Source organism: Akebia trifoliata, chromosome 14 (genome assembly GCF_017979445.1).
Source record: "Akebia trifoliata isolate Shusen 1 chromosome 14, ASM1797944v1, whole genome shotgun sequence".
In the NCBI taxonomy this organism is placed as follows: Eukaryota; Viridiplantae; Streptophyta; class Magnoliopsida; order Ranunculales; family Lardizabalaceae; genus Akebia; species Akebia trifoliata.
Genome location: NC_141388.1, coordinates 24602126 through 24674214, shown reverse-complemented (window position 1 = coordinate 24674214; position 72089 = coordinate 24602126). Strand labels below are relative to the sequence as shown.

At 36.2% G+C, this 72089-nt stretch overlaps 1 protein-coding gene and 1 long non-coding RNA gene across 2 annotated transcripts; one reads left to right on the top strand and one right to left on the bottom strand.

Annotated features, from left to right (window-relative positions):
* Window positions 1-30631: 30631 nt before the first annotated feature.
* Window positions 30632-34035, top strand: LOC147386591 (MATE efflux family protein). Its single transcript, XM_086422014.1, has 3 exons — window positions 30632-30754; window positions 31013-31202; window positions 32472-34035. Exons 2-3 carry the CDS (start codon window positions 31053-31055, stop codon window positions 33864-33866), a joined length of 1545 nt encoding a protein of 514 aa, XP_086278140.1. The 5' UTR covers window positions 30632-30754; window positions 31013-31052; the 3' UTR covers window positions 33867-34035.
* LOC147386590 (uncharacterized) lies at window positions 32513-68890 on the bottom strand. Its single transcript, XR_015171670.1, has 3 exons — window positions 68664-68890; window positions 54866-55075; window positions 32513-33878 (listed from the first exon to the last, which is right to left on the bottom strand). It is a non-coding gene; the product is annotated as an uncharacterized LOC147386590 (long non-coding RNA).
* Window positions 68891-72089: the final 3199 nt, after the last annotated feature.

The following is a 72089-nucleotide window of genomic DNA, read 5'->3' as shown; positions in this document are numbered from 1 at the left end:
TTAGTTATTTTTATCCATCTTGAGTCAATGCTCCGTTCCTAGACCGTAATAACTAGGTGGCGACTCCCAAACCTCAAAAATTAAAAGTGGATCCACACACCCCGTGGATCGAGGGCACTTTCATGAGCATAAATTGAGCATAACTGAACTTATTATGAGCATAACCTGAGAGAAATCTCAGCAGAGTTTGAGCAAAATTCGAGAAGAATCTCGACAAGTTTGAGTAAAATTCAAGAAGAATCTCAGCGGATCTGAGCAAAATGTGAGAAAAATCTTGGTGGGTCTGAATACAATCCGAGAAAGATCTCGATGGGTTTGAGTAAAATCCAATAAAGATCTCAGTGGGGTCTGAGCAAAATCTGAAAGGATCTCGATGGGTTTGAGCAAAATCCAAGAAAGATCTTGACGGGATCTAAAAAAATCTGAGAAGATCTTGATGGGTTTGAGCATAATCCAAGAAGAATCTAGGTGAATATGAGCAAAATTCAAGAAAAATCTCGACGGGTTTAAGCAAATTTCGAGAGGAGTCTTAGTGGGTCTGAACAAAATTCAAGAAAGATCTCGACGGATCTAAGTAAAATTCGAGAAGAATCTCGGTCGGTCTGAGTAAAATTCGAGAAAGATCTTAGCAAGTTTGAGTAAAATCTGAGAAAAATCTCAACAGGCGAGGCAACATTTTAACTTCTTTTGAACCTTAGGGGTTTTTCAAAAATTACTATTGAGAGGGTAACTTTTAATTCAAGGTTAACCTTATCCTTTGGGATTGAAATGGATCAGGCTTCAAAATAAAATGCCCCTAGTTTGAGAAGAAACATTGTACTGGTGATAATTGAAAACCATTTGAAAAAGAATACCCCTAGTGTAAGTGGGGGAAACTATACTCTTTACACAAAAAAAAAAGGAAGTACCATTGTTATGAAAGTTTGAAATCTTTGATTACCGTAGTATAATAAAGGTTTAACTTTTAATTTTGACTCTCTATATTTAAGATTTTGAGTTAGGCTCAAAGAAATTAAAGAAATTAGAACAAAATATTTCTTTCTGAAATTCATCACAGAATTTGTTCTTTATTCTCGTTGATTCACTTAGGGACGTGAAGTTCTTCAGATCATACTTGTATCCACTGAGATTATATTTGGTTAAAATTGGGTATTAATTATACGATGATTAATTATTTGCCCCGAAGTCGATGAAGTTTGGCCTTTCAAACTTTTAAGGTTTTCACTTTGATCACCTTTTAGATTCTCAACTTGGTTGAGATTTTTCCTTAATTACTCTAACTTTTGCCTAGATCACCTTTTTAGATTTTTAATTTAACAAGTTTATCATTTTCTCTTTTTCTTCTTTGCACTGATTATTGCCAAGGTCGTCCTTTTAGATTTTCAACCTTACGAATTTGCCTTAATTTTTTTCTAAGTTGCCATTTTGTGTTTTCGACTAAGTAGACTTTTCTTTTTCTCTATTTTTTCTTTGAACTTTTGGAGCTATTACCTGTTATTGCTTGTTATTTTCCTTGAATTTTTCGTACGATACTTAGGAGGACTCTCATAGGTGAGCTTAGGAGTATGTTAAGAAAGAAAGAAATTTAAGGCTTAAAACCCAAATGCCCTTTGTGTGGCATTTCTTTTGATTTTTTCTTTTTCTTTGAATTTTCTTCCCTATTTTGAAAATATATTTGGATTTTTTTCTTTTTAAACTTTATTCCCCAGTTTGACAATATCTTTTTTCTTTGAATTCTTTTATGTCTATTTACGGGAGAATAATTTTTTTTTGTGTGGTCGGACCTGAAGTAAGTTCTCAGGTTGCCTATATACCCTAGAATTTTGGGATCAGACCAAAACCTAGTTTGAACACATTCTTTCCCCCTAGGTTGGGTGATCAGGCTGAGAAAGAAAAAAATAAGATTTTTTTTAAAAGACTGCAAAGGCCTAAGGAAAAAGACATGAAGCTGGGTAACAGGAAAATTAGTTCGACCAAAGATGGCCTCCTTAGATATAGTACCGCTCGATCTAGCCAAGGTTGATTGAGTCTAACATTTTGACGTCGTTATGATCTTTGAATTCTGAAAACTTTTTCAAAAAGTTTTATCTTGATGATAAAATGACCTTCTTCAGTTGAAGACAACTACTCGATTTTCTTTAAAGGCTAAATCTTCAACTGGCATGTTTTGTACCTTCACTTTCTTATCAAAAGTACAAGTGACTCATCTTGTACTTGCGATAAATCAAATTTGTTTTTGACGATTGACTTTCCATTGATACTTTAAGAAACGAAACTTCGCTTTCAAAGCTTACTTTCATGCCACATAACATAGAACCCTGAGTAGTCTGCCTAGAGAACCGAATTGAAGTTTGACATGCTAAGGGTACGAAAAGAAATTTCTCATGTCAATCTCGATGTGTCTCATACATTTCCAAGATTCTTGTTAGCTGCCTCGACAATAATCTACTTTGGGTACCTTACTATTTTGAGAAATCCAGCATTGATATCTTTTGTAACCTCTCCTCTGATTATGTGACTCCATTCTGGCTTCATATGTGATGTTTCCGTTTCATAGTGTGAGTATCTATTTCATGTTGGACGACACCCAAGTTTACCGGACATATCCTCATAAGACCACGTGAACAAGTCTTTTGAATTTTCTGAATAAATTCATTATCTCCTCATGTTCTTCTGGGGATAAGTTATTTCCAATCTGAATTTCTTAAAAATTATTTTTTGTTCCGAGGTTAATTACCTTCGTTTCCTCGATTAGAGGTTGAGCCTGACCTTTGTCTTCTTGTTCAAGTAATGTGAATAACTCAGGAGGTGGTTCCTCATTAGAGAATCCTCTCCTTAAACAAGATTATTTGTTAATTCATTAGTATGCTCGCGGTATTCAGAAATTTTCTTTATTCCATTAAATTCAAATGGGGCGACTGACGCCATTGTAGGCTAGACAAACTGACTCGACTCAATAGAAACAAAAGGGCTAGACTTGATGCAATAAAAACAAGATATTGCATAATAGATAATAACAAAAAAATTAGACTCAAACCAAGCCATATGACTAGTAAAAAATTAAAGATAAATACCCACAGCGGGTTTGATTACAGAATGAGGACTCAGGATAGCGCTTTCAATCGACAGGACTGAGGCACTATGATCTTTAGGGAATAACTGGGCAATGTTGAGAGATTCTGATGTCATTTCTGATTGTTGGCTTGATACTGATGTATGTTCCAATTGACCGTACATATGACTCCAACTAGGTGATGGATGCTTAAGCTTAGGAGCAATGATATCCTGAAATCCCATCAAAAGTAGATTATTTATTGCAGACCTGAGAGTAAGTTTTAACAATTAGAACTAAAGGTCCATCTTGATAACGTTTATTAAATTAATCACCTAGATTCAAAGTCTCTAACTGATGAAATATTCCGAGTAAGAAATTGCATGAAGATGATATTGATTGATCAAGAATCTTAGGAAATTTTTTTAATCATAATTAAGGATTGCACGACCTTTAAAAAGTAAGATCTAGATTGTACTAATCAGGACATCCCTTAATATGATTTTTTTACTGATCTCAATCTTATTGATTATAAAATATTAAGTCCATTAAATTAAATAAAAATGATTGGGACTATGTACCAATTTGAGTTTTGGCTAGTCTAACCCAATGGATCTAAATCTTCTACTTAAATCATTTCATCCACTATTTTTAAGCCAATTAGTCTAATCGGTCTATGCGTTGATCCATAGGATCCATTTACCAATTTGGCTAACTAGTTTAACTTAACATTGATCGGTATGTCTCATCGATTACATTTATTGGGTTGGACTGGTATTGCGGGTTCAATTTGAGTAATGTGGACCGGTCCACCCTCTTACCTTCTAATTAAATTAAGTAAAGCAACCCAAGAGCACTCTTGATCGATTTGAGTCATGACCTAGTAGGGTCGCACCTAAGTTCTAATCTTACTATATGATTAGGCTAAGTTAGGACAAAGCTTAGGTCACTTCAGTCTGAAACACCGATATACTATCCTAGTTTTACCTGGTCAAACAATACATGGTGCTTCAGTTTGATATACCCAAAGGTACTGTATTGAAGTTGTAGCGTTCACGGGTGTCCTTAATGTCCCGAAAGACCAAGTTAGCTTGGATATGGCAACATGATTTATAAGGACATGTCATGATGCAAATATGAATATGCTTACTCGTAAGTGTGTGTGAAAAGATAAAGTGCGTCTGGAGCATTTTCACGAATATCCAATCATACAAATCAAATACATCCAATCATCAAACCAATCAAAAGAAATAAACAATCAATTACATCCAATCACAAATCAATGAAAAAAAGGATAAAATTTAGCCTTGACTCGAGTGAAAGTCAACCTTAGGATAGTCTCGGATCGGGTCAAGTTCAATCCTAAAATCCTCAGTGGAGTCGCCACTGAAATCTCCTCGACCTTTTTTTATTAAATAGCGAAGATGGGTCCGATTTGTAAATGGGGAATTATTTTAGAATTAGGAATCGCCACCTAGTTTAGGTCTAGAAATCAAAAATAACTCCAAATGGATATGGATCGATCCATAGATAAAAGAAATGGGTAAGGGGTTAGATTACGGGTTTCGAAAGGTGTTAGGCACCGAACCCACCCAATCAAAATGATCAATCTTTACTACGATCTAAAATTATCCTATGTTAAACATACAAAGACTAAAAGCCAAACTAGGGTCCAATCATCATCATTCTATACTAGGTTGGCCAAAAAATCTTACGACTAAGATTCTCCAATTAGTATAGAATTTCTCGACTTTCGAACAAAAGGAGAATTTATGAAAAAGCCTAATCACATATCATTTTCTAAATTTGACATGGCAATAATTATCAAATCATCCAAAATAGAAACTCATGAAAACCTCTCAAATAGGAAAATTATAAATAAAAAACTGCTAAGTTGGCAATTCATTAAGTTTCTAAATTAAAAATTAGAAATTTCCTAAATTAGAATTTGAAGAAGATATGATGAATTCCCAAATTAGAAGTTTAAAAAAATGAATTCTCCAAAATAGAAAGTTTCGAAAAAAAAATATAAAATTTCGAATTAGAAAATCCTGAATTTCTATGAACATGAAATTTCTAAATAGAAAAATGTAAAATCTTCTAAATTGGAACATTACTAAAAAGAAAATTTTCTAAATTAGAAATTTATGAACATAGGTTTTTCCAAAATAGAAAATTATGCAATTTCCATATTAAAAAGTTTCAAATATCAATTTTTCAAAATAGAAACTTACGACCACAACAACTTTCCAAATTGATAGCAATGAATATATGTAAAATTTCTAAATTAAGAAGATTTCACATACGTCCAAAATAGTCATCATCTGAAGCATGCATGTTTCCCAAATTATCCATTGATTAATTGTTATCCTAAAAACTTATGAAATTGTCAATTTTTTATCAAAGCGATAATTTTTATTAAACCAATAAACATATCACATGCTGTAAATTTCTAAATTGGAGAAAATAAAATCCTCGAACACAAATTAACTCTCATTTTCACCTTTCAATATAACAACCAATCCTTGAATCATCAAACAATACATCATGTGCTAGGATTAATTGAATTGAATCCTTATTTATTCTTAAACATGGACAATTTCTAAAGTAATTTGAGTTATTCTAGTAAAAGAAATTCATGTAACTTCAATTTCACCAACTTACACATGATAATCATAAATTCCACACAAATAATGCAATCCCTAACCCTATGAGTATAAGAAATAAAGACAAAAGGGATGAGAACCACAAGTCACATGATGAGTATCATCCAAGGATAATAGAAAGCATCAATGGGTAAAGTAGTCCTAAAATAATTTAAAAAAAAATAGATCATGAAGAGAAGGAGAAAGAAAAATAAAAAAATTCTACAATAGAATAAAGATTATCGTGTGTTCCTTCAGGTGCAACTTGAGATATTGTGAGATGTCAGAGAAAATAAGAAAATGATGAGATGATGACTGACGGTGTTACTACTGTTGGGGCGTTTTGAGAAAGGATGAGCTGCTATTAGAGACATGGGGAAAAGAACAATGTTATTGTTGGTGCAAGGACGTGAGGAAGAGAGACAAGGACTGAACGAGGGGCTTGTTGCAAAAATCACGTGAGGAAGAAAGAAGAATGACTGAGAGAGACGAGTACAGCAGGGGCATTGTTGAAGATGAGGGCTGAGATAAATGAGTTTGTTGTGCTAGGACATTGTTGAAGATGAGGGATGAGAAGGAGATGAAGTGAAACAGAGAGAGAGACTGGGAAATAAAGGGTGTTGTGTTGGGATGTTACTGAAAATAAGAGTGGGAGAAGAGAGAAGTGCAGAGATGGTGAGAGAAACGTAAGAGTAGAAAGGGAGTGGATTGGAGTAGGGACGTTGAGCATATTAATGGTTGTTTGTTGTGCTTTGTTTTAGCTCCAAAATGTGGAGGAGAAGAGGTCTTTAAAATGTGGGAGTGAATGATTGAAAGAGCAGTCAAAGTTGAGTTGTCTTCTAGATTTGTAGAGAACTGGAGAGAAGAGGATAAAGTGTACAAGAAAAGAGTGCAATCCAAAGGGAAGAAGAGGTTGAGAGAGAGAGAGAGAGCAGCCAGGTCTCGAGAATACCTCTTTTAGCCAAAACGTGGGATCTTTTATAACAAGCAATGTTTCTATATTTTTTTTTTCTTTCCTCATTTTCTTATACACTTTTTTATCTCTTTATTTTTTCTTTTAAAAGAATGGGAGTAGTGATTACACGCTACTCACCTCGTTGATGAGTTTGTGATTTTGTTTTACCAATTGGATTTTAATTTTGATTTCAATTTGTGTGTTGATTGGATTTTAATTGGTTTTGATTTGTCGATTGGATCTCAATTTCAAATTTATTGGTTGATTGATTTTTAATTTTTAATTTGATTTTTCATTTTAATTGGTTGGGTAATTTTTAATTTGAACTTCGATTTGATTTTGATTAAATTTTAATTGTTTAATTTTTAATTTGAGTTTGATTTTTAATTTTAATTATTTGATTTTTAATATAAATTTTAATTGGTTGGTTAATTTTAATTTGAGCTTCATTTTTATTAGATTAGATTTTTAATTTGATTTCAATTTGTTTGTTGAATTGATTTTAATTGATTTTGATTGTCGATTGGATAATAATTTCGAGTTTATTGGTTGATTGATTTTTAATTTTTAATTTGATTTTTCATTTTAATTGGTTGAGTAATTTTTAATTTGAACTTCGATATAATTTTGATTAAATTTTAATTGTTTGACTTTTAATTTAAATTTTAATTGGTTGGTTCATTTTTAATTTGAGCTTGATTTTTATTAGATTAGATTTTTAATTTGATTTTGATTTTTTGTCATGATATTTTAAGGATTAGGGTCTCTAGGTAAGAATTAGACATTAAGGGACATTTTGATCCTTTTTGTGATTTCTCATAAAGTTATCTATTTTCATCGATTTGGGTCTCGTTAGATTCAAAATCACATTCTGAGTACAGTGGCAGTACTTTCGAGATTTTTTAGAGGTCCAAAATTTATGAGGGGTATTTTCATTATTTTATTGATTTTTACAAATTTTTTATAATTTTGGCGTGAGGTTTCTTTCAGTCCCGACGTTATTGTTTCTAAGTTTCAAATTCAGATTTCCCTAACATAGTAAGGTCTCTAAGTTATAGAACTGTGTAAGGAACCTAAGCGTATCTGCTTGCTAAATCGAATGTAAGGTGTAGCGATCCTAAGTATGTGTAAATTTCTATGTCGAGTCATAGCGAGTAGGGGGGAAGAAAGGACTGGAAATAAGAAAAATTTATGACAATACTCACATGCCTTCGAGTTATTTATGGTCATTATTAAGAATTCACGGCAATCGGGTGACGAATTATCAAATTAGACAGATGTAAAAATGGGGTGTCTATAGGTGTTTGCTAACTAGACTATCTCAAACTGTTAGCATGATTCTAAATAGTTTGAGTAATCCCTGGTACTTACAACAGTGTTGATAGCATTTTCCCAATTGATGATACTTGATCATTCAGTTTCTTAAATGCTTCCTCGTTAATCAAACGGTTGCTAGTTTGATTGTTTGCAACAAATGAGTTTTTTTTTATAATTGGAGGCTCAGTTATTTCTGTTTGTTGCATGGTAGCAGTCTTGGATCTAAGGTAATACCGAAACTGTGTAGTAGCCCTCTTCTTGAATCCCTGCTCTTTATACGCCCAATATTTGTACCCTCAGTATAGAAGATCGCTTTGAAGCGTAAGTACCTTGGTTTAAGAAAAAAACAAAAGATCTGATTTTAGTTCCAGGAAAGATGACTTTATTATTATTTATTTACTTATGATTTTTTGAGTTACTAACAAGCCCTTCTCGTAGCAAGATAAAAGAAAACATAAAAACCTGAAAAAATGATGATCCTAGTTGTAAAGGAACTATCCTAGATGAATCTAAAATAGAAGTAAGTATTACTTCTATTTTTTTGACACCTTAAAGGAAGTAAATGAACTATCCTAGATGAATCTAAAATATTCTACTAAGGATCCTTAAGTAATGAAAGAACTAGAAAAGAATGAAATGAATACTAAGGTGACCTTTAAAAGGTCTAAAGGTCTTTGAGAAATCCGAATTACGAAAAGAAAATATGGCTAATTTGATCTTTAAGAGGTCCAAAGGTCTTTGAAAGACCTGAACTATGAAAGGAAAAGCAACTAATTTGACTTTTAAGAGGTCCAAAGGTCTTTAAAAGACCCAGGCTACAAAAAGGAAATACGGCTAATTTGACCTTTAAGAGGTCCAAAGGTCTTTGAGAGACCTGAACTATGAAAAGAATTGCGAGATTGTGAATTTGAAACATAGAAATGAAGATAGGTCCTTGTCCAAACCTTCTAACATTAAACCTCATTTTAGGGCGATCTTCAAGAAGTCCAAAGATCTTTAAGAGATTCGAACTACGAATGAGAAACATACTAAATTGACCTTTAAGAGGTCTAAAGATCTTTAAGAGATCCAAAGGTCTTTAAGAGGCCCGATTTATTAAAATGTCACAAATATAGAAGACAGAGGAAAATATCCCTTGCATGGGTTCTATGCCCGGACCTTTGAGTTGGATGCCTCGAATGTATGAGGAAAAATCGGAAGACCTTAAAAAAGGTTTGTCGTATAGGGTCGCCTTGCCCTTGAATTTTGGAAATAGGTATCTTGAATGTATGAGATTTGAACCTGAAAGGTCTTGAAATAAGTTCGTTGTATAGGGTCGCTTTGCCCTTGAGCCTTGGAAATAGGTATCTCGGCTATATGAGATTTGAACCCATGAAGTTTTTATAAGATTGCATGGCCCTTGCCGACAATGATTAAGGAAGTGACCCACAAGTGTGGTCGACCATGAGAGGTTCTGACAAAACATAAATAGATGAATATTGATAGCATTGCCCGACCATTGCTAGTGAAAAATAATGAGGTGACCCACAAGTAGGGTCAATCATGAGAGGTTCTAACAAACTTTAAATGGATGAAGATTGATGGTACTACATCTCCTAAGAATTTCAAGGTTCTAAGCAAAAACGAGTGGAAATCTATCATAGAAGTTGAGGTGAAAAGCTTTTCACCTTCTTTGGGTTGAAACATAATTTAGTTGGACTCGAAACTTGGACTTATAGACATGCCTAAGTCTAAAGAACTAGAGCCTTAAGTCTGGTTTGGAAAGGATTCTGCAAATCCTAAAAGTTGGTATAATTGAAATGCGAAACGGGTTCCTAACTTCTTTTAGGATTTCCTAAGTTCGAGATATTCGATAAGGATAGACTGCTTGACATCATAGGGAAACCTATGGCGATAAAAGTGATGACTTTAAGTTCTAATCCTATACTTGAGGAGATTTGGAAAACTTTGATGAACCTTGGGTTTAAATCTAAGAATAAGGTTACTTTTGATGCAAACGAACTCTAAGCTCAACTCTAGTACTAAGTGGGATTGTGCGGACACATTGGGTTTGAATCTAAACTCACCACGAGAAGTAAGAAGAGTTTGAAAAAAATCAAAATTTATTCTGATCCATAGCCAAGGTTCAAATTAAGCCACACACTTGTTCCGGCCATGAGTGAGGGACGAAAGCATCAAAGATTGCCATTTGGCGTAGGTGAGGTCCACCTATGATATAAAAAAATGCATGGCCAAAGGTAAGAAATGGTCAACACAAAGAAATTGTTTAGGCCAAAACAAAATTTTTGCCTTGGCCATTATTAAGGAACGATTAGGCAAAATTTTTGTTTTGACCGTCAGTAAGGAATAGATAGGTCAAAACCTATGGACCAAAATTATTTATTTGCAACAAAAATTCTTCTTTTCTTATTTCTCTTTTTAGTTTCCAACATCAGGTTTCAATTAGTTTTGATGGGTTTTGACCCTCTTCAAGTTGGAAACTGACTTTGAAAAGTCAAGATTGTTTGAAAATGTCATAAGGTTTAAAAGCATAAGAAAAAAAGTAAAATTCCCTCTTACCAAAGGTGGGTTGACTCAAACTTACAAGGCTTTAAAGAGTTGGCACACAATCCATTGAAATTTTTTTTTTCAAAAATTGTCCTAAACTTCTAACAAATTCAAATGCACATGGGACCTCCTAACTGTCCAAAAAAATTGGCCTTAGGTGACCAATGGCCAGTGTAAAATTTCCTTCTGGCCATTGGTAACCTATGGCCATACTAAAAAGTTATGGCTGTAGGTTACTTCCATACTATGCAAATTATTGTTCTGGCCATTGGTAACTTATGGCCAGGCTAAAAATGAAGCCTAGCCGTTAGTTACCTCCATACCCAGCCAAAATTAAAAAAATGCATTAGTCTATTGGCTCTACATGGGGCCCTCGCGATCATTCGAAAATTGACTCAAGTCAAATCTTTTCTTGAAAGGCTTTGGTGCTATCAAACCCAGTCTAGTAAAAGATGGAGTGTCTACATAAATCATAAAGCAAAGGTGGACATATATTTTTGAAATGGACTAATGGAAAAGCTCCATGTATGTACTTGAATATTTTTACCTTTTGGGGGTAGGATTGGAAGTTCTCCAAATTTTAAGGATTTTTACTAAAGACCAAAGTGCCTTTTTGGTTTGACTACACTTTTTGAAAAAAGGTATTCTTAGGTTTCCAAAAGAGAGTTGACTCTCCAACTAGGTTGGAACATTAGGCATTAGGGTTTATGGAAGACCACCATATGTCCTCTTTTAGGAGGAGGTATATGATCATGGGCTTAGGATGGTTTAGGTTTGGATATTTGGACTAGGCTTGAATGTGGATTTGGTTATGGGGTTAGGATATGTATAATGAATTGGTTAATAGAGAGTGGGTTTGGATTAGGGAACGGATATGAAAGTGGGTCAGTCCATAGATTTAGAGACATGGGTTAGGGAAACTGTATGAAATTGGATTGGATTGGGGAAGTAGGTATGAAATTAGATTGGATTATGAAAGTGGGTATGAAATTATATTGGATTAGGGACAAGGTTTGAGCATGCAAAATAATATAAGATGATGTATGTGTGCATATATGCATGAAAAAGGTGTCAAGTAGCAATATGGGCTAGTTGAAAGGTTTTAAGCTTTTAATTCAAATTAACTTGAGAAAATTTATATTTTTCTAATAGGTTCGTGCAAATTGTGGTGTCTATACCAACTGTTCAACTCCAGAAGCCCACGTGATGTCATGAGGAGCTAAATTCTTCTTCTTCTTATCCTGTTCATTAGAGGGTGGGTGAGCTTTGGTAGAACGAGGAAAGGGAAAGGGGAAGTCAAAGAGATCGATGTTCATGGCATTGGAAGGTGGTTTGGTGTAGGAAAAAGGGGAAGTTGGTAGAAAATAGGAGCAGGGGTGAGGGGATATCTCTACAACCTGCTCAGAAGAATGAGTAAGAACACATCGTGTAGGTGGACGAGGCAGAAGATGTGCCTATTCCCCTCTGATCTTCCTCATTTGGACCTCTTTTGGTTCTTCCTTTTTTTCTTTGGCCGTTTGGCACTGTTTTTTCCTAGATTCTGCAGTAGGTGTGGCTTACCTTAGAAGGTTTGAGGAACCCTAAATCCCTCACAAGAAATTCTTGGGCCGAACTCCTAATCCCTAGAGATGATCAGGGGGTCCTTGTACCACCTTTTGTCAACGTTGGGAAGGGAATGCACCAGAGCGACAGTTGTATTCTTGGAAGACAACGAGTAGTACCCAAGGCGCTGAGGGATGGCCTTCGGGTTGTACTTGGAGAGGAAGTGATTAGGGGTTATCCCTAATTCCTCCACCTTCTCCACCAAGCGGTAGAAGTTGTATGACATTTAGCCTGGGGCATAATTGATTTTGCTTAGTACGTCCCTAATGAAGGAAAAGAGAGGGAAGCTTAGGCCAGCCTTAATTTGGCTAGCGTAAACTAAAATTTCACCCTGATTACATTCGTCAAGGTTGTTAGGGTTTTTGCAAACCCTAATAGACTTAGAGGCGAGGATCAAAAAATCCTTACGAAATTGAGTAATGCTAAGAGACATTAAAGAACTAGAAATTACAAATAAGTGAAAATAAGATGGAAATTAGAAAATTACCTTTGAATGAGAGGCAAAAAAATGGTTGAAGGTCTAGGAGACTTCAAAGGCACCAAAAGATGAATTCGCAAAGGTAAAAGAATAATAGAAAGGGAAAATGATGGGAGGTCCCTTATTTATAATAAGACAAAGAGGATGACATATGCCAGAGGAAGATAACCTCTTCGAACCTAATCGTCGCAGCCTTTGGGTTTAGTGAAGGTGTTAATGCGACACGTGTACAACTACAGATGAGAGGCAATTCATTTCAATCGATTAAAAGAAATTAAAATGACGTTACATTTAGTGCATTAGGGCGTTAGAGACAGAAGTAATGATGGGAGATAATGGCAACCAATTAGGAGAGAGATATGTGTCTCAAGAAGACGGTGAGACTTAACGTCTCCTTGAAAAGGGGTAAATGTAGAGTGTAATAATGGTACGTTATCTAGACCGTACACGTGTCCTAACAGAGTAAGTGGTACCTAGAAGGAGCCAATAAAACCATTCCTGCCCAGCAACAGGGTAGAACAAGTTAGTAACTCCTAGTCTGACTGATAGTACAAGACAACATAAGGAGAGATCTGGTCTGCTTAGCAGGGCAGGCCTAGTTCGAATATCTGCACAATTCAAGATTATGCATGTCAAGTCCAAAGATCTCCAAAGAATCTTGTACTCAATCTCATTGATTCAAATTCCATTTAGGATCCTTGCAATTAGGGAATTCATCGTAATCGAATCCCCGATTAAAGGGGAAACCTTGATTTGAAGGAAGAACCTATAAATAGAGGAAAAATGATCTTTTCGGGCCAAAAGGAGAAAGGTTGATACTATTTTCCTTGAATACTGTTATTTTTACAACTATAACTTGGGCATCAGAGGATTATTGGCAGGTACCACACCGATGCTTATAAGAGGGATTTAGGAGTTACTTCGATTCAATAGAGCAAAGTCAATCAAGGTAAAATTCGATTTCGCCTCTATAGTAAATAAAGAGAAATAATTGAAAATACTTAGGATCCAAGGATGTTGAAGAGAAATTTATTAAAAACCAACAACGAGAGAGACATGAGATATGGAATCTTCCCAAACACCAAAATCATATATTCCTTTAGAAATATATATATATATATATATATAAATAAAAAAATAATAAAAAAATAAAAATAAAAATAAAAAGCAAAAACATTGTCTTTTTTCTTCTTAGGTTTTTACTTATTTAGAAATATAAAAAAAATAAATAAATAAATATGAATAATCGTTCCACTTCACATTCCATTAAATTTTTATTTTTATTTTTTGTTCAGAATTTTACAATCTGGAACTGTTTAAAATTTTTCCGGGATCATAAGCACTTTGGTGTTGCACATACACTTAGAAACGACTTAAGTCTATTGTAATCTCAACATAGTTAGAACGGATTTTAGCGGTTTCAAAACTACAAAATTTGGACCGTTTGAATTGATTAGTGACGCCTCAATAAGAAATGGTAAGGGCTGGAGATGGCCTTATAGAGAGTTTAGGATGGCTTGGGAATGTCTTAAAATATACTAAGAGGTGAACCAGAGAAAAAATTGTTCATCACTGGAAGCAACCAACATTGCGTGACAAGTTGGTGTGTCATTCAAGAGCGAAAATGGGATGCCTATAAAGATAAACCTCTCCCAAACTAGTTAGAGACGAGATCTAGGCTAAAAACAAATCTAGAAATCCTAGTTTTTGACCAAATCCCCTACAAACCCCCATTAACTGAACAAAACACCCACCTTCTAATCAAAGAAGTCATAGAAATCCACGCCCCAGCCCATACAATTGACTCCAAATCCAAGGAAATAATCTTGTAAATCCTTCAAATTTCAGGTAAGTTTGTACATCCAAATTTGTTTTTTCATGTTGAAGCATGTTTAATGATATTAGATGAATAACAAGTTCAATGGGGACAGATCAATTTTCATAGCATTGAAGCATATTAGAATTACATTTTCATCATTGTTAATGTAGGGTCCGAAATCATTTTCCGTAGGTGAACTAAACTACAATCGTTATAGCACTAGTGGGTATCATGTAGCGTAGAACCACATAGTTGGGCACTGTAACTGAACATTTCAGTTCAACCTATTCCAGCGTGTGGTATCTACTTAATAACACTTAATGAGCACTATGCTCGATTTTCAGCACATCAACTGTTTGATAGTCATACCAAATACCCTCAATAATAAGTGACATTCCTAGAATCAACTGGAAAAGTCTTGAATAGATCATTAAACCTTAGAGACCAACTTAATTTTAATCGGGCATGATCGATTCCTAACACCTTCCAAATCCCATAGCCCAACCATTTTACTCTAGATATAGGTTTAGATCTAACCCTTTTGCAAAATTCCAATAATATTTGATTCCTAAACCATAAAACTAGGTGGTGATGGGTGACTTTAGTGTGATCCACACACCCAAAAGAAAGGATCAAATTCAACCTTATTTGAAGCCCCTATCAAAAGATCCAACCTGGGATGGGCCAATCTGAATTTGGATCATGGATCTTACAATTTTGAATTGTACACTCTTGGGAGAGGTTTGGACTGTACAAATTTTTTTTCATTGTGAGATAAACGACTTCTCGTGAGGCTCTATTTAAGTGAAGTGGGGTCAAAATGCCTCATTTTCAGTCTATAATGTCTCAAACTCTATTCCCTATTTTCCATAATTTCTAACCCATCTTGGGTGTTTTTTAGCAGATTTGGTATGAGATTCAAGCAACATTGTCTGACAATTGACTTTGAGGGGAAATTGATTTTTCGAGTTTCTACAACATCAACATAATCAATTGGAGTTTGTCAACAAATACATTTTCCATCTTCGACTTGTTTCCATTCCAAAGGTAATACTCCATCCATTGCAAATGATGGAGTCTACAATACCTCTTTTGAGGAGGCTTAAGTGAGGAGGGATGAGGGAAATTCCTCAATCCCTTATGTTGACGAAGGGAATGCTCTAACCAAGGAGGTTCTCCAAACGAGGAGATGGTCCCTACAAATCAAGAAGGAGCTCCACTCGGGTCCAAGTACATAGGGTCTCTTGTCTCAACCCTTGAGAACATTGCTCGGTATTGTTGTGTAAATGTTTTGTATTCTATTGACAGTACGTAGAGTTGCGAGGATGCAGGGGGGTAGAGCCCCTGCCAAGTGTCCCGTTGCCACGGGCTTGGGGGGTAGAAGTCATGGCCCAAATTTTTTAAGGTGACGAAAAAGGCAATTGTGTAATATTTTCTTAAGGATTTCCTATTTTTAGGAGTTTTTTTTTTTTTGATAGATAGACGTGTTTTAACAACTCCTAATTTTATAAATAGAGATCTCTAGAATTGTAAAACTTGATAGAAAATAATAATTGTTCTTGATTTAATCCATGGACATAAGCACACCACTGAACCATGCAAATCCTTATGTTTTTCTTCTCTTCACTCTTTCATTTTTCATAGGTTTTGGCCCAAGCTAGGAAGATATGTGCTTAATTTCATTTTGTTATTCCATGACATTTAAACCTGTTTGCAATGACAAGTCAATCTCACTAGTTAGGCCTCAGATGCAATACCTATATTTTAACAATGCAAGTTCTTAACCAGCTCAATAAAGTACGTAGAATTTACTAAAAATATTTGGTAAATATTTTCAATTGGATCTAAGTAGGTAGGATCCCAACCATGGTTTTAAAACTCAATTTCGCATCTCGTCTCGTCCAGGCCCAATACCAAGTCATCTCAGATGAGTTTTCCAATACGTTTGATACGTCTCGTTCAAAAAATCAAAAAATTGAATGTGAGGTATTAAATCTCGGTCAAAAAAGTGACTTATGAGTTGGTCTAGTTCAACTCCGTTACCGAGTTAACTCGGACGATACGTCTCGGTCTCGGATGAGTTCTAAAACCATGACCCCAACTAGTGAATTGTCAATTAACTTTAGTTAGTGGGTGTGGGGGAAATACTAAACACTCATCTTATCTTAGCTGATGTTGTCATCACATGTTTCAGTGTTCAAACCTAGTACTACTTCTCTCCCCTAAACACCAGTTATTAATTTACTTTAATGGCAGCACCAATCACATTTGTTAAATTCATGATGATTTCTTAATCAAAAGTAGTAATTAATTAAAATAAATTAGTTAATAAACACAATAATTAAGGTGATCCACCATTGTTAAAATAAATGCTTAATCTCATCAGTCTCATCAAACGAAGAATAAAAAAAACCTAACTAGAGTTGAGGCATAGTATTTCCAAATCTAGTCAGCTGAGTTAACATGCATGTTGCACTAAAATGAACAATGGACATGTGAGCCGTACATTGTACAGCTAAGTCCAATTGCACGGCCATGATTCTCATCTATCGGTGAGGCGTAAGAGCCACCTATATAGAATATATGCTGCATTATCCAAAAAGAAAAAGAAGAAAGAATATTGAAAAAATAGTTTTAAATATTTAGATGAGACGTGGAATTTGATCTAGTTCTGAGCATCGTAGTCTTTATCTCAAGATATGAGTCTTGTTAGTTCCTTGGTCCAATTACCTCAACTCACGCACACTTTTTTTCTTTTTTATCTTCTTTCTGAACTTTATGTCGAAAGTGACTTCTTAATGAAAATGTGCAAAGAAAATGAAGGGTTTTGCTACAATTGGATAATAACTTTTTATAAAAATCACTAGATACTACTTTAAAATATTTGCGACAAAAAAAAATTAAATTTTTTTTAGTGACTTCACCTTTATACCACCGAATATTTTAAAATCAAATGAGTACAAAGGTAAATTCACTACAAAAGATTTTACATAGACAGAATAAATTTGTAGATAGTACCTCCATCTAAGATGCCACTTGGACATATCATGGACAGCGTCACCAATTGGTGTGCTAACTCAATCGATGGATAGACCATGTTAATGCCAAATCAGACACTAAAGAATAACCAACGGAAGATGGTGCACTACACCACGAGGAAAAAAAAAGGGGGGAAACCAATTTGAATTTAACCAAATTCTACTAAATTCGATAGATTTTGGTGTCAAATTTACCCATTTTTTTCATGTAGTGTCAAAGGTCGAAACGTGAAGGCCATTCAACAACATTTATATGCGTGTCCCAAGTTTCATGCCTATTAGATGACACATAAGAGCAATGGATAGGGCAATGTGGCAATGACACCCGGCATGAAGCACGAGCATATCCCAACCTTTTCCAGGCTATAAATATTGGAAAGGGAGGTCAAAGGAGAAAGGATTGCAGCAATTGCAACACCATCCCTAGCTAGTACTAATTCTTATCCATCTTAACAATAATCACTTACACATGTTTTTCCTCATCATTAATGAAAGTTTTAGGGTTAAAAATTGATTTTTCTCACATAATTCAAGCAAACAACAAAAAAATATGTACAATGGTCCATACAAGTAAATTATGACCATAAATCATGGCACGATAAGACTAGAAATTTAGATTAATTTATAACTAATTAAGATAATTGATTCCATCCCTTAAAAAAGAGAAAAAGAAAAGTGGTTTCTCATGGTATTTTGAAAATTAGCATGTAATAACATTTTTCTAGGACTTGGATCGTACATGTGAGGCAGTGACACATCCATGGCAATGAGTGAATTTCAAGTGGTTTTTTTTAGCCAGGTTATTTTTAGTCTTCACCAAAAGTATCTGACTTTCTTTTCTTTCTCCCTATTTGCATTAATTAATAAATGCTAATCTCAATTAATATTTTATTAAAATTCAATTTCTACTATTATTATAATGCCTCAATCTAATTCCATTTCTTTACAACACTATGAAAAAATGGAAATTAGCACACATTTTCAATGTCTATATCTGTCTCACATTTTCAATGCTCTTAGTGCCATAGACATATATATATATATATATATATATATATATATATATATATATATATATATATATATAAGTTAGCATTTATTTCATGCAATTGATGATAACTCAATACTTAGGAAATACAGGTAATGTAGATTGTAGTGGACACATCCCACATGTAAGTCATGTATTGATGTTTTGATGGGACCAAGATTGATCACTACTTGATCAATAGACTTGATCAAGTAATCGAAACAAATGTGATAGATTGAATGGTTATGATCATTGTAGAAAGTTAAATCAATAAGGAATCTGGATCCTGTACTTGTCCAGATATTAGATTGGTAAGAGATCAGAACTAACTGATTTCCTCTGAAGTAGTACCTAGGACGCCTAACTCCTCTGGAGGGCAAAGTTCGAATGTCAGCTGCCCAATATATAAACTGAGCATGGTAGACTTTTGAGTTGTCTGAGTCAACTCGGATCCCTTGATTTCAGGGAAGATCCAAGGAATCAAGGGAATAAATAACGGAATCCGAGAGAATCATTCCCTTCTCAGTATCCTCTCCTAAAGGTATGGAATCCTTGCTGGAGATCCCTGAAGATCAGGGATCTCGAAGAGATTCCTTATTCAAAGAGACTTCTTAGAGAGAACTATATATAATGGAGGAGACTCAAAAGGGAGGGGTTCGAAAGATCAGAGAGTCCATTACTGATTAAATAGATAACTGACTTTATCATCAAAGAGTTTTTAACAGGTACCACACTGTTATCACCATCACAGATCGGAGGGAGCAAGGGATACGAGACAATTAAAGGGAGCTGAGTTGTAATAGGTAACAAGAAATCACCTTTACATTTTGGCGACGTCCGTGGGAAACATACTACATTGTTTTTTAAGCTTCTTTTTGTCTCTTTTTCCTTGAGAAATTGAGAGTACTAAGATGGTGAGACTAGCACGATTTAATACTAGTCAACCCCAACCACCTCCACCACATGTTGAGGACCCTTTGGCCGCTTAGAAAGAAAAGATGAGGAAATGGTGTGAGGAGATGCTCTAATCAAAGAAAACTTGGTGTTGAATCAGCGGTTAGAAGCTAGAAGCTCAACGAAGAGATTCTATGGGGAAATTCAACATCAGACCACAAAAGGTGATGATAATGTTTTGTTAGGTAGCAACAGTTCGAGACCTACCCATGCGCAGGACAAATTGGATAGAAAAAAGAAGCTATCTGTGCGTATAGGCTTGCCAATCACGTAGACTTCAATTCATGTGAGACTTCCAGTGGACCCTACACCTTTATCCAGAGAAGAGGTTAGGGACCTAATAAGAAAACCATAAGGAGTGATGAAATCGGCTTGGTTGCAACACAGGCTATCAGGGGTATACAAGGGTCACTATTTACTCTTGAAATCTTGGTAGCTGAGATTCCAAAAAAGTTTGTCTCCCTAAGGTTCACATCGTTTATTGGAATGAAATACCCAATAAAACACTTGTACCAATAATTTTGTGGGAGAACAACGAAGCCCTGATATACAAGCTTTTCTCTGCTAGCTTACAAGGGAATGCATTGACCTGGTTCCATAGGATTCCTACTATAACCATAACTTCTTTCGAAGAACTCTGCTCAGCATTCGTCAAGTAGTACATAGGCAATAAGAAATTTGGGGGGAGGGGGGGGGGACATCGACACCCTGCTTATAATGAGGATGAATCCAACAAAGAGCCTCAAAGACTTCACCAAGAGATTTTTAGAGGAGGCTATGATGATTGAAAGCTGTAACGAGAAGACAACAGTTGTGGCTTATATGAATGCTCTTCCTCTAGATTCTGATCTATACAAATCTTTGTTAAGGAAGAGGTTTTCAACTCTAGTTGAACTGGTAGAAAAGTACATTAGAGTTGAATATGGTCCAAAGAGAGTAGCCAACAAAAGTAAAGTTGTTCACACAGTTGAGAAGACTGCAAAACAACAGCAAAAGAAGAGATCTCAATAACGGTCGAGTAGGAAAGTGGATTAGAGAAAGAGGTGTGTACATACTTTTCAATTCCGTCAAGTGAGATTTTTCCACTTATTCAGAATAAGCCTTTCTTTGAGTGGCCGAAAGAGCTTCCAATTGTTTAGGTCAGGCCAAAGGAAGATTACTTTAAGTATCACAAGGTCAGAACCCACAAGACTAACAAATGTTAAGCTCTAAGAGGTTTCCTTAAGAGCTTATCCGACTAGGGTATGTTAAAAGACTTTGTAGGGAAGGCTAAAACTAAGAGGATGCCAAAGAGGTAGAATAGAGAAGCGCGACAGGACTTTGAGCTAGAAGGAAGACAGGATGACAGGGTAGCAGTCATCCACGTTGTATTGAGGCAAGGCGAGAGAAGAGAAAATAAGGGCAGCTTAGAAAAGAGAATGAAAGCTAAGAGAGCAGAACATATGGGGCATGTTTATTCTACTCGGAGTGGACTAATAGAAAAGAGGACTAAAGAAGGCGAGCTAATGGTAACCTTTTTAGAAAAAGACTTGGAGAGTAGTGTATCCTCACTATGATGCACTTGTAATCACCCTTAAGGTTGGTACTTTCACCTTGAAAAAGATATTGATTGATAGTGGAAGTTCTGTAGACATCTTGTACTCCTCCATTTTTAAGAAGATGGGTTTGACAAAAAAACGTGTTCAGTTCTGCTCAGGCACCTTTGATCGGGTTTGATGGAACCTCAAAGCAACCATGGGGGGAAATAGTCTTTTGCCAGTCCAAGCAAGACCAATCACACTAATGGTGAGGTTCACAGTGGTAGATGCTTCATCTTCCTACAATATTATTTTGCAGAGATGGTGGACTCATGAAATGAGAGCAATCCCTTTAACTTTCTATCAAATCTTGAGATTTCCAACCCCTCATGGGATGTCGGGCATCCAAGGAGACCAAACCATAGCCAAGACCTGCATTGTCAATGAAGAAGAGAGGGATTGAGGCCAATCCCGAGTAAATCAAAACGTTACTTGAGATGCCTTCCCCAAAGACTAAGAAGCAAGTGCCAAAGCTAGCAGGAAGAATAGCAGCGCTGAATAAGTTCATTTTAAGGTCTTCAGATAAATGTAGACCCCTATACCTCCTGCTTAGAAAATCTACCAAGTTCGATTAGACAGACAAGTATGAGCAGGCCTTTTACCAATTGAAAGGGTACTTGGGAAATTGCCAATCCTCCCAAAATCAGACGAGGGAAAGGAGTTAGGGATGCATTTAACAGCACTTGATTGCGTTGTCATCTCAGTTTTGATCAGAATAGGAATAACAAGAAAACAACCTGACTATTTTTTGAGCAAAACGTTGACTGATGCGAAAACAACATATTCGAAACTGAAGAAATTGGGTTTGGCTTTAGTCTACTCAGCTTTGAGATTGAAGCCATATTTTCAAACCCATAAAGTGAACATGATTATAAAATATCCTCTTAAGTCTTTTCTGGAATGGGCAAAGGGATCGAGAAGAATGGTAAAATGAGCAATACAACTAACAGAATATGAGTTCGAGTATATGCGAAGTGTCAATAAAAAGGCAAGCAATAATAGATTTCTTAGTAGACTTCCTGGTGAAAGAAAATGCAGAGGTAGGAATTGAAAAGCTATCTAGGGAAGAGGCATCTGAGATGTTAGAGTTGGAACTATGATGGAAGTTGTTTGTGAACAAATCATTCAACTTAGAAGGATCGAGAGTAGGGGTAGTATTGGTCACACCAAAGAATACCAGGATAGAAAAGATGGTCAAACTAGGCTATCAGGCTTCAAACAATGAAATGGAGTACGAGACATTGCTAGTTGGAATCTCCATGTTGAATGAGCTAGGAATACAGCAGGCCATGATCTATAGTGACTCATCTTATCATAAACCAAGTCAACGAAAAGTTCGAGGCTAGGGACGAGAGAATACAATAGTATTTGAAGTTGGTCTGAAAAGAGCTAAACAAAATCGAAAAAGTAAAAAATCATGCATATGCTTTGAGTAAATAACAAACATGCAGATGATTTAGCTTTCGTCGCTTGAATGCTTGCTAGAACTGAGAAGAGAAGACTTCCACTCAGGTTCCAAGAAAAATCGTTTACATAAGAGCAGGGGTTGAACATTCTTGTAACAGCAAAGAGGGATTCGAGTTGGATGGATCACCTAGTTGAATTTTTGCAAACATGATAGTAACCAAGTGAGAAAACAAAAGCCAGGTAGATAAAAGCTTAGGCGGTGAAGTACATAATATTGGGAAATCAACTTTACAGAAAATCTCATAGAGGACCATTACTAAGGTGCCTAACCCTAGAAGAAGCCAATCTAGTTTTGAATAAAATACACAAGGGAGATTGCGAAAACCACTCAAAAGGAAGATCCTTGGGGCACAAAGTGTTACTATAGGGATACTTTTGGCCATACATTCAGAAAGACGCCCATAGATACGTTAAGAGATGTGACAAGTTCTAGAGGTATGCTCGGCTCATACACTAGCCAACAGTTTAGCTAAACCCAGTGTTAAGTCCATGGTCGTTTTCTCATTGGGAGATGGTCCCAAGGTTCTAGGTAATCTAATTTATCTCATCGTGGCTATAGATTATTTTACTAAGTGGGCTGAGGCAGCTCCATTAACTCACATTAAGGAAAAGGAAGTAAAAATTTTCCTTTGGGAGCACATTATCTATAGGTTTGGTATTCCCACACTATTACTTTAGATAATGGCAAACAGTTTAAAGAAAATTAGGTTAGGACTTTTTGTGAAGCAGACCTTCTCTACTCCACAATACCTACAAGAAAATGGTTAGGCAGAAGCTACTAATAAGGTCTTACTCGATATGTTGAAAAAAAAACTAAACGAGGCAAATGGAAAATAGATGTTTGTTCTGCATGTGATAATATAAGCATACATAACTACTACTAGAGTATTTCTAGGGGCTTCACAGCTCTCAATGGCAATAATCCTAACAAAAAACATATTTCCCAAGACTTGATCAAATGTGTTCACGACAGGGCAAAACAAAAGGCAACTGCTATTGGAGTTAAAGCTCTTAAAAAAAAAAGATGACGCAAGAGTCAGACTAAAAGCTTATTACTCAAGGCTGCAAAGGTATTATAACAAGAAAGTTAAGGAAATAAATTTTCAAATAGGTAAGCTAGTTTTGAAGAAAGTATTTCAAAATATGGTAGAGTTGAATAGTAGAAAGTTAGGCCCGAATTGGGAAGGGTCATATCTGGTATTTAAAGTAGGAAGCAATGAAGCTTATCATCTAACAACCATGACAAGGCAAGATGTGCCTAGACCATGGAACACATGTTACTTGAAGAAGTATTATCAATAAAATGACTTTGATATTTAGTTATGAACAAAGAGCAATGAATTGGTCCCTCTTGTGAGTCAGAGTCCTAGTGACTTTGCTCTGTACTAAGTGCCAGAGCAAATGCTCTCTTGTGAGTTAGGGGCCTTGTGATCTTGCTCTATCCTTAGTAGCAAAGTAGATAGTTGGGCTCTCTTGTAAGTTAGGGTTCTTGTGACTTTGCTCTAACCTGAGCGATAGAGTAAATAGTTGGGCTCTCTTGTGAGTCAGGGTCCTTGTGACTTTGCTCTATTTAGAGTGGCAAAACAGATAGTTGGGTTCTCTTGTGAGTCAGGGTCCTAGTGACATTGCTCTGTCCTGAGCAGTAGAATAGATAGTTGAGCTCTCTTGTGAGTCAGGGTCCTAATGACCTTGCTTAGTTCTGAGGAGTAGAGCAATTAGTTGGGCCCTCTTATGGGTCAAGTTCCTATTGACCTTGCTTTGTCCTGAGTGGCAAAGCAAATAGTTGAACTTTATTATGAGTCAGGTTCTTAATAACCTCGTTTTATCTTGAGTGGCATAACATGGTGATTCCTATTTATGAGAGGATATGAGGTATTTTGTTATGCCATGAGTGGCAGAACACAAAATGTTAAAAATTTTTTGACTAAGACATGTCATGATAGGCAGGGCAAGGAGTATGATTTACTCATAGAATAAGGTTTTTAAGACCTCATGTGAAAAGTAAAAGACTTTAAAGTTAGAAGTTAAAAGTTCTTCTGCACAGAGTTAGCATAATATTTTGACACTTCGAAAACTTCAGTATATTGTTTGTTTATGTTTATGATGAGCAAAATAAACACTAGGAAGAAGTAGATTTAGTGAATATCTATTCTACTCACCACAAGTAAAACAGATGTTGGGAGGTTTTAGGTACTACAAAATATATGTGATGTAGATGAAGGCAGATCAAGTGGGTGAACAAACATTTAAGTTAGAAGATGCACAAGGTGTAATCAGTTAAAAGATACACAAGGTGTTATACAAAATTATCATTCCATTGATAAATTGAAATTACAAGAATTACAAGAGAAAGCCTTAGTAAAGGCAATTACAAAGAAAAAAAGAAAAGAAAAAGCATAACTAAGAGTTTGGTACAAGATTAGGATGGGTAGGATCCTAAGGGGATAGAGTTGGATCTGGATGATTAGCGAGATCTGAAGGGAAAGTTGGTAGAACTGGCACCAAAACATCAGCAACAATAGGAAACCTTTCATCCACCTTTATCACTTTAGCTCCGCTGGCAGCTTCTTCGTTTTGCTCAATAAGGATCGAAGGAAGGAGACTCCTAGAAGTGTAGGCATTCAACTTTGCTAGTTGGAGTGGTTCACTGTAAGGTGGGGCTAGTGAATCCACCTCCTCAAAAGACGATGCCACATCGTATTGCTCATTGACATCATAAAAACCCTCCTAGTAGCCAGTTTTCTTGGCTTCGTCTCTGATAAGGATGTACTCCACCTTCAACTTTGATAGAAGCTTCCTAGTTTGCTTAGTGTCCTCAGCAACCTAATCACTTATGGCCTGCTTGATGGCTCGACTAACCTTCTCCTACTGTTCAACTTGCAGAATAGCATTCTCCTCTTGGAAAATAGCATATTGGCCATGGAGGGCTGAAAGATCCTCCTAGCATTCATTCAGCTCTACACTCCATCAAAGAATATGCTCATTGAGTTGTAAATTCTTAGGCTCTACTCACATGTACTTGACCTCCAAGCTTGAGTTCTCGATTGTCAAGTCTTCAAAACGCTTGAAGAGTTGTTGGTTGATGCCTTGAAGCTCAACAACCTGGAACTCAATAACTCGAGTGAAGGCAAGGAATCCCCCCATCTACTCTTCCTATAACCGAGCAATAGAAGCCTGCTAGGTTACAATGTGTTGCAACTTGATGATTATTGCATCTCCTAAGACAAGGGCCTACATAAGAAATGAAAGATTAGCCCTATGATGAGAGAAATGAATAACATAATTTATGATTGTACATGGAACAACTCTTACAAAATTTTGGCAAAGAAGACCTTTACTTGACCTGCTTCATGGACCCCATATCCTTGGGGGGTCCCTGAGGGTAGCGATGTTGTTGTCTACCATCCAAGACCCCAGAGGGAATGAGGGGTGAAAAGTTTCATTAGGGTTCCCCTGAAGGATCCCATGTCAGCCTTGCCAACGATGGTCAAGTTGCTCCAAGGGAATCTTGAAGTCGTGAGTCCTGTAGGAAGTCAGGCATCCTCATCAAGAAGAGCAATAAGCCCCTCCAGGTCATTCCTCTTCCTTTTCTTCTTCTTCGGCTGAGCAAGAGAGGCGAAATTCTGCTAGGTTGATTGAGTTATCACTTGCTCCCCTGTTGGGTTGAGGGGGAAGCCTGCTCAATAGAGGCGAATGTTGCCCCGACAGCAAAAACATTTATGAGGTGAGTATTAGGGGAGTCCAGCTAGGGAGGGACGACCTTGATAGAACGAGTACACTTCTTCCTACTCTGCCCTAGTACCCCAAAAATGGGCTGAACTAAGAGAGCATCAAAGATAGCGAAATCATCTAGGTCGATGTCCATGTTGGCAGGAGAAAGAGAAAAAGAGGCTGAGGGGAGAGATTGGATGACTGGTGAAAAGGATTGGATGGGGATAGGAGATTTGGCTGACAGAGCTGGGTTAGAAAAGGAGTCAGAGGGCAGAACAGAACATACTGAGCCCTGGTCGGTTAAACAGAGATGAGGGATGGTGGTCTGAAGGAATGTGGCTTTTTCGACTTTCCTTTTCTTCCTGATCTCCTTGGTCATCTCCTTTGCTCGTTGCCCTTCCTAGACTCAACTACAACAAGGGCAAACCGTTATGAAACAGGCAAAAAGAGTTTAGACAATCTTTTTAGGAATGATTTCTCAACAAGTGATGAGAAATCATTACCTTGAAAAGTCTTAGGGATCCTGTACCCCTCCTTCGCCACCCCTGCCCCAAACTCCCACTCCCTAAAAATGATTAAGGGATCAACAAACCAACCCTTATCAGAACTGGGGAGGTTCACCAGGGTATTGCTACTTGGTTTCGAAGACATGAAGTAGTACCCTACGCGACAGGAGATGGATTTCAAGTTATATTTGGAGAGGAATTGGGTGTGGAAAATGCTCATCCTCTGCACAACCTTCACCAATCTATAGAAGTTACCAGACATTTGTCCTGGAGCCCTATTGATGTGACTTAAGACCTTCCTTAGATAGGAAGACAGTGGAAAATGTAGGCCAACCACGATTAGACTTAAGTAGACCACTATCTCCCCAGGACAACGATTATTGAAATTCTCATAGAGTCTGATTTTGACCTCTTTGAGGATGGAGTAGGTTTTGCCATGCTCACAGAGTTAGACATTGTAGAAAAGAAAAAAAACAATAAAGAAGAATATTACCTCTGAAGAGATTCAAGGAAGAAGGAAGGATTAAGTTGTAGACGAAAAAGCTTGAGAGCTTGAGGACTTCAAAGCTCAAGAACAGCAAAAGAAAGAAGGCAAAGGTAGAAAAGGGCTTTCAAATCCCTAAAATCCTTATATTTATTGGGACATGCGTTAGATCAAGAGCAGGTGAAGCCCAGTCGTTTGCACCGTTTGAAAATTGAAATGGTAGTTCATAATTATGATGGAACCTGAAGTGAAAAGTTGCAATGATGAAAAAAACAAAGCTTAATTGACATTTAATGATGTTTGAGCCTCGTTACTCAAGACAACAATTGAGGATTAGTGTCATCTCTCAATGAGATAATTATAGATGGTTAAATCAATAAGGAATATGGACCCTATACTTGTCCAGATATTAGATTGGTAAAATATCATAACTAACTGATTTCCTCCGAAGTGGTACTTAGGAAGCTTAGCTTGTTTAGAAGATAGAGTTCGAATGTTAGCTCTACCCAGTATATAAACCAAGTATAGTAGCCTTCTAAGTTGTCTGAGTCAACTCGGATCCCTTGATTTCAAGGAAGATCCTAGGAATCAAGGGACTAGATAACGGAGTCCGAGAGAATCTTTCCCTTCTCAGTATCTTCTCTTACAGGTAAGGAATCTTTGTTAGAGATCCCTGAAGATTAGGGATCTCAAGGAGATTCCTTATTCAAAGAAACTTCACAGAGAGAACTATAAATAGAGGAGGTGACTTAGAAGGGAGGGGTTCGAAAGATCAGAGAGTCCATTACTGATTAAATAGATTATTGACTTTATTAACGAAAAGTTTTTGGCAGGAACCACGCCGGTATTACCATCGCAGATTGGAGGGAACAAGGGAGACACGAGACAATCAAAGGAAGCTGAATTGTAAAAGGTAACAAGAAATCGCTTCTACAATCATCAAATTGAATGATGGGTTATGAGTCCTTTACATTGCTCATAGTTTCAATATGGTGTTTTGTAAAGTACCTCAAGATGTAGTTTGTAATTAAAGCTGTAGACACCCCAATTTGAACGGGCCCTCACTCGAAAAGGCCCAAAAACAGTAATTTTCCAATAAATTTGCCTAACGGGCCTCGATGACCCGAACCATCAATTTTCGTCAAAATCAAGACCTCTAACACCTCTCAATGGGTTAGTAGGTCCACTAAAAGGATTTGGCACACTCCCATCTACCCCGGCTCATTTGAGATACCAATTTTCCAACAAAAATAGGCCAACGGGCCTCAAGGGCCCAAAATGTTAAAAAATGACAATTTTGAATAAATCAATGCCCTAAGACCTCCCAATGGTCTAAAGGGCCCACAATAAGGGGTGTGACCCATCCCACATGTGTCCAACATCACCGCTCCACGCTTACATCCAAAAAATCGATAAATTCCCCAACGGGGCCAAAAGGCCCAAATTGCCAAACACGTGGCATTTTTAATCAAATTAATAACTTCAAGAAAAATACAAAAAAATTAAAAAGGCGAGACTTGGGAGACCTACCCTTCATCTATCATCCACCACTCCGCCTCGAAATCCGCAAAACCCTAAAGCCCACAAGGCCTCAACTCTTTCCTAAACCCATTTCCCAATCCTATCCTTGACCCAAAATCAACTCCACACCACCTAAACCTAAAACCAACCTACCCTCAAAATCCCAATCCAAAATAAGCCCTATCCAAGTCAATATAACCCACAACCCTCCTAAACCCAAGCTCAACACTTAAAAGCCCACTAACTATTACCCATACCCAACTCACTATCTAACCCATAACACTAACCATTACCCATTACCCACATCAACCAATCAACCCCTCAATATCAAAAGATGACACTTGTCATCACCACCATTCACCTCCCTCATTCAATCACCTACTCCCATCACCATTCTCTAAACAACTCATCTAACCCATCTCACCTCTCTCCAAAATCACCTCAACCCATATCCTACCCTAACCTAACCTATCCCCATTATCTAACATCATCAACCACCCACATCACCACCCATATCTCTACCCATCATCTTCCTTAAAACACTCCAATAAAATCAACTCAACCCATACTTCATTCATCATCAATTAACTAACCCATTTCTCTCTCTCTAATCAAACAACCCCCATCAACCAATCAACCAATTTCATTCCTCACCCTCTCATCATGATTGCCACATGGCATCATCTCCTTTATTCTCCCAAAAACCAACCAACCAATCTCTTACACTACCCATCCCTCCACCTTACCCTTTTCATCAACCTAACACTCTTTCCTTAAACAACTCTCTTACACCCCCACTCCTCTCATCAACCATCACTCATCTCATCCCACCCAACACTCTACCCAAATGGATTTGGGTAGGATCCAAACCATTTGGGTTGAAATACAATCCATTTCCATTCTTTACAAAACTACCCCTAAATTCACTCCAAATTTCATACTCTCATCTTCTAAAAACCATGTCATTCTCTATTCTCTCAACTTTTCACCCCATTATACCCCCAAACCCCCTCCAAACATCTATAAATACCTCCCTTCTCATCCCAAAAATGGTTACCAAGTCTCACAAGAAAAATATTTTCTCTACTCATCTCTATCACTCTCTCATACCATCTTCTAAAAAGAAATTTCACTTTCATACTACACTAAGGATTTAAGAAGCATAGAAGAAGAAGGAAGGAAAGAAAAGCAAGAAGAACCTTGAAGATTCAAGGTGGGTCCAAGACCCCCCCCTCCCCTCTCTCTCTAATCTTCTTTTCTTCCTTCTTCTACCATCCCCTTTCTTTTCATTTTATTTTAAACAAGTTGAGTATGAATGGACCCTAAGGCTAATGGTCTAAAAGAGTCATTTCCATTAATGAAATGACCCTATGATCAAGCCGAAATTAAATCCCTACTTAGGGAACAAATGCACCCACGTGTCATTTTTTTATTACTTATTTTAAATCAAAATGACCAAGTTCTTTGAGATTACCGCCACTTGGCGAGGAGAAAAGGGTGCCTAACACCTTCCCTTTTCTCCAACCGAGCCGCTTACCCGAATCTCACGGTTTGACCACCCCTTATCCATTGTGAGTCACTAAAATGCCAAAAATGCCATTTTTTGAAAAATGTACCTCGGGTGACCATTCACACCCACTTCCAACTTGAATGGTGGTGACTCCAATCATCGTAGATGTGGCCGTCATAATGACGAAAGCCACGTAGCTACAAAAGCTATTCATCACTTAAATCTCAAATATTTATTTTTGGATGGGTAAGCTGCACTTGAGCCCACGACCTCAAAGTTGTTTTTCAATGTGTCAAATATTAATTAAAGCATGAAAAAAAAATAAAGAAATAAGAAAATACCCTCGGAGCAATTTTTCCTAGTTAGGGACACATAAAAAGATCATGAGATGTACCATATCATTGTCCTGCATACATACATACGACGCCATAGCATATATACACTCATAAATAAATGCCTTGAAGAGTTGTATAGCTCTTGTAACAAAGGAGCCAAGACCCTCCACTCTGTAACAAAAGACTAACAAAGCTTTGAAGACTTTAAGGTTTGAATCATATTCATAAGTTTGTTTACCTAAAGTTTAGATTTTATCAAATCAAGATTTTCTTCTTCTTCTTCTTCTTCTTCTTCTTCTTCTGTCTCATCACCTTCAACAACCCATCTCTTATTTTGGTATCATTTGTGCTGTAGGTTTCTTCTTCTTCTTTATTTATTTATTTATTTATTTTTGTTCTTCTATTTATTTAAACCCCACCACTTTGAACAACCCATCAGTTATTTAGGTCTCATTTGTGCTGAATAGGTTGGGTTGGGCTCTGAATCTTCTCATACCATACCATAACATGTGCCCTCTCAACGAAGAATGTCCATCAGGTTTATGTGGTGAACACTTGGGGGGTTGTAAGGGAGGTGGATCGGTAGATAATAAAGACAAAAAGAGAGGAGGAAATAAGATCTTTAATGGGTCTATCTGGTGTCTGCCAGTGAATGAGGTAACCTCATCCATCTCTGTCTCTCACTCTCACTCACTCTCTCTCTCTTTCTCTCTTTTGGAGTTACGTGATATTCTTTGCTTTTCCATGGGAAAGGTCTTGGACATTTGCCACAGCCTAAACAGGTCATTTTCACCTCAAAGTAGAGCTATTTTAGTATTATTTTTAAAGGAAAACCCTTAGCCTCTTCACCAAACAGACGGCTGAGATGGGAGGAAAACATCTCTCATCTCAGCACTATGATGTTAATTTGACGTGGAGCGAACAACAAGCATATATGCTTTCGAGGTTATAATTTTTCCAACAGAGAGTAAGCGTTCACGTTATACTCCCACTTTCTTTCGAAAATTTTCCCTAGTAACATCTTATACGTACTAAAAATTTATAGTTGGTCGCAACAATATAATTGGTTGGATAGAAAAAATAATATGTTATTTTTTTGAAACTATCAAATCTTAAATCATATAATACTATTTATTTATTTTCAAATATCATCAACCCATCAAACAACAGTGTTGAGATGGTAGGGGCCTTCCCCAAGAAAAAATTTGTATTAATCACTCGAATACTAAAACTGATCAGTAGGAAACATATGTTTTCCTCTCTATCTCTACCATTTGTTTGATGGATAGCCTCCTCTAATCTAATATAGGTTGGTAAGGGAAAATGCCGGCCTCCATCAAACAAACACTTTCTTTTACATTGTTCTTTTTTTTTTGTTTTTTTTTTTTTTTAAGTTGTTCCTTTTGTAATGGGATTTTAGTCCATTTTGTTGGACGCCCTTAACACAACACATATGGTAGAGATTCCTAAGAAAAATTTAAATTATAGCACTAATCCCTAGAAGGCTATTACTATTCTCTAGGAAATCTATGTTTTTCCTCTTATTATCTCTCTCATATGTTTTAGTGTGGAGAATTTTCACAATTTTTTTCAAAGAATTCTGAACTAGAATATTTAGTTGGATTGTACATCAACATTAAAGAAATTATCTTATTTTAATTAATTTCATAAATGAATTACATATATCTTTTTACAATTTTAGAATTTCATTATTTAATATTCTAATCATCTTTTCCTTCCCTAAAATTCATCAAAAGAGGGTATCATATATGTATATATGGTCATCAAAATAGTTACTCATAACCAATTAGTCGATTTTGGGCCTATTATCATGGATCCAATTATTTTTTTGATTCAGTTATATGTAACTATCTTGAAGCTTGCTTTTGGTCCTGGGCATGATACTAGTGTGTTAAATTCATGTAGGTGGCAGAAGAGCTAATATCACTATGGAAGATTGCGTTTCCCATAACCATAATAAGCTTGCTTTTGCATTCAAGATCACTCATCTCCATGTTTTTCTTGAGCCACTTAGGTAACATTGAGTTGGCTGGAGGTGTACTCTCAATTGGGTTTGCTAACATCACTGGCTATTCAATCATCAAAGGACTAGCCAAGGGCATGGAACCCATATGTTGCCAAGCCTATGGAGCCAAGAAATGGGCTGTTCTTAGCCAAACATACCAGAAGACACTCTTTCTTCTCTTACTTGCAACCATACCCATTGCACTTCTATGGCTAAATATGGAACCCATCTTACTAAGGCTAGGTCAAGACCCAACTATTACATCAATGGCTAGGGTCTACATCATTTTCTCCCTCCCTGATTTGTTAGCTCAAGCCAGCCTTCACCCTCTCAGAATTTTCTTGAGGACCCAAAGCCTCACTACACCCCTCACCATAACTTCAATTTGTGCACTAATCCTCCACCTTCCCATTAATTACTTACTTGTTATATTTTTCAATATGGGGTTGAGAGGGGTTGCCCTGGCCTCAGCTTGGAACACCTTGAACATGAACTTGGGTTTGCTCATTTACCTCACTTTCTCGAAAACACCACGAAAGCCTTGGGATGCATCGGTGTCGATATTCTGCTTCCGAGGTTGGCAACCATTAGTGACTCTTGCAGTGCCTAGCGTATTGTCGGTCTGCTTGGAATGGTGGTGGTATGAGGTGATGTTGCTTCTATGTGGGCTACTGAGCAATCCACAAGCCAGTGTAGCTGCAATGGGTATTCTCATACAAGTAACAGGTTTAATTTACGTCTTCCCCTCATCGCTGAGTTTGGGCTTGTCGAACCGTGTAGGGCATGAATTGGGAGCCGACCAGCCAGCCAAGGCACAGTTGGCAACCATAATCGGGCTCGCTGTGGCGGCCACATGTGGACTCTCGGCCTTTGCTCTTACAACTTCAGTGAGAGATGTTTTGGGGAATTTTTTTACTTCTGAGCCACATATCCTCAACTTGACTTCTATTGCACTACCAATATTGGGATTTTGTGAGCTCGGGAACTGTCCCCAAACAGCTGCGTGTGGAGTCTTGATGGGGTCTGCGAGGCCTGAGGTGGGGGCAAAAATAAATTTCTTGTCCTTCTACATCATTGGCTTGCCTGTCGCAATGATAATTGGCTTTGGGTTCAAAACTGGATTTGTGGGGCTGTGGCTAGGCCTTGTTGCGGCACAGGCATCTTGTATGTGTATGATGGTTTACACATTGGTTCGCACTGATTGGAAACACCAAGCCAAGAGAGCCAAGGAGCTGACACATGCGGCTGCTGCACAAGGAGATGAGGATGACTTGGAAGCCCCCTTTCTTCATTGATCTCTAAACCTCCTGAAATTTCAAAATAAAAGAGAATGAGAGGATATTAAAGACTCACATCTCAAGGGATAAGAAACAGATCAAATTTTGTATGAGCCACCGATTTCTTGGGTAATAAATGAGATTACAAAGTTCAATTAAAGTGTGAAAGGAAGTATTCTTGAAATAAGGAGCCTAACAAATCATCTCTTTTCGGTGTGCAGAAAATACACCAAACTATAAATTTGACACACCTAGTTCAAGCAATGTTTTTGTCAAATTAAAATGAAAAAGAGATTGCATGTGTTTCATCTTTCCTACCTACTTTTCTAATAGATGGAGTTTCTTCTGATCTCACCTCAACCAAGGTGTTGTCTGTATATGTGTAGACCTGTAACATCTTTGTCTCTAGAATAATTCCAGGGTGTATGATTAACACCACTGGCCAAGGTTTTATGCATGCAGATCCTTGTCTGAATTCCATACAGAGGCTTTCTGGGCAAGGTCATCATTTTCAATCCCAGATCCAGTTTCCATATTGTCAACGGTGATAATTGGGTGGTTTGACGTGGGAGATGCCACACGTCAGTAAAGAATACACCTAGGTGCCACTAGCGCCAGCCCAGTATCCACCACTGACCATGGACACGCCGTAGTGAGCGCCAATGCCAAAACCCCACATGGTCAAAGTAACCACATCGGACACCTAGTTGGAAAATACTCCATGGTGGCTTTTTCTGTCTCTAACTTCAAACATGGAGATGCAGCGTGGCCTTCTTTTTTCTTAGGGACACATGGGCAAATGTGTAGGAACCAACTGAACTGTGAAAGGGGACCTTTCTCGGCTTATAAATAACTGAGGAATAGAGACTTCGGGTTAAGATTTTGAGAGAAGAAAAATACCTTATCCGCGAAGTGGCAATTCAAGTATTCTGACCCAATACATTTTGGCAACTCCACTGGGGAAATGAGGCCACTTTCTTCCCTTTCTTCCCCTTAACAGGTAGTGTCGTTAAGTGCGGTGTATTGAGTAACATTTTCAGCAATCTGGAAATGTAAGGCTTGGGGGGAGATTGCAAAGAGTCTTACCTTCGCAAGAGTCTGCACCCAAATCTGCTGACTTGGTGGGGGCTCACAGAACAGTACCTTCCCCCTTTTGGGAAAGGGAACGATAGCAATGTGAAGGAGTCTTTAAAGGAGGGATCTGATGCAATAAAGCATGCCACGGCCACAATAGTGGTCCTCTTTTTAGGAAGGGTGCTTGGAGGGCCCAGATCAAAGCCACATTGGTGTGCACATCTGTCAGAGCTATAGAGCTCTACAAAGCACTGATGCCCTAAGAATGACACCACGTAACCAGGGAAATCACTCTACAAACGCCATGCGTGACAAGTTGGTATGGTATGAGTCCATGCCAGCGGCATGAGCAAAGGTGCTGATCTGCCCAAGATGCCTTCATGAGGAGGATAAGAAGGGCGCAACGAGACCTCCGATGCCTTGTCAATCACGCGCCACAACAAATTGGTTGCCCTAGGACCATATATCACCTCCAGGCACAAGGTTCCAAAGACTCCTGGTCCTCCTTTGCAAGAGAACCATACATCAAACGTGTGCCCACCTTTACAGTTGCCTTGAAACGGACAGCTGCTAGCGCATAGGTAGGGAAATGCTCCCATGCCCACATTTGCAAGAAGTTCATGTGCAAGTAGGATTGTACCAAGCAAGATCCATTGAAGAGCTTCAGGTCTTCCTCCAATAGCAACAAATAGTGATACAAGCTACCCAAAAAGATGGGCACCAAGAGGACGCACTATCCCTGACAAAGTTTGATGGCCATAAGGAAGAGGAGCTCTTGGACCTTTACATGGGGGGCACATTCAATCATCATGTGGGGGGATAACTAGTAAGCTATCAAACCCACCAAATGACAATCTATGTGCCTATTTCTCCTTCCAATTTTGTATGCATCAATCTTCTCCAAAAATAGCTCACCCAACCGGCGAAGTTGGCACATTTTGATTTCTCATTTTTAGCGTGAACGTTAACATCAGGTGGAGATTTTTGCGGGCAATTGCTTGAGCATGCACTAGCCTTTCCAAGAGTTGTTCTTTAGGGGGAGTTAATTTGAAATCATTCTTCCCAAGCTCGCAAATCACATGAGAAGCCCAAGAGGAGGTACATATCCTCGGGTGATGGTGAGCTCCCCCTAGGCCCACACGAAACTATTGGTGCCACTCCACCTTGACACCAGGGTCACGATGTCTGGAATGTCTTTTCAATCTTCAACTTCATAAAGATGCATAGGGCATTCGTAAATCCTAGCCGCCTTGAGCCTAGAAGCCATCTCCTCATTCGCCAAAACTGGTGCACCCAGTTAGCTCAATACTCAAATGACTTGGAGTGGGAAACCAAGGAGATGAGTGAGGATGCCATGCTCTTTCGACCAAGAGGAAACCTCTGTAGAAACTAATCTAGGGTTTTAGAGAAGATAGAGAGAAGGAAATGAAAAGAAATTCTGAAAAAATTCAAATTGATTATTTCTCTTTGTGTATTGTTTATATACTTACACAAAAAAATAGGAAAAGATAGAAAATGACATGAACATGAAAGGACTAAAATAACTAAACTAAACTAACTACTATTAACACTCCCTCTCAAGTTGGGGCAAAGATATCACACATGCCCCACTTGTCCACAAGTTTAGTTATTTTAGTCTTTTCATTAGTTTAATTATTTTAGTCTTTTCATGTTCATGTCCTTTTCTAGTGTAAACGTGTCCAAACAGATTAGGGTTAGGCATTGATGTAGTTGATTTAGCTTCTCCAATAGAGTCAGGAATAATTGGCAAAGGCAATGAAACTAGGAAAGAGGACTCCAGAAGTGACTTGTCCTTAGAGGATTGAAGAAACCACTTCCCCAGAAGGGATTGTCAATCAGAGTGGGGAAAGTAACACTAATCTTCAAAGAGTGTGATGTCCATTGTAATAAATCAACGATGAGTAGGTGAATGATAGCATTTATAACTCTTTTGAAAACTAAAGTAACCAAAAAACACACACTTCAATGCCTTAAGGTCAAGTTTAGTACGAGCAGGACCAAAAACATGAGCAAAGCATACACACCCAAAGACTCGTGAAACCACAAGGAACAATGGATGATCAAGAGGACAACAGAGGCGATTGAAAGTTCAAAATGTTGGAGGGAGTGTGATTGATAATGTAACATGTTGTAAGAACTGCTTCAAACCAAAAATGCTTAGTAACATTCATCCCAATCAATAAAGCCCTTCCTAACTCCAACAAATGACGATTTTTTCTTTCAGCAGTACAATTTTCTTGGGGTGTAGAAGTATAAGAAGTTTGATGTTCTTACCTTAAGTAGCACAAAATTTTTTTAACCCCCCATAGGTATACTCTCTTCCCTTATTTGAACGAAGGATTTTGATCTTTACTCCAAATTGCGTTAAAACTAAGGGTGCACATTGGATTGGGTAAATCTGATAACCAAACCAATCCGAAGTCTTTTGGATTGGATTGGTTCAGATTGAGCATGACTTGGTTCGAGTGCAGATTGTAAAAAAAAAAAATCCGATTGATTTGGTTCGGTTCCGGATTAGGGGTATAATAGAACCGAACCAATCCGAAGTATCTATTATAATATATATATTTTGTACTAATTTTTATATGCTTTAACAATAGATTAAAAAAAAGAACGATTTTCTCTTAATGAATTTCAACTTCCTTTCTATTTCATTTTATGAGTATTTTGTGTCACACTCATATTTGAATATGATTCTAATATTTATTTTTTTCCCTTTTCATTAATTACGGATCATTAAATTATAAGAATTTCTCTATCGATCACTCCCCCACTTGAAATATCCATGGAATTTTCATTTCTTTAAATAAATTCTAGTAATTTTTGGTGCATACGTAGACCAATGTAAGATTGGACTAAGGGATTGTTATTTTTGTGTTATGCATGATGTTTTGTTTATATTGAAAAAATAAGTATGTTGATGCTTTGTTTATGCGTGTTATGTGTTATGCGTGATGCTTTGTTTAATATTTAATTTGCTTAGTTTTAAGTTTTAACTATTTTAATTTTACTATTGAAAATAATAAATATGAGAACCGAGATCCGATCCGAACCAAGGATGGTTTGGATTGGTTTGGTTCTATAGGGTAATTGGATTTGTTCGGTTCCAAATTTGTAGAACCGATCATGTTTGGTTCAGTTCTAATTTTGCCAAAATCCGAACCATGTGCACCCTTAGTTAAAACCATCGCATGAAAATCTTAGAATATGGAATAGACATCATTGTTTGTTTCCATTAAGTACACCCACGTACATCTACTATAGTCATCAACAAACGTAACATCATAGCAAAAACCTAATAAAAAAGTAGCGAGAGATGGACCCCAAACATTAGAATGCAAAAAAGAAAATAAAGAACTCATTTTATTTAAACTTGTTGGATAAGAGAACAACAGTAGTTTGACAATTGACAAATTTCACATTGTAATTCTAACAATGACATAGACTGAAACAAAGAAGGAAATAGACATTATAAATACGGAAAAGGAACATGACCCAAACGAATATACCATCACATTATTCGAAGTTTATTGATTACTACTCTGGAAAGCATGAGAATGTGGAATGTGCTGAGACGTTGAGAAGATACAAGCCATCTGCTTCACAAACACTGCCAATCACCCTTTTCGTTGCCAAATCCTAAAAAACACAATAAGTGGAAAAAATGCTAGTAATCTTGCAATTCAAATTTTTTGTAATACTACTAATAGACACAAGATTAGTAGTGAGACTAAAAGAATGTAAAATATTGGACAAAGGAAACTTGTGAGGGACTGTGATGGTTCCTTTACTGGCTATGGATGATAAGGAACCATCAGCTAGGCAAACCTTGTCCTTGCCTAAACATGGACTATAGGACTGAAAGAAAGACAACATATCTGTCATGTTATCTGAAGCTCCTGAATCAAGAACCCAAATTGGAGTGAGATGAGAAAACATGATGAACAATGACAGGAGTACCTATGTGTGCAAAGGAAGAGGTGGCAGTGGAACCATCCAATAAGCCTTCACACAAGCAATATCCTCCGCAGAGAATGGTGCATGAACTGTTGGAGAAGGTGTCTTAGAACTAGGAGTAGCCTAGATGGCTGAAGGTAACCCTAGGAGACCTGCGACAGCACCTAAGGTAACCCTAGGGACCTACGACAACCCTTAGGGTGGATGTGGGGACATGTGGCAGCCCTTAGGGTTGTTGTGGCTTGCGACAATACCTAGGGTGTGTTCGGGGCTCTCTTCGATATTCTTGGTCATCACCAGAACTCTAATAGCATGTAGAAAGGTTTTAAAGAAGATAGAGAAAAAGAGAAGAATAGAAATTCAGGAAAAATTCAGATTGATTATTTCTCCTTATGTATTGTTTATATACTTATAAAAAATAAATTGAAAAAGAAAGAAAAGGGCATAAACATGAAAAGACTAAAATAACTTAACTAATGAAAAGACTAAAATAACTAAACTAAGCTAACTATTGTCAACAACCTCATTGTCAGGTTTGGATCAGTCTTGATACGACGATCTGTGGCATCGTCTACAAAGACCCATTCGTGATTTGATTGTGAATTTTCGAAGGATAAAGTGTCTGCAAAATGCTCAAAGGCGTCATTTGAACACGGGTAATTATGCCCTAAGGTGGCGTCATCAGAAGGAAGAGTCATGCTTTCTCTCACTATCCTTAAAACTTTACCCCTCCCTGCCATTCCAATTTTTTATGCCTGATGAAATAATTGGTATCAAAGGAGGGGGGAAAATATCTTGGGTAGTGGGAATACGCAAATGAAGAAGGACCACTCCTCTCACCTACTAATGTGGTTGGAGGTCAGTAATGATTACCTTTGTTAAGCATGCGAAGATTTTATGGCCAATAATCGCAGTGCCATCAAAGCTTTAAAACAAAGCGCGTGGGTGGCACTAGGAGTAGTTCCCATTATTAACGGTCATGAAGTCATGGATCACAAGGTTCAGATGCCAGCCTTGAGCTGTGAACCCATAAAAAAAAGGAACATTGATGCCTTGGTATCACACCAAAGTAATTGTGACGTCGTCAAGAGTGTTTGATGAGAGATTGAGGCACCCCGATTAAGCAGGGGGCTAAATGTTGACAGCGATAATTGAGGGTTTGACATAGGAGACACAACGTTAATAAAGAAGACATCTAGGTGGTGCTCGTGGGATGCCACGTTATCCACTGACCATTGAAATGTCATAGTAAGTGCCAATGCCAAAACATGTAATAAAAGTAACAATGTTGGACGCCTAGTTCAAAAATACTCCATAGTGGCTTTTCCTCTCTCTCTCTCTCTCTCTCTCTCTCTCTGACTTCAAACGTGGAGATGTGATGTGGAATTCTTCTTTCTATGGGACCAAAAGGGACACGTGCAAATATGTAGGAATCGACCGTATTGTGAAAGGGACCTCTCAGGGCCTATAAATTTCATTCCAACTTTTTTCCTATAATTAACGAGTCCATATATTCTTCATTCCTTTGAATAACTCATCAAAGCTAACACTTTACGAAAGCCTTCACTATTCTTGATCGGTATATCATCTGGAAGGATCTCAATCCCTTCACATGGGTTCTAAAGAAGCTTGATTTCAAGTTTTAAGTTTCAAGTGATCATGTTTTGATTTGCATGGGCCAACTAGGTTTGTCCTTGACTGTGGAAAAAATCCATGCGACTCAAACTTCATTATCAGATGTACGAATGGAAAAAATACCAGATATACATTTGTTTGCAAAAAGTATTTGTAATCCATTATTAGATGGACATCCTGACCTTCTATGCTACAAGTCAATACCTACAAAATGAACCTGAGAATGTATTGGCAATACCGCTATCCAAAATGTAGAGACCATCTCTCTCTTTCCCTTCAACAATTGTCTTGCCCATCAACAAGTCCTCAAAAGTGCAATGATTGAAAAGGTGGCAAAACAATTAAGTGATTTGGTAAGTTGACTTATGAATTAAAAACACTAAAAACAATAGAAAGATATAAGTTAGATGACAAGTTACAAGATCCAATAGAATAAATTTGGGACATTGTACCATTTGGAAGATTGACAAAGGGATTTACCAATACATTAAAAAATTGAATCAAGATTTGGCAAGTTGAGGATATGTTAGGTAGCCCTAGTGTCAACAATCCAGGAAGATTGGGTCATATAAACAGTAGAAGTCCAATTGATAGAGGCATATTACCTATGCCAAAGGCAGGGTGGACGTGGGTTGAGATCCGGGTAGTTTAATTGAGACAAATCCACAAGTTGTTGGATACCCTTCATGGACAAGGAACTTGTACGACGAATATCAATGGAAAGATTAGCATCAAGATTATTGACGAAGTTAATAGTAATGCTGAAAGCAGCAAGTGGGTGCCCATGTAAAGTGTAACACTGGTCTGTAGTATGACCAATTTTTCCACAATGATTACAGTTATTTCATTTACTCCCTTGTCCTCTCATGCAACCCCATCCACTGCTCTGAGTATTGCTATTACAAACAAATGCATTAAATTTTGAAGTGTCAAATGATGGTGATAGAGTCTCAGAATGAGAAACAATGGAGGGTTGTAGCCCTTGTTAAACCATTTGACGAAGTTCCTCAGTTTCGATGGTGCAAGAATTTTCTCCAATGATGGGAGTTGACTCCCGTGCCAAAATCGTAGATCACAATCCATCATAAATACAATTAAGCCTGGCAAAAACTTTGTACACTTTCCATTTTTCAACATTATTAAGGTATGCCTTTTGGTGGCCAAGGTGCAAGGAGGCATCAAATCAAAGGGATATTCATGCTACATAGTTGACAAGTTGGCATAATATTGGCTATCAAATCAAAGGGATATTCATGCTACATAGTTGACAAGTTGGCATAATATTGGCTCACAGTCATGTGAACTTGCTTCAAGTTGGTGATCTCCATCTCAATTTGAAATATTCTAGTGTCATTGCCCTGCGAAAATTATGGATGTAGATTATCCCACATTTCGAATGCAGTATGAAAGAAAATGAGACTTTGAGCTATAGATGATTCAACCAAATTAACAATCCATGACATGACCATGCTATTACACGTTGCTCATATGTAATAATGAGGTGAAACCAAATCAGACTTACTGAAAGGTCCATCAACAAAGCCAAGATTATCTCACTCTCGAAGTGCCATTTGTAATCTGACTCCACAAGATTTAATTTGTTGGTTTGGGTCAATTTTTCAGTATTGGAAGTGATGCCTGGATTAACGAAATTGTTGGTTGAGTATGGTGGTAAAGAATCACCAACAGATGTAGAGCTAATTGAACTACCCATGAAGACGGTAAAAAAGACACAAAGGACGCAATAGGTAGGCAAAAAGGCTAAAACAAATGCGAAGATACCTACTGAGACAATTTCACAAATAGATTGTGAACAAAATATCCACCAATGAGGATTTTAGGGAACAAAAAAGAGCTTTAATATGAAAAATGATAAACACAGATCAAAGAGCCAACCTCTTCAAATGAAAAAGAAAAAGATTGATTGGGACTTCACATGAAATTTGGTCCCGAGCAAATACGAAAACCTTCCTCCCTGACGGATTGAAACTTCATTTGAGATTTTCTATAATGCGATGAGAAATTTTCCCTCAAGCTTGGAATGACAATCACACAAGCACAACAAAAAGCCAAATTAAAGAGTGGATGAAGGATGAGCAGGTTGGGAACACCGACTTTTATACCATGAATAAAATGAAGAGAACAAGTGAAAGAAAACACAAAAATACAATAAGACACTCATTAATAATATATATACATACGCATTTGGGGAAAACTTCATTGTCAATCACACACGTAGATATATGCAAACATAGGCCCCGATTGGTAGCACTGCAAAACTCTGTAAATTCAAAGTTCTATGTTAATAGATTATGCAATTCAGATTCTTATGTTTCTAGCCAATAAAGTGCCTAATAGGATCTTTGAAAATTTCCCGCAATATTTTTCAGTGCTTGGTTGTGAAATAAAAACACACACAAAAAATCAATTCTTTTTTCTTTTCTTTTCTTTTCTTTTCTTTTGAAAAAAGCCATCATCTTAAACATTAACAAGTAGGGGCAACATGTTGGGCCCAACCATCTATCTCTGAAGATCTACTAACGTATCTCTCCATATCTATTTGTAACAACTTCTAAGTGTTGGGGCCTAAAGACCCCACCAAACCCACCATGGCTATAGAATTTGAAAGGATTGCTAATGATTTTACTAGGAGAGCAATGTTCTAGAAAAGGAAGGATTGAGCACCCTATGTTGTGTCAATGCTTGTGAGATCATTTATAGTCCATAAAACCACAACCCGATGCGGGTCCCTCACCATCAGATGCTCATTAGGTGCTCATTAGGATCAAGAACTTACACAAGATGGAGCAAAGCAAGAAAAGGATGAGAATCAAGAAGAGTTTCTTAACCAAAGGATAACAAAATTGAAGGAAAAAAGTGAGGAGGAAATAAAAGGGGAATCGAAAGTATGAGGTATAAATTATATATCATAGCTTGGAGGGTCGGGGCTTGCAAGGTTTGGTAATCGACGATTTGAGTGATTTGGTGTGGTTAGTTAATGAGAAGATTTTTTTGATAAGTAAAACATTTATATTAATAGCAAATCAAACCGGTTGAGATAACCAATCAAATTACAAGAGTTAAGTCACAAACTTAGGCAATCTACGGTACTAATTTCCACACAATGAATCCCATCTAAATACAAAGTCATCAAAAAACACCCCTTTTAAATCCGGTTCCAACTTGCTCCAATAAAACAAGAGACATAACACCTCCATAATAAGATCTTGAATCTCCATGAATTGCCCATTGAAAATTCTATTATTTCTTTGTCGCCACATTACCCAACACAAGGCAAAAGGGGTAATGGACCAAAGGTACCTCTTCCTACCCACAAAAATATTATGGTCCGACATTTGAAAGAGAGACAAAATCGAATTTGGGAACACCCACAAACAATTGAATAGATTCAAGAAATGACTCCAAATCTCACACAAGAGTGGACAATGCAACAAAATGTGAAATAGATTCCCCACTCCCCATATATAGAACATATATCTGGCCCTACAAAACCCATTCTCATGAGATTATCAAAAGTTATAATCTTAGATGTCGCCAACCAAGTGAAGAGCGACACCTTTGAAGGGACTTAGGGCCCACAGGAAAGAAAGATATGCCTTGTTGAATTAAGGAATCCCTAAATGACCTTACCGAAAAGTTTCCGTCCTTCGTGCATGACCATACCCTCTCATCAAACCCTAACCCCTCCACTAAAGACTGATCTAGTTTGAAGGTTAACTTTGTCAGGCCCTAAATCTCTAAATCATTAAAATATCTTCTAAAACCAAAATCCCAAGTAGTCCCAATACTAGAGTTGTTCAAAAAATTGACAACCTGATTTCCTTTTTCAAAGAAAGTGCATAAAGCCTCGGGAATTGAGTGGAGAGCTTCCACACCACCTATCCTCCCAGAAATGAATTCTCTCTCCACTACCACATTTAAAAGCCACCATTTCCCTAAATTTTGAATTCACACTCATAATTCCCCTCCACAAACTACACCCATAGAGTGACTTCACATCTTTATACTCCCAACCATTCAACTTCTCCCCATACTTTGCATTAATGTCCTATCTCCACAACTGTGACCTTTCCTCACCATACCTCCACAACCATTTCCTTAACAATGCCACATTTGACAAACGAAAACCTTTGATACCTAAACCCCCATTTTTCTTTGGAGAACAAATCACCTTCCACTTCACCAAATGAAACTTTCTTTTCCATCCCTATCATTTCACAAAAAATCCCTAATCAATCTCTCCAATCTTATTTCCACATTCTTAGGAATTGGGAATAAAGAGAGTTGGTACATCGATATACTTGACAAGGTACTTTTAATCAATGTTACTTTTCCTCCTTTCGAGTGATACCTTGCTTTCCACAACCTCTTACCTACCCTTTCAACTATAGGCTCCCATACTTCTTTACTCCTTGAATTCGCCCCCAATGGTAATCCTAGATACACAGATGGAAAGACTCCTTGGGAACATCCAAACATTGCTACCCACCTCCTAATCTCTGACACTTCCCCTACCCCAAATAACTAGTTTTTCCTAAATTTATCTTTAACCCTGAAATAGCCTGAAAACAACAAAGAACACCCCTCAAGAATCTTACCTAATGAATAGATGCATCAATGAAAAATCAAGTAACATCTGCAAACTGTAATAATGAAACCTATTCTCCCCCGCTCTCCACTTGAAGACCCGATAACTCACTGATAAACCTTTCTCTCTTAACCAACCTCCCTAGTGCTTCCGCTATCATCACCAAAAGAGAAAGTGATAATGGATCCCCTTGCCACAAATCCCTAGAACTATTGAAGTGACCCATTGGACTCCCGTTAATAAGGATTGAAAAAGACATGGAAGACGCACATTTCATTATCCACTCAATCCACTTTTCCTCAAAACCCATCCAACCCATTATATACCACCAAACCCAATATGTCCTATTTTAGTCATGAGTCTATACACTTGTTTGCCACTAGGACACCATCGATATTTGCCTACCCTCTTTTAGTCTTGAGTCTACACTTGTTAGTTGATGAGAAAGATGAAGGCGATTACAGAGTATGGAAGTTTTGAGGGGGACGGCAACACCCTAAAAGATGAAGATGAAGGCGATTACAGAGAAAATGAAGAGTACAGTAGAGGGTGTTGAAGAGAAATATAAAAGAAGAGAAGAAAGAGGGGGGAGGAAAGATAAATTGATGGGCTAGGTTTTAGGAAAGTTGTGTATGTGTTAAAGGGGGGCGGGGGGTAGCCCTAAACCCACAAAAGCTTTTGACACTTTCCACCCTTTTATTACAGTGTTTTATGTTTATTTACAGAAGGGCCAACACTTTATTGTATATCCAAGTACGTCAAAATCGTTAAACCCCAGAATAAATTACTATCACGAGGTTTGTCGATGCAAACTACACAATCTTCAACAGCTAAAGGAGAAATCAATGCAATGGAGAAGACAATAGGAAACTAAGAGTTTTTCATATGGATCCTGAGGATTAAGAGGTGAAAATACACTCCCACACACATCATGATCAGTCCCATCCAACCAACATAAGGGCCTTGGTACCATCCACCTACTACATATGATGTAAAGAGAGACATAATGATCTAAGTAAGCTATATTTCAAGGACACAATAGGGTGTCAAAGTCATAGGTACAGAGTGTCAGATTTGGAAAAAACTCAAAAATAGCAATTGTAGACTTTGGATTACATTTAAAATAAGTTAGGAACAATTTGTAAGCAAGAATAATGATAATCGTCGATTATGAGATGAGGTAACTTATTGATTGGTTTTTTTTATATATTCCTTCTCAACCTCTATGGTGAAGGTTCGAGGAGCTTCTTAAAGCTTACCACATCATTGGAGCATTAGTTAGATGTTAAAGTTGTCAGTTGTAGGGATAATAAGTGATGACAGGAGTAGCATATGGGCTTTCACCCAGGTCAAAAGATGGTTATATTCTCCATCGAGACTACCAAGAGAGGCTAGGTCAATAGAGTCTTAGTAGTATCAATAGACTCATGATAGTATAAGCACCAACAATGTTGTTGTTGAGTGTTGTGTTATCCGCCTCCACTCCCAAGTGTCACATGCTCACGTATCGTGCCCCAATTCGACCTTGACGGTCTTATATTCATAGTTGTGCCTTCCCCATCAGATTGGTCTTTTGGGGTAAATGGTTTGTCAACATGGTATCACAACACTAGGTTCGTATAGGTCACGGGTTCAAACGCTAAGTTGAAAATTTCCAATGTAATGCTAGTGAATTTACCATGCTCACTTCAAATCCCCATTAGGTTTTTTGCTAGAATACATTATAAACTTTGGGATGTGACGGAAGTCCTTGGCAGCACATTCACTTAACTTCACTACTCTCTGCTAAATGGAGGGACCCGTAGACATTTGGTTGAAGACTCAAGCATTGGATAATCGCAGCCGAGTGTTTGTGGTCGTGCCTTTCTTCTGTTTTTGATCGATAATGTAGCTATCTTCATTGCATCACTATTATTGATAAGCTTCCCCTTCATCAAATGGAACAACCGAGCTATTTACATTCATCCATTTCATCTCATAAATGATTTTGGGCAGCAAAAAACCATGAATGGTCCTTCTCTTCAACATGAACATCTCCCACACCATTAGTTATCATTAAGCAACTCAATTTTCCTTTGCAAAAAAAATTTTTTTAAAAAAATGAATCTTCTCTTGGGAACTCTTCCGTGTATCTTTCAGCTGCTTCTTATCCAGCCAGCGGTTACTCCTATTATGGTTCTAGACCAACCTCCTTCGTAAAAGAAATGGATTATGTCTCTCCCCTCCGCTCCAGATCGTCGGATTTGGGTGCTTCAATCTCTGTTGTTTTAGATTCAACCGCTTCAAATGCTTTTGAGTAAGCCCAGCCCAGGCTTGTGCGGTTAAGGTTGTTGTACACGACCTCATAAGAATGAAAAAACGATGTTTCCTTGGCCGGTTTCGCTCGTTTTATTATTCTTATTTATTATTCCTTCTTATTCTTAGGATGGTACACTCACTACACTATTGAATCAAAAAGCGAGTCACTGATAATTCGATAGTCCCTTTTTTCACAGATGCAGGACTATTGGCAGTAAAACCACTGTGTTCGTTCCTCACCCTCCTCCCAATCAGATCTATAATAAGCAATTTTCTTTGGCTGAAGGTTAAGCAGAGAAGCCACTCTACTCAAAGGATCTGACTTTGCCACTGAGTTTAGAGGTGAAGGAGATGAAATAGGGCTAGTTGAATTAGAAGCTAAGAGGGTATCAACTTCAGTTGCTTCTTTTGATTTTGTTGATTATAAAGCAGCATCCTCTCTTTTGCGGATCTGAAATAGCACTGAATGCACGAACTAACAAACCTTCTCATCAACTTGAACATCTCCCACACCATTAACTTTCATTAAGCAAACCTCTTTTTGCCTGAGCCTCCTTCAGGTCCACTTGGAAAATCTGTCATATGCCTTCTCAAATCACCTCCTCTTCAAAACCTCCTTTTAAAAGATTGAATTGTTGTCCTGATTGTTTGAAAGAGAGAACACTGAAACCTCCTTTCAAGTCTTGCTCAAGATTCTCACAAACGAGAGTTTTGCATAGCAGAGTATGTTCGCCTCATGAACATCACTAGCAACAAATCAGGGTGCACCCAATGAATTATACCCTTTGTTCCTTGGTCTAGTTGCCTAAAAACACAGCTTCAAGGTTGACAATCAGTTTCCTCGAGCAGCACTAGCAGCCATAAAAATGTAACTAGATTGATTCAATAGGAACCCAACCATCAAGTCTACAATTTGAAATCCAGTCACAAGCAGTTCCCAGAGAAGAAACTAGCTACAACAAGCAGTTGGTGTAGGTCTAATTTGATAAAAACTAGATCTGACCCCACAGATAGTTAGCAACACCCAAACATAGGCCTTGCCTAGTGGAAATAATTACAAAAACACTACAACAAAAAGGAAATGTGCAAACCTAATTCTATTTAACAACTTTAAATACAAGGGCCTAACAGGCCCAAAGAACTCATCCAACACGATTTCGAAAAAACATGGTAAAATGGAAATAAACCAAACAATTAGATATATCTAAAGGAATGATTAAAATATGGCTAGTAAAGTAGAAACATAGGGTTGAGAACGTTGACTATAAATGTCACGCCCCAAAAACTCAACCCGAATCCCCATGATTCCCAAGTTAAATCCAGAGACATGATATATAACTCATTTCATGATAATCAATAGATAGACGTAAACCACAAATAAATAACTAAATGTCATACCTGATCATTGCCCAACAAAATAGATACGTATCTTCAAATATCAGTACATTTTACATATACATAAAACTGTAACAACATAATACCGTGTTCGTAACTATATAAGAAAATGACAGTAAAAGACTCAAACTTAACTCTAGTTCAAAACTCATCAGTAGTACCCATGCTCCACTCATGGAAGCTTGGACTGATCATCTATAAAGCCATTATAGTGAGTCTTTTCGGAAGGATCACCTAAACCAAGTGCGCCTGAAATTTATGATGTCGTAGGGGTGAGTAATAGGGGAGTAACCTAGTAGGGGAATCTTGCAATTCTAAATATTAGTACCCTATATGCATTTTAAACATTATAGGAATTCATAAATCATGTATGTTTGATATTCAACATATAATTGAATACCGATGTAATAAAACCTAGTAGGAAATTGAAATACAATTAAAAATCTGAAGATACAATTGTTCATAATCTAACATCAAATAATAGAGTACTATAATAGAGAGTTGAGGGTCACAACTTATGTGAACATCTCAGTTAAAATACGACTATTCCAATACTTCACCAGTGTGGAACCCCACCGTTAGTTCCTGATTCTACGGCCAACTTCTGCCACAATTTGGGTAACTATTTTCCAGCTCAGGTTAGCCGTTGACCAAGGCCTTAAGAAACGGGCCAAATCAAGTAAGCCATTCTTTCTTGACCACTCTAGACTATTAATGATCATTAACTAGTCATCTTCATCTATGTTAATCTGGCGTGCTTGTGATCCTCGATAATCTCTATTAATCATACAACTATCTACATCTTGTTCTCTATTAAAGATAGAAAAGAAATTCTCGGATTCCTGTTGTGATGTTGTATTCTTATGCATCCCATAATACATAAGAACTCAAACAACGCAACTATTATCCTAGAATAACACATCGTTCCGGAAATGTTACATCACGTTATTCTTTATACGTTTTCACAATCTCTTTAATAAAATACTACATATAAGTATTTGTTTTTCTTTTCAAAATGTATTGAAAGTAAAACATATACATGTTTTAAATACCCAGCCCACTCTTAAATGTACAGTCTCATCTCTCTTTTCTATTTCTCTCTTTCGTGTCTTATACGACCATTAGTCGAAGTATTCTCTCCTTCGTGACTTATATAGTTTATGACTAAAGCATCTCCCATACTCTCTCTTTTCGTGTCTTATACGGCATACGCCGAAACATCTTACCAACTGGGTATTTGAAAAACACGACAATCAATTGAGAACCCGTTCTCATATTTTATTCTAAATAAAATACTTTTCTTGCCAAACTTTTTAATTTGAAACATTTCTTGGAAATCTATAACCAAAAAGATTAAAATAAATTATCCACTAGTTTAATTTATTCAAAATCATGCATGTTTATAAAATATGAACAAAATATATGAATTGCATGTAAAAACAACTTATATAATTGTTGTATTTTCCTTTTTGATAAGTACAAAATACGTATAAAACATGTATAAAGTGCGTATAAAGCAACAAATCTTTTGATCATTCAATCTAGCATATAGTGTAAATATTATACAAAAACAACAACTTTCATAATTGCTGTATTTTTTTTTTCATGTATAAAATACTTATAATATACGTATAAATCAACAACTGTTTTGATCATTCAATCTAGTATGCATAGTGTAAATAATATACAAAAATAGCAACTTTCATAATTGCTGTATTTTATTTTTAGCATGTATAAATACATATAAAGTAACTACAAGCATGTAATAAATTCTTTTTAAACAAAACATAAACTATTAATATATTTTAAACTCATAAAAACAATAGTATAAATATATATAAATGTGTATATACTGTTGAGAATAATTACAAAATAATTTTTGTTTTAAAATTATTAAATCAAAAATATCTCAAAAATATAATAAAATTTTGATTTAAACTACAAATTTTAGAAATTGTTTTCTTAAAATATTCCTAAGCCTATCAAAAAAATTGAAAGGGCCTACGTCCTTATTTCTTTTTCTTTTTGTTTCCTTCTTTCCTTTCTCTTCCTTCTTTTTTTTCTCTTCATTTTTCCTTCTTCCCTTTCTCTTCCTTTTTCCTTCTTCCTTTTCCTTCTTACTTTTCTCTTTCTTTTTTTGTGTAGAATATGAAACAACCAAAAAAAAATCAACTTTAGTCAAAATTGTTTGACCATGTTGACTTGACTTGAGTCAACAATGGTTGACTTGGTTTTTTTTTTTTTTTTTGACATTACAATAAAGGTTCGGAAGCATGGATCCTGCCAAGAGAACATAAGGATGGATGCACAGCTTGCAATTCTTTCCACAATCTCTTAACTTGAGCAATTGCAATGGTATATCTTTAGAAACTTCGATAAAAAGGTGAAATGCCTAGAAAGAATCATATCTCCCAATTTATAGCAAACCCTTAATTGTCAATGGAGGTTGGTTGTTCTTCAAAATTTTCCTTGGATACTCAATTCAATATATCACTTCACTTTAAGAGCTGAGGTGGGGCCTACTTATTCTTTAAATCCTCCAATACGACCAATTCGAGGTCATGGGAACCTGGACTAGTCCAATCCGGTGTCATAACCTCATATGGTGCTTCTTAGATGGTAGCCAACCTTAGATGCTAAGCAAACTAACTTGCTCACACATGTAAAGGAGGGCTCCTGAAAGTTTGACCTTGGATAGACTTCTGAAGTGGGAACTGACCTTAGATATACAAGCTCAAAGTGCCCATGCTCATATTTTAGAAGATCTCACATGATTTTCCTCATAAAGAGTGTCAACAATTGGATGGGATCATTGATTGTTGTTGCTATTCTCGAAATGGCAAAGACCTTGGTTTCAAAGATTCCAAATGAAGGTCTAACACGTATTGAATTCTTAGTACAGAGTAATAGACCACTAGATTCCTAATGACATCAACTCTCCCCCTGTAATGTCCCAAAAAAAAAGAAAAAAAAAAAAAAAAAAATATATATATATATATATATATATATATATATATATATATATATATATATATATGTATATATATATATATATATATGTATGTATTAACCAAGTCAACCATTGTTGACTCAAGTTAAGTCAACATGTTTAAACAATTTTGACTAAGTCAAATTGACAAAAGTGCAACTTTCTAAGAAATTCTAAAAGAATTAGAATTATTTTTAGTAATATCTAAATATTATTTGATAATATCTAATATTGTGTTAGCTAATTTTTTTTTTTTTTTTTTTTTTCATATTCTACACAAAAAAGAAAAAGAAAAGTAAGAAGGAAAATGAAGAGAAAAGAAAGAAGGAATGCAAAGGAAAGAATGAAAGGAAAAGAAAGAGAAATAAAGTAGGCCCTTTCAATTTTTTTGATAGTCTCAGGAATATTTTAAGAAAACAATTTCTAAAACTTGTAGTTTAAAACATAATTTGTATTATATTTATAAAATATTTCTAATTTAATAATTTTAAAAAAGAAATTGTTTTGTAATTATTCTCAATAGCATGCACACATTTTATAAATATTTATACTATTGTTTTTATAAGTTTAAAGCACATTAAGAGTTTTTTTTTTTTTTTAAGAATTTATTACATGCTTGTAGTTACTTTATACGTGTTTTATATGTATTTATACATGCTAAAAATAAAATATAACAACTATGAAAGTTGTTGTTTTTATATATTATTTACATTATGCATACTTGATTGAATGATCAAACATTTGTTACTTTATACATACTTTATACATATATTATACGTATTTTATAAATGAAAAAAAAAATTCAGCAACTATGAACATTTTTTTTTTTTTGTATAATATTTACATTATGCAGACTAGCTTGAATGATCAAAACATTTGTTGCTTTATACGTATTTTATACATGAAAAAAAATACTGCAAATATGAAAATTGCTGGTTTTGTATAATATTTAAACTGTATGCTAGATTGAATGATCAAAACATTTGTTGCTTTATACGTATTTTATACATGTTTTATATGTATTTTGTACTTCTCAAAAAAGAAAATACAAAAACTATATAAGTTGTTATTTTACATGCAATTCATATATTTTGTTCATATTTTATAGACATGCATGATTTTGAATAAATTAAACTAGTAGACAATTTACTTTAATTTTTTTAGTTATAGATTTCCAATAAATGTTTCAAATTAAAACGTTTGTTAAAAAAAGTATTTTATTTAAAATAAAATATGAGAACGAGTTCTCAATTGCTTGTCGAGTTTTTCAAATACCCAGTTGGTAAGATGCTTCGGCATATGCCGTACAAGACACGAAAAGAGAAAATATAGGAGATGCTTCAGTCATAGACTTTATAAGTCACGAATGAGAGAAATGCTTCGACTAATGGTCGTATAAGACACAAAAGAAAAAAAAAAAAAAAAGATGAGACTGTACATTTAAGAGTGGACTGGTTATTTAAAAATAAATACTTATATGTAGTATTTTAGTGATTTATTAAAGAGATTGTAAAAACCTAAAAACCTAAAAAGAATAATGTGTTATGACATTTCCGAAACGATATGTTATTCTAGGATAATAGTTGCATTGTTTGAGTTCTTATGTATTATGAGATGCATAAGAACACAACATCACAACAAGAATCCGAAAATTTCTTTTCAATCTTTAATAGAGAACAAGATGTAGATAGTTGTATGATTGATAGAGGTTATCGAGAATTACATGCACACCAGATTGGCATAAATGAAAATGACTAGTTAATGATCATTAATAGTTTAGAGTGGTAAAGAAAGAATGACCTACTTGATTTAGCTCGTTTCTTAAGGCCGTAGTCAACGGCCAACCTGAACCGAAAAATAGTTACTTAAATTGTGGCAAAAACTGGTCATAGAATCAAGAACTAACAGTGGGGTTCCACACTAGTGAAGTGTTGGAATAATCGTATTTTGAGTGAGATGTTCACATCAGTCGTGACCCTCAATTCTCTATTATAATACTCTATTATTTTATATTATATTATGAACAATTGTTTCTTCAGATTTTTAATTGTGTTTCAATTTCCTACTAAGTTTTATGACATCGGTGTTCAATTATTTTCAATTATATGTTGAATATCAAACATGCATGATTTACGAATTCCTAAAATGTTTAAACTGCATATAGGATACTATTATTTAAAATTGTAAGATTCTCCTACTAGGTAACTCCCCTGTTACTCACCTCTACGACATCACAAATTTCAGGCGCACCTGGTTTAGATGATCCTTCTGAAAAGACTCACTGTCATGACTTTATAGATGATCAATCCAAGCTTCCAGGAGTAGAGCATGGATACTAATAATGAGTTTTGAACTAGAGCTAAGTTTGAGTCTTCTGCTGTCATTTTCTTATATAGTTACGAACACGGTACTATTTTGTTATTGTTTTATGTATATGTTAAGTGTATTGATATTTAAGGATACATATCTATTTTGTTGGACAATGATCAGATATGACATTTTATTATTTATTTGTGATTTATGTCTATCTATTGATTATCATAATATGAGTTATATATTATGCCTCTGGATTCAATTTGAGAATCATGGGGATTCGGGTTGAGATCTTGGGGCGTGACGCCCCCGGTGAAGAAAAACCTAACGTTGAATTTGGACCTATAGCTTGGTAGACATTGCAATGCAAGTCTGAAGTCGTGAACTCAAATCCATCTTACTCACCCAAAAAATAAACTATAAAAAATAAATAAATAATACTCTGCGATCTTATAATGAATTCTGAACAAACAAATGTAGTTGTTTAAACCTTAACAACAATACTAGAGATGGAAGTGTTACACTAGGTCAATATTCTTCCCTTTTGACCCTAGTTCTGGTATTTACAGTACTACTAAATCAGAGATTCCACAAATATATACTATATTTCATGAAATGAGTCTTAAGGGGAAAATCAAACAAATAATCCACAACTTGCAGATCAAACAACTTTCTCTGTAGAGATATAAATGTAGTATAAGGGAAGAAAGCAAGAGCAGATGGAACCTGGGATAATTGTGCAGATGCTTCACTAGTTTTTTGTTTGCTCTCAACAGTGCAGGAGTAAGAATAAAAAATCATCCCAGACAAAGTAATCAGTATCCCAAGAATGTTCCACAGATGGGTATTTCAAAGCAAAGAATAACCAAATGTCTTTCCAATCACAATAAATGTACAAAAGCTAACAGAGACAAGGCAGGAAAGAATAATGAAGACCTGCAAAAAACATATATAGTTACTGTTCAAAATTCTGAATCAAGAATTTAAGAAAGAAAATATCATGTTGTACAGTCTTTCAATGCTCAGCGGCACTTGTGGTGCATACTCAAAAGCAAAAAACCTTTTGATTAGACAAAAGTCCATCTAGAAATGGACCAGCAATGATCAAGGTCATTGCTTGGGTTGAAGAAACCTTAAACCTCTTCTGAATGGTGTTGGTCATCTGAGAAGAACTCAGTAAGATCTTAAACAAGAAGGGAAACAAAATAGAGGCGCACCTCATTGCAATTGTTTTGGTGGGTACGAAAGGACTGGATTTAGGTCGCCCTCTACTAGCTTTACCAATATCCACACAAACACAATATACACATACGGGTAGCATTCAGCAGCGAACATTAGGGAGCCCAAATTTGTCCTATACGGCTTAAAAGTTTCAGATTGGATTGATTTTTTGTGAGGATAATCTTTATGGTGAGGAGATCATCCTCACAAAAAATCAGCCCAATCTGAAACTTCTAACCCCATCAAAAGTGGTTGACAAATTAACCGTAAAAAGTCGATGGTCCACAATTCTAAACCACTTTTGATGGGGTTAGAAGCTACAGATTGTGGCTGATTTTTTGTGAGGGTAATCTCCTCACCATAGAGATCATCCTCCCAAGAAATGAACCCAATCTGCAGCTTTTAAGCTATATAGGACAAAGGCGCTGGCTCCCTATGTTGGCTGCCGACAGGACCCTATATATATTAAGGATACAATAATCTCATTGAAATTCTCTCAGACGATATCAGCATTTTGAACAACTTCCACATATTAACGACTGAATTAATCTTATCCCACTAAAAATGCCTCAGCAGAAAGTATGAAATATCTGAATGATTATTCCATTCTTGGCATTGACTAAGTTCATATCGTTCAAAGGGATATCTATCCAATTTTTGTTTTCAACCATATATCAATGTACCCCCTGGGACACCTAAAGCACTGGAGGGCATAACATATATGCAGAGAATGTAAACTGACTCTATAATGGTCATCCAATTGTGGTCTCCGTAACTGTTAGTGATATGACTGGATGGCTGTTACAGTACTTTCTCAAGGCCTTATAATGTTTGCGAATTTTTATCATCAAGAAGAATGTGATAGATGGGATGGTGATGTTTTTCTTATTTCCTTTTTTTTCCTGCAAAAAAAACAGTTGGAACTCTTGCAAGATATGTAACAAAGTCCACTTCAATTGAAGATACAATCAGAGCAATCCAAGTTGTGACAATTGCAAGCATTGATAAGACAGAACCCAGACCATTGAGTTGCAGATCAGTCACAGATGCGACACAAACAGCCCAAAGAAGGATTGAAAATGAGAGCTTGATACCCCGACCATAATAAGGATAAAGAAAGTATTAGCTCAAACAATTGTAACCAGGCAAAAAAATTGGACAAGCATAGATCCTAAATGAAGATATGCACATTTCAAATATTAAGCATGCCCAGATATGAAGTGCTAATTACATTCCTCAAGAATTTGTAATTGGAGTTTATTCAACAATGACATTTCAAAAATGTGTGATAATAATTTACAGATTATACTACTGAAAAAGTCGAGATGTTTTTCTAGGAAAGTGAAATTTCAACATACATAAATAACCTAGAGATTTGGAGACAATGTTAGTTATGGTACATGTTGAATAACTCTATTTTATTAGTTTTATAGGTCTTTTGTCATTTTTAGTCTTTTCACTTATTAGATTATGTAATCACCTTTAAAGCTTAATTAGGACTAAGTAATTAATCATTTTTTTATTGTTTTCTTATTTTCAAGTTGGCCTCAGAGCCTACTTCCATCGCCCCTCCTTCCTCCTGGCTACAACCCCATTGTCCTCCCCCCCCCCCCCCCCTTCCTCTCCTCCTCTCTTAAATCCACCTCAAAACCTCTCGTTTTAGTTTAAATCATCACCCCAACAGACTTCTTTTTACTCCATCCCTAATCGCAACATGCGATAGGGTCGTTAGACCACATTAAAGCTCTACGACAACAGCAGAGTTACTGTTCTTAGGCCAACCGATGGCCCTAGAGGCTTGCAGCAACAATTGCTAGGCTGTTTGCTACAAAAACTCGCAGCAAGCCTGCTGTTTGGGGCCTGCAATCACTACAGGGGCACAGTTTGGAAACTACGACCACAACAGGGGTGCTACTTGAGGGTTGCGATCACAGATGTTGTGTTATTTGGGGGCTGCGATCCCAACTGTGCTGTTTTTTGGGGCTGTACTCACCAGCAATGTTGTTGTTTGAACGTTGCAATAACAAGTGGCTGTTTGAAGCTTACGGCAGCAACAAAACTGCTTCTTGGTGCCCTACGATTGAGTTAACGACTGCTCGGGTCACGCACAACCATGTTTGATCACCTTTAAGGTGCTACGATCAGTTTCTCCTTGTGAGTCATCCCCTCTTCGTATATGAACTCGCTTCAAACTAAAGCACCCAAACTCTTTGATGGCCTCCGAGACGTCCTCTTCCTCGATCACTGGTAATAGTGATGGATTGAGTGGTCTTCCCTCCCATTCAACAGACTTTTCGGACATCCAAATTACCAAAGTGAAATTAAATGATCTTACTTATTTTCTTTGGGTACGATTGGTTGAAATGTTCATTAGTGAAAAAGGAAAGATCGGTTACCTCACAGAGACGAACAAACAACCTGCACCAATCAACACTACTTACTCCCACTAGTTTGCTAATGATTTTATGGTCCGTTCTTAGTTGGTTACATCTATACAACCACACATTGCGGCTAGTTTTATGTTTTCCACGACAACAAAACAGATATGGGATTCCGCAAAGAGCATTTACTCGTAAAGTCAAAACAATGTCCGGATCTTTAACTTAGAGTATGAGCTTTCCCGCCTTTCGCAAAGTGACTCTTCCGTCACCACTTATATATCACAGTTATGTACTTGATGGGAAGAGTTGACCTTCTATTCCTCGTCCTATGCTTGGAAGGACCCTCTTGATGAGACATTATATGCGTCGATTCTACATAAGAATAGAGTTTTTTAGTTTTTAGCCGGTCTCTAGGATAAATTTGAGTATGCAAGAATTTATTTATTGGATATGGAACCCTTTCTGTCCCTATAGACTGTGTATTCTTATGTCTTAGCTGATGAAAGTTGTCGTACAACTGTCCTACCCCACTCTTCTGGAAACCACTCTGCTATGCTTGCTCGCATACCTTCTTCATATTCTTCCTACAGATCTCTGTCTATACGTCATCAACATAATTGTGATCATTATGGGAAGTTAGGTTACGTGAAGACTCGTTGTTATGCGCTTCATGGTCGTCTTAATTAGCAACGTCAATTGTCTCAATGATCTTCAACTCATGTAGTCTCTTCCTCGAATTCGATATCTCTATCCCAGACTGAACTTGACAAGTTTAGGAAATTCTTCACCCAAATAGAGACTTCGTCTCAACCGGTTTCACTCAAGTACCTTTGTATTTGCACACAGTGTTTCCACGACTTCCTCACCATGGATCATTAATTCTGGTGCCTCAGATAACATAACTAGTACGTCATCCCTGTTCAAAACCTATAGTATTTGTTCTGGTCTTCGCAAGGTTCGATGGTTCTCTGTCTTCTATAACTGGTCAAGGTCATTTTTCTATTACACCTTCATCCTTAACTAATACACTGCATGTTCCTCAACTTACTACTAATCTTATCTATTAGTAGCATTACCAAAAAATTTGAACTGTAGTATAATTTTTTATCCCTCTCATTGTGTTTTTCAGGATCTGAGGTCGAAGAGGACGATTGGCACTGGACGTGAAATGAATGGCTTGTATCTCTTAAACGCACCCGTTTCACCTAACACTCATTCTGTTTCTCAGCTTAGTAGTAGTCAATCTAATAAGGCACTTGTAATGCGTTGGCACTTACACTTAGACCATATTACCTTTGGATATTTGAAACACATGTTCCCTGTTTTATTTAATAGTACAATTTACTTGATTTATCTTGTAAAACTTCTCAATTATCTAAACATATGCATTCTCATTATCTTATTAGTATGAATAATACTACACCTAATATTTTTGACCTAATTTATTTTGATGTATGGGGTCCTTCCCCCGTCACCTCCACTATCAATTTTGTTATTTTGTCCTGTTCATCGATGACCACAGTCGTACCACTTGGACCTATTTTATGAAATACAAGAGTGAAGTATATGGGATCTTCAAGCAATTTCTTGCTATGGTTCATACCCAATTTAGTCGTACCGTCAAGACTTTCCATTCTGATCATGGTACTGAGAGCACCTATAGTGAAGTATTGAAGATTTATTTAGAGTCTGGCATTGAGCATCAAATGTCCAATGTTAAGACTCCTCAGCAGAATGGTCGATCAGAAAGGAAAAATCGTCATATTCTAGAGTTAGCCCGTGCCCTCTTTATTGGCACGAACGTGCCACAATCCTATTAAGCCAAAGTAGTTCTTACTGTTGTTTACCTGATTAATCAGATCCCCTCTCGGGTTCTTCAATTTGTCACGCCCTTCTCTCAGTTCTATCATAATCGTCCCTTATTTCCACTTCCTCCGCATGTCTTTGGGTGCGTCTTCTTCGTTCAAATTCTTGACCAAACTCGTACTAAACTTGACCCAAAGGCCGCAAAATGTATCTTTTTGAGTTATTCCTCTACCTAGAAAAGATATCGCTGTTATCATCCTCCTTCTTGAAGGCGTTTCATTTCTTGGGATATTTCCTTTTTTGAGTATACGCCATACAACCCTACGTCAATTGGCATTCAGTCTAAGTGGTTCCCTCTAGATTCCCCTGATGACGATCCCTCTCCCTTGTTATTTCTTCTTCCCATGCCTGTTCCTTCTTCTCCACCCCATGTCAGTTCGTCCCCTCCTCAATTGCAGGTTTACTCTCAGCGGCCACGCAGTACTACCATCACTTTATGCCCAAACCAACTTGCTTCCTTGCCTCCTACTATCCCTTGTGATGATCGTCCTATTGCCACTTGCAAGGGTAAGCGCACTTGTACCTATCCCATTTCTAATTATGTATTTGATTTCGCTCTTTTACCCTCCTATCAAAGTTTTCTTGCTTTTGTTTCTGTTGTTTCTCTTCCTAATATTATTGCAAGTGTTATTGCCCATCCTGAGTGGCGAGCTGTTATGATTGATGAATTGAATGCTCTTGAAAAAACTCAAACTTGGGATCTAGTTCCTCTTCCGCATAGGAGGAAGGTTGTGGGGTGACATTGGTTATTCACCATTAAGCATAAACCCGATGATTTTATTGCTCATTATAAGGCCCATCTGGTGGCCAAAAATTATGCTCAGACTTATGAGATTAATTATCAGGAAATTTTTTCTCATGTTGCCAAGATGACCACCATTCGAGTTCTCTTTTATATTGTTGCTATCAGAAAGTAACCCCTTTTTCAATTAGATGTTAAGAATGCATTTCTTAATAGTGATCTTCAAGAAGAAGTCTATATGATCCAATCTCCTGGTTTTCTTGCATCTGCTTTTTCTAAACATGTCTGTCATCTTCGTCATTCTCTTTATGGACTGAAGCAGTCTCCTCGTGTATAGTATGAGCGCTTTACTAAAGCAATACCTCAGTTTGATTTCCATCAGAGTTCTGTTGATCATATCATTTTCCTACATTACTCCCAGGGCAAAATTGTCGGTCTGATTGTTTATGTGGATGATATTGTCCCTACTAGAGATGATTGTGATGGCATTAGCGAGGTCAAATCCTACTTAGGACGTCAATTTGAGATTAAGGACCTTGGCATCTTCATTATTTTTTGGGCATTGAGGTTGCACAATCCCATTTTTGTATATTTATCTCTTAGCGTAAATATATCCTTAATTTACTCAGTGACTCTGGTTAGCTTGGTTCTCGACCCGTCGATACTCCTATTGAGCAAAATCACAAACTGACTGATTCTAAGGGGGAGTATTTAACAGATATTAGCTAGTATCAGCATCTTGTGGGAAAATTGATTTACTTATCTATGACTCGTCTCAACATTGCCTATGTTGTTAGTGTTATAAGTCAGTTTATGCACTCTCCTCGCACATTTCATCTTTCATCTTACTGTTGTCTTTTGTATTCTTAGATATCTTAAGGGATATCCTGATCAAGGTATTTTATTCAATAATCATGATCATCTTCACGTTGAAGCATGGACAAATGCAGATTATGCTGGTTCAATGACTGATAGACAATCCACTTTTGGGTACTATACTAAAGTTGGTGGCAACTTAGTAACTTGGCGCAATATGAAGCAGGATGTGGTTTTCGGTCCAGTGCTGAGTTAGAGTACAGAGCTATGGCCTTGGAATGTATGAATTGTTGTGGCTCAAGACCTTACTAGCTGATTTGTGTCTGACAACCCTTTTTTCACAATATTGTCATAATAAATTAGCTATTAATATAGCAGCAAATCAGGTTTAGCATGAAAAAACGAAGCATATCGAAGTTAATCGACATTTCATCACTGATATTCTTACTAAAGGTGCTAGCAAAACCGTTTTTGAAGGTGTCTTGTCCAAGTTGGGCGTTGCCGACATCCATGCACCAACATAACAGGGAGTGTTGAATAACTCTATTTTATTAGTTTTATAGGTATTTTATCTTTTTTAGTCTTTTCACTTATTAGACTATATAATAACCATTAAAGCTTAATTAGAGCTCAGTAATTAGTCACTTTTTTGTTGTTCTCTTGTTTTCAAGTGTACCATTTATACCCTTTTTGAGAACACATGCTGAATTCATCACAATGTATTACCTATCAGTCAAAGAAAAATAATCATGAAGATAAACTAATAACAAAAATTTTGAAGTCAGCCATAGAGGCTTGGGAATCAAAACAAAATAATATCACAAACAATGGTTGATAGGCCTGAATGCCTAATAGTAAAATTGAAAAACAATTAACTGAGGACAATCCTACGTAGACAAGAGGTCCATTGATATTCATCACCTTGCCTCACCATATTTACCTAAAAAAAAGTTTGACTATCAGTGGCTTGGGCAACATGCAACATGTTTCTTTTGATTTTGGTTTCAAAAGGAACCGCAATGATTAGGAGATCTAATTGATAGCCAATCTAATCAATTGCATCCCTTTCTCTAATATTAAACTTGTGGTGGCTAATCCCTAGGCTTGAGTTGAAAATTGCAACAGAGTCCTCTTGGTAAGGTCCTTATATCTTACTTTGGCACATTTATCTTATTCTAAGCTCCCGGTTTATGTGGTTTGGCCATCAAAGTTCCATTTACAGTTTTTTTTTTTTTTTTAATTTGGCCTACAACCTTAGGAAAAATTCTCACTTGTGATAACTTCAGGTCCAAAGGAATCATTATTGTTGAATCATGTGGAATGTGTAAAGCTAGTGATCAATCTTTCAATCACCTTCTAATCCATTGTGCTTTAACCCATGAGTGGGGTTTCATCTTTGTTCCCTTTTCAATGTTAATTGGTGTTTCCTTGGATCTAGCATTTCCCTCTTCCAATGGAGAATCAAATCCCTTTCTCCAGAGGATTCTTTGGTGTTTGATAATGTAGGACATCTACAATCCTAATTAGAGCTTTACTAGTATTTTTATTTCTATTTCTATTTCTACTTCCTAGTAGGATTTCTATTTCTACTTCTAGTAGGACTTCCATTTCTACTTCTAATAGATTTCTATTTCATAGTTATGTTAGGAGTACAACTCCTTGTTAGTTTCTAATTTGTTTTAAATTCGTTTTTATTATTTAGACTATAATTAGAAATGCTTAGAAGTCTCCAATTTGAGTTCTAATAGGATTAGAAAGTTAGTATTATATTATAGATAGATTAGGAATATTAATTTTTAGTATTTTAATAGGATTACAAGTTGTTATGATGGAATTATCTATATAAAGAGCTCCAAATCCGAAAATCAATAATCAATTCAATTATCTTTTCTCTTTTAATTACTTTTTTTAGCTTTATGCTTTATTTTCTTTCAAACTATTGCTTGTTTATCAATTGAATCTATTGATTCAAATTGATTTTAAGTGTTCTATTAAACACAATCTATCGAATCTATTGATTTACACGCTTCCGTTACGTCATTTGATCCCTTTTTTCGTTAGGAGTAGACATTTATTTGAAGGCGTCGAGCATTCACTACAGATTCGTTCCATATAATTTTTTATTAAATACTCACATTAAATATTATTTATTTAAGCATGCATTAAAAATTATTTACCTCCTACAAACAATTCTCCTTGCAGTACAAGACTAGGTCCTCATTATAACCCGTAGGGATATATCACTGCTCATCGTAAATAGCATAGGAATTATAAACTCGAGAACACCCATAGCATAACATAAAATCCTCTAAAGGCCATTGTACTGAAATAAAAAATACTAATATATTATTATCATTGAAAATTTTCTTTAAGTATAAATACTAAATAAAAATTATAATTTAAATTTATCATGTAAGTCTTGAGCCTCTATCCCGATCACTGGATGAGCCTCGTATCTATTCATCCAATTGGTAATGATACGTTTAGGGAGTCCAACTTGCCTCCTCGTCACGTTTTAAAAAATCGACAACGAAGTAGGGATAATCTGATGTTTCTATTTTATACATCTATCTGCTCAATGAAACCCTATAAGCTTTTTATAGATGATGCACGATCAATTGAGATTATCTTCACATGTCGTAAAGAACATATGACAGAGCTCATGATGAGTTCCATCTAGAAGACGGTAATAAGGACACCTTGTAACCAGAAAAATATAAAAAATTATCAAAAATCTGGAAATAAAAAATAAAAAATTATAATAAATCACAACAAAATTTAAAATCTTACTTTTCTTGCCACGTTAGCCATCAGAAGATTCATCTATGTCTTATAAAATGTTACATTATGATGAGGGTCAATGACAATACTCTCTTTTCTTTTATTCATTGTAGTGCCTATGGTAATCCGAGACCCCAATAAGTAACAATGGGTCTTCCAATGGGCAAATGTTTGTGTGCCCATTTCTAAGATAAACATAAAGAAAAAAATTAAATATTATTTTAACGAATTAATGTAAGAATAATATACTATAATAACTACGTATAAAAGGGGCGTGCAATCTTGGAAGTCGAGTAGTTGACTATTCGCAAACTATAATAATGAATTGTAGAAAAATGAAAGGATTACAGCTCACCATGCATATTGTCTTGTCTCCAACAAATCTTCCAAAAAATGGAGTAATCTTGCGGAAACGATATTCATGGATCCATCACAAAAGCATGTAGATCCGCATAGAACTAATAAATAAACTTTAGTGCAAAAGACAACCTAGAAAATAATTGATAGAACATTAATTTTAATTTTTTTTATAAATAATATAAGTAATATATTATATAAATAATAATAAAAAAATTTAATCAGTATAAATAATAAATATTACCCGTGCCGATTTCATCTGATGATCTGGTAGGGGGTCCCGAATGTCTCGTACAACAATTTCAAAGAGATATTCCCTTATTGTTATGTGATTGAACTCTCAGATATCGAATTATCAAAACCATAAAGTCCTAACCTTGAACATATGATATGGTCACATAACCTCTGGTGATACTCAAACCTAGAATATATATAGCATATCCTCCAAAGTGATAGCCATCTTTCCGAATGAAAAATGAAAAGTGTTGGTCTATAACCAAAATCTCTTTGCTAGCGTGTAATATAAACATAGATCGTGATGCAACATGCTCTACAAGTGCAACTTACGCCTCAATTAATGTTCATTTCTTTAAAAAAAAAAATCCCATTATAGTGGGTTAGAAGATCAGTATAGTCAACCTACACTAAATTCACGAGTTAATATAATTTTAAATAATATATATATATAATTAATTGATAAAATAAAATAAAAATAATTTATCTACTTAACCAAGAAAAATATCATTAGAAATATGTTTTTGACGATCCAAGAAAACTAATTTAATTGTCGATCCCCCAAGGCATTTCTATCAACCACCATCATAAATAGTTAGAATAAAAAAAAAGAATCAAACACAAAAATATGAGAGAAATATGAGATTTTGAAGAAAAAAAAATAGGTAAAAAGTTCAAGAATGTATGTAGAAAAATCACATACCTCAAAACCTTAGAAAATCATTGATTTTGTTGGTTCCATTTTACCACAATCTTCGTAAGAAAGTTGTAGGAACCGATAGATTCGAAATCGGATGAGTATTGGAGCCTCTAGGAAGAAATCTTAGTGTAAAGAGATTTTACGTTTTTAAATAATAATTTTGAGAGATCTCTTGATAACGTACTTTTAGAAGACAAAAAACACTTATATTTACTAGACTTTAGTAAATAAAAGACATGGGGGTATTTGTGTAAAATAAAGCTAGAAAACAAGAAAAATCATTTTTTTTACCAACTTTGGTGGCTGCCGAACATATTGAGGCGTAAGCCTCAGTTATTATAGAGGCGTGAGGCATGAGGCGTACACCTCACACCTCTAAAGCATAAGCCTCACTGACTTTTGCTGAGGCGTAAGCCTCAAGGCATTAAGCATAAGCCTCGCCTCGAGGCGTACGACTTTAACAACACTGAGTCTGATCAACCTTCCAGTCCAAAGGGGACAGTCCCCTAAGTCTATTAATCAGTCTCCTATCTTGTAAACAGTTTTATGCTTGCGATAAAAGTTTGAATGTGTTACTACTTCCTTGAAGCTTTACTATTATTCAATTACTCTCCAATTCTTAAAACCTGGAAAAAATTCAAGTGCTTATCCTTCAATCTCTACCTTTTTAAGAGCATGAGCAAACCAAAAGCCACAGTGAGACATTGATGCCATTAATGAGTGTTTCAGGCCATTATTTTCGAAGGTGAGTCTTAAGGATAAGAATAACTCCAAAGGTACACTCACAATGTCGACCAAAGAGAACAAAGAATGATGGCACAGATGATAAAGCAGTGGGCCCATTACACAAGCAAGAACACTTATGGTTACCATAAATATGATTGCAACTGAATATCGTGGGTATCATATCCTATGAATTGATGCCAAATTTAATTGAAGTATTTCTTTTCTTCTCTGAAGAAAAAAGAATTTTAAGTAGAAATAAATTAAGCACCTTTCCTAGTAACAAAACACTGAATCTAGAATATCGTAGTCTTAAGTTAAAAATAAATCTTGGAAAAAGTGATTTGAATCAATCTAGATTAGATTAACTTAATTTCTTAATAATATCCCATTTGCTGAATACTATTTAGAAAATATCAGAAATGATTATCATAATTTAGAACAATTAATAGAGAGGGAGAATGTTACAATTCCCATACAATGGATTCTATATGAGTTCCATACTAACACCAAATCAAGACCAACAAACATGTAAATAGCAGCAGATAAACTAGGAAGAATTGTTAAGCAACCAGAACTACCTAACCTAAGAGACAACAAAACATGTTCTTCTAGCAGAAGTTCTACTTCAAAAAAGATAGTAGGATGCAAACTAGTTCAAATACCTATTTTTGAAGAAAAAGAAAAAAGTAGCTCCAGTAATAATGATAAATGATCACAGTTATAATCCCCTCCAAATAAAAAATTCTTATGGATGACTTGGCAAAAATCATTGCCACTAAGTTCAAATACCTATTTTTGAAGAAGAAAAAAAAGGTAGCTCCACTAATAATGATAAATAAACTATTTATAATCCCCTACTTCTTAAACAACCCTTATGGATGAGTTGGTAAAAATCAATGCCTAACTCACCCACAAAGAGTACTAGAACCCGAATATGTATATTGAATAAAATTAGAAGACGTTCAAAAAGCTTGAATATGCAAAAGATAGTAATCAAATAGAGGAATCTAAAAGTATTAAAACCAGTAAAAGAACTCGTCTTACATAGAACTAGACTTTGAAGTAAACAAATACCATCCATATTCCATTGATGCCTTAAATGGAAACGGGAGCATGTAATAAACTTGCAACTCGCAAGAGGAAATATTCTCCCACTAAATTGGTGGATAATCATAATAATAATACTAAATTACACATAATATTCATTCGTCAGTATAAATAAATCATAATGACTTAGGTGTCTATAGCATCTTATTTTGACGTAAGCATACTAGTACTTTAAAAAAGCACGCACACAATCATCCATGTTTTAAGTAGTTGGATATATTATTAGTTTACTAGGGTTTGCTTGTGTTGTAGCACGGGTATGCTCTTTGGGATTAAGGGGTAAAAGAGGAAAAATAATAAAGTTGGAAGGGTATTTTTAAAAAATCTTTGGGGTAAAGGGGGTAAAAGAGGAGAAGTAATAAAGTTGGAGAGGGTGATATTGGAAAAATATAGAAGAAGAAAGATAATAAAGTTAAGGGTATTTCTAGAAAGGTGAAGAAGAGAAAAGGTCAAAAGGTAAAAGCTGTCCTTGAGATATGTTGTTTATGGGTATAAATCTTGAGACAAAGAGAGTGGGACCCACCGTTGCGTTATATCATATAGATTCATACAAGTTTAAAAAATATAACTTGTCAATGTAGTAAGTAATAACTTCTTCATTTAAGCAATTGTTTTACATATTAAGGTGCATATAGTTACTATGATACTATTATTCTCATTTCCATGCAGAAAATTATTTTTTCCCACAATGGGACTCTCAAATACTTGTGGTGTATGTGTAGTAGAACACTGTTGATCTTCATTTCCACACCTCATATTGTTCTTTATTGTATTTTAATTACTTAATGAATTTGAAATGATTATTTTATCATTTACTACAGTTTTAACAATAATAAAAAATCCTTACTTTTTACATCATTTCCACAATATTTTCATGAAAACCGTATTAATTTCCATAATGATCGAAATATTTCCATTTTTTGCCTGACCAAAATAGACAGCAAACCCAAAATTTAATACCTTGTTCGAACTAAATGAAAGAATCATCATACACACCAAGCAATTGTTTAGTGCAATTAAAGTAACATAATCCAAATCCAGAGAATTTGCAGAAGATTTCTTCGCTATAGAACCTTAAAGCCTGGTGTCTATGTAACAAAACAAAGTATTCCACAGCAATATCAATCCTAGAGCAAGCATCTTGAAACACTTTACAATACTATTCTAAAAAAAAGGAGTTGTCAAGTAAACAGGTTGCAGTTGTACTCATTTCATATCCGTCTTATTCATGGATGATACTGAGATAACTCAGGCAAGTCATCTAGGACAAGATTTAAAACCATGGCGTGGCATAAACATCTATCTCAAATACCATAGATTAAACCTAGGCCGAAAATTCCCCTAAATGTAATACATCTAATCTTATGTACGAAATCTGCAAAATTTAACTAAATAAACAGACTCACAGTAATACCAAATAAGAAATCAGAATATGAAAAAAAATAATAATAATAATAAAGAAATATGAAATCTAGAAAGTGGAGATTGAAGAGAGAACATTTAAATCATCAAAATGGAAACCTAGTGAGCTAACAGTCGCCTCAGAAACGAAGATCTAACACAAGTTAAAAGGAACTAAACTGAAATTCGTACCTCATTCCGATATTCTCCCAAAGATCAACAACTTCACAGCCAAATCAGCTCAACTGGTTGGAATAATGAAGTAAGAAATCAGAAGAGAAATCAAATAAATTCAGCATTTCGAAACCCTTAGATTGATCTCTATACAGAGTGTACTCGTTCAATGATAGGTTAAGAGAGAGAGAGAGAAGATTGACACTCGAGAGAGCGTCCGGTTATCAGTAGTCTTCCGGAATATCTGATATTCCTAATTTTGTAAGAAGTTTTATTGGCACACCAACTTTTATTTATAAAAAGCCAATCTACATTTGCGCCAAGGGTGAATCTCCATTTTGGAGCCGCTGAATACGACGAAATTCCAAGTTTGGTACACCGATCATTTTAATGCGCAAAATATGTTTTTCAGTGATGAATTCGTCACGTTTATAATTTACAAATTCGTTGATAAAAAATCAACAATTTTACCATGTCAGCGATCTCATTGATAATTTATTAGTAAATTCGTTAATCAAGAAGTGATGAATTTACGAAAAAAAATATATATTCTAGGAATTAAAACGAATAATGTACATGAACCGAAACTTTGTCATAAGTTGTTCACATTTTGGAAAATATCTCTTTAAGCTAATGTATGCATATTTAGAATTGTACGTTAACTTTGCATGCTTGCTCACATGCTTTTAGTGCATGTTTCCATGCTAGCCTGACTTACTTGACTACTCTCATGACAAAGATGTCAGTGCTTCGCTTGTTTAAGCATTTCAACCTAGTTTTAATTCTACTTTATTCAAGCCAGCAGCAAGGAAGGCAGACAAGGAAAGCAACTAAGCAAGGCAGATCGGGAAGGGAGTTCTGATTCATTAAGCAAGTATATAAACATAGACCTAAGCATAAGGGAGGGAGTCCTGCTGGCAAGTATGCTAATGAATAGAGTAGTAAGGCAAGCAAGCAAGGAAGACCCCGATTGGCAGAGGAAGAAAAAGAGCAATAGAGTCAGGAGATGAAAGAACTTAGTGTAGTCAGGAACAAGCAACGATTGAGCAGCAAGAAAACGTATGTGTGCTAATGTGTAATGGTGAACATAGATCGAAAAAAAGGAATGCGCTCAATCCATTGCTTGTTAAGTAAAGTTGATTCTCATCTCCTGATTTGACTAAAGTAACTTATCTTGTTGCATCACTTGAACGTTCGGTAAAGTGCTTAGGTCCTTTATAGTCGATCCAATCTTACACCCTCTCTCTGTAGACTTAGGCATACCTCCTTAGAAGAATGTTCTTAATGTGTGACTCCCAGTAAACGTAGGCCCGACAAACAAAAAGATTCAGAATCAACAGTTGATTATTCAACAATATTGAATGAAAGAAACTAGGTTTTTCTGATCTTGTTTCTCCGTAGTTTGCTATTGGGCACTATTTGTCCATTTCTATCTAGATGAGATTCTATTCAACTCAATCAATCAGATGTTGAAGTGATATGTAGCCCCGTAACTTCAATCCCTAGATGCGCCTATTATACAAGTATTATCATTAAAGGTAGGACATGTGCTTAAGGGCAAGAAATGGATTTAGAGATTGTATTTGTAAACCAATTGCTAGCCTTAGCTGCTTGAAAGGCTCATCCCTTATCCTTGTTTAACCTCAGCACCTATCACACTGATTGGATTGACACTTACCATGAGTGCTTACCGAAGCCCATATCCGTTAACTACCAACTGTTTTCATGCTTGGCTTATATTGTAACCCTTTTGATTGGCTTGGCCTTAACTATACAATGAAGACCATATACATTTCTCGATTGGCTTATCAATATGCTTGTCGTATACCTATTTTCTTATCTATAGTATTTTAGCTTATATTTACTTATTTCTTTCTTATCTATTTTATTATTATTTTTACCGTAAAAGCCCATTTCTACTTATTTATTGTTGTATGCTTATTATACATGTTGTATACTTATTGTTATTACTCCTCATTATTTCATAGTTATAACCTCTATTAACACTCATCTCCACCCTTACCTGAGCCCTTTTGATACGATAACGAGAAAATTGATACTACACGAAAAAAATTAGTAATGAGAAAAGCCATACTTCTACTTCCTCGACTCCCATATGCAATGATCTTGCTTGCGAGCAGGTCAATAGTTTTTTCTTCCATTGGAGGTGGAATAGAGAGACATCATGAAGCTACTCCAAAAGCAAGATTCGTTGTTTTATCGTTCTCGTTGTTCCGAAGTCAGTTGAGGATTAGGATTAAGCTTACTTACGCTTGTGGTGTCGGGTGGATGATATAGCACAAGAATAAATAGCCAAGTCATATTACATTGACCCTTGATTCTATCTATTAGATCGTCTTCTTTCTATACGAAAGGGGTGCAATTGAGCTCTTCCCCGGCACCACCAACTATTGATTCATTCGGCGGAGGAGATCGAGTGCAGTGAAGGCGCTAAAGAAGACACGGCAAACGGAACCATACCTTCAAACAAGTGATTTTTCTTTGCCTATGCTCAATTCCTAAGTAATGGGCTTGGTGTCATATGTCCTAACTATTCTGTTGAAATTGGTTAGTAATCGATCGTGAATTGCCCATAATAATGGGCTAGAGTCCAACTTTTCTAAATCCTTCATTTTTTAGGAATTTTCAACTTGTTAATCTACTTTCTTCAAGGAAAAGGGGGGAAGGTTTGGTGTGTTATTAGGTTGTGAAGGTAGGTAGCTTCCCACTACACTAATTGTGTAAGTGAAGTGGGTGCTAGGTGGCAACCCCGGATATCCTAACATTAAGAAGTTGGTACTAAGCAAGCCTAAAGGCAAGATTATGGTCTAGCCATTTATCATGGCTCAACAACGGAACAAAGAAGTCAAGTAAGTTGTTCTTCTGTGTCCTACTAATTGTGAGAGAGTCGTTCTTCCCTAATTTCTTCCAAGCAAAAAGGTATCTCAAGCCTACAGTTTGTTGTTATCACCCAAGCAATAGACGAAGAGGGGCTTCCAATTATACATGATGCAAATCCAAGTAATGTAACATATTAGCTATAGGATTCTTCATCAGACGATGTGCTAAAATTCAAAGAAGTCTTTTCTTCCCGTATTTGGGATGTAATTAATCTCAATTTAGCCCTTTAACTATAGTGAACCAAGTTCGCTCTATTTGATTTAGGGGTTTCCCGTGGAGTTGCTTTCTTTGTTCACTGGAATAAGCATATAAAGTGCACTATAGGATCAATAAGTGAGTTGGCTTCCCCTTGGATCAATTGCAAAGTGATGGGTTAGAAGTTTTGTATTTCACCAATCCTATATCAAAAGCATTTCCTGGGTTTCAAGATTGGGTTAACCTTCCTCCCCAAAGGAGTCAATTTGTCCACATCACTAAGCAAAATCCCTTTAGTTTGATTCCAACTCTACCAGTTATTTTGTTTTGGTATCTGGCCTCTCCGAT

Bases quoted from the DNA above. Each gene is read 5' to 3' on its own strand.
- LOC147386591 (XM_086422014.1), top strand. From the start codon at position 31,053: ATGTGCCCTCTCAACGAAGAATGTCCATCAGGTTTATGTGGTGAACAC. The intron at 31,203-32,471 runs GTAACCTCATCC...AAATTCATGTAG, and splicing joins GGTGTCTGCCAGTGAATGAG to GTGGCAGAAGAGCTAATATC.